Below are 72,089 nucleotides of genomic sequence, written 5' to 3' on the forward strand. Positions count from 1 at the left end.
ATGAAGTTAAATACCCAATATGGGTTTCAAGTATTGTCTCTGTAAGGAAGAAAAATGGCTAGATTCAAGTGTGCATTGACTTCATAGATCTCAACAATGCGTGTCCGAAAGATGAATTCCCACTTCCTATTCTAGAGTTGATGATCGATGCTACCACTGGTTATGGGGCAATGTCTTTCATGGATGATTCGCCGGGCTATAACCAAATTCACATGGCACCAAAAGATGAAGAGCTTACTGCATTCCGTACCCCGAAGGGTATTTATTGCTACAAGGTAATGCCTTTTGGCTTGAAGAACGCTGGAGCTACTTACCAAAGAGCTATGCAGAATATCTTTGGTGACCTTCTCCACAAAAATGTCGAATGCTATGTGGACGACTTGGTGGTAAAATCAAGAAAGAGGGGCGACCATTTGACAGGCTTGAGAATGGTGTTTGAGTTGCTCCGGTGGGACTAACTTAGGATGAATCCATTGAAATGCACCTTTGGAGTTACTTCCGGAAAGTTCCTTGGTTTCATTATCCGACATCGAGGGATTGAAATTAATCAAGCCAAAGTAGATGCAATCTTGAAAATGCATGAGCCTCAGGATATTCACAAATTGAAAAGTCTGCAAGGAATGTTAGTGTACCTTAGGAGATTCATCTCAAACCTAGCTGGGAGGTGCCAACCATTCAGCCGCCTTATGAAGAAAGGTGTCCCTTTCAAATGGGACCAAGCGTGTAGCAATGGCTTTGAGAGCATTAAATCCTGCTTGATGAAGCCTCCAGTTTTAGCAGCCCCTATACTTGGGAAACCGTTGATACTATGTATTTCAGCACTAGAAAGGTCTGTTGGAGCGCTGTTGGCCCAAGAAAATAGTGAGGGAAAAGAAAACTCTCTTTACTACTTGATCAGGATGATGACACCAAACGAGCTGAATTATTCACCAATTAAAAAGTTGTGTTTGGCGCTAGTTTTCTCAATTCAAAAGTTGAAGCACTAATTTCAAGCTCATATTGTTCGTCTTGTTTCTAAAGAAAATCCTATCAAGTTCGTGATGTCAAAACATGTTCTTAGTGATCGACTAGCGAGATGGTATCTCCAATTTCAGCAATTCGAGATTTTGCACATCCCTCAAAAAGGCTATAAAAGGACAAGCATTGGCAGACTTCTTGGCAGATCACCCTGTACCTAATGATTGGGAGCTAACTGACAAACTACCTGATGAGAACACAATGGTCATTGAAATTCAACCTTCATGGAAGATGTACTTTGATGGTGCAGCACATCGCGGAGGAGATGGTGTTGGGGTAGTACTTGTCACTTCTCAAGGTGAAGTTCTGCTCCACTCTTTTACGTTGACACAACTCTGCTTTAACAATGTTGTTGAGTATCAAGCACTAATACTTGGGCTTAAAATGACTGTCGAAATGAAGCGGTTGCAATTGTAAGTCTTTGGTGACTCTCAGTTGGTGATCAACCAACTTTTAGGTAGTTACGAGGGCAAGAAACCTGAACTGCGCCCATATCATGATTATGCTAAAAAAAATAATGGGATGGGTCGGTAACGTGACTATTCAACATGTGCCAAGAAAAGAAAACAAGAAGGTTGATGCTTTAGCTGCCCTAGCTTCATCATTAACCCTGTCTGATCAAGCGCAAGTTACTGTCTACCAAAAATGGGTAGTACTGTCGCCAAATGAGGTTGAAGGTGAAGGAAATGAACTCAAGCATCTTGTCGTTGTTTCTGAAGCTGAGAAAGAAGAATGGCGACAACCCATTATCGACTACTTAAGCTATGGGATACTTCCAGAAAATATGAGGAGAAGGACTGAAATTCGTCGTTGTGCACCTCGCTTTCTTTACTACAAAGATACACTATACAGAAGGTCATTTGAAGGAGTACTCTTGCGATGCTTAGGGGAAAGAGAAGCACTCCAATATTTGTAAGAGGCACATTCTGGGGTATGTGGGTCACACCAGTCTGGACCAAAGCTCCACTTCTATATAAAAAGGATGGGATATTATTGGCCAACGATGGTAAAAGATTGCTTGGACTACGCTCAAAGATGCAAGGCTTGTCAATTCCATGCGAATTATATTCATCAACCTCCTAATTTTTGAAGAAGTATTATCCTTGAAGTTGCAACGCTCCTTGACGCAAAAGCCTAAACTGCATGTTCCTACACTCCTGGCCCGCATGAGTCTAAACTGTGTACGATCCACCACTAAAATAAAAGTCTGCTAGGTTGAAAACCTCGAAAGATACGGCCTAGGAAAAAGTTAGGACATAAAACAAAAGAGTCCGCTAGGTTGAAAATCTCGAAAGAGGTGGCCTAGGAAAAAGTTAGGACATAAAGAAAAAGAAAAAAAAACCCTGCTAGGTTAAAATCCTCGAAAGGGGCGGCCTAGGGAAAAGTTAGGACATAAAAAAATTATATATCCACCCATTCTGAACTATGGTATGACTTGATCCTCTTCACTGAGGTACGTAGGCAGCTTAGAGTTTTATTCTGAGTTCAGTCGCATAAGTTTAAAAGATACATAACCCCCCAATCGTTATTCGAATGAAGTACGATGGAGTGTAATTTATTCAACCAGCACTTAAGAATCGAGCTGATATACCATTCTTCTGTTAAACTTTGGATCCCATTTGATTTAAAGGGGGCAAGCCGCTATGGTAAGTTCCATGGTAAATTAGTATCTTCAATGGGACGATTTTAGGAGGATGCCAAGTATTTACACTGAAATCCGGGGGTTCACTATGTCGTCATGTTCACCAAATCTTTAAGTCTGCCGGTCTTCAAGTCGAAATATTTAAGCCTCCAAGTCTTCAAGTTGAAGTCTTCAAGTTGAGGTCCTCAAACTCGCTGGTATTAAAGTGGAAGTATTTGAGCCCTCAAAGTCTTCAGGTTGAAATGTCAAAGTCTACCGAATCTTCAAGTCCATCAAATATTCAAGTTTGTCGGTCTTCGAGTTGAAGTCTACAAAGTCCGCCAAATCTTCAAAGTTTTCCAAGTGTTCAAATCGATGTCGTCAAGTCCACGAAGTCTTTGAGTTGAGGCTTTATAATTTTCCAATCTAAGGTGGACATATAAGTCCCTTTGCACCTTAAGTTGGCCTCTTCGTGGGTTTGTCCTTAAAAGAAAATTATAACTTTCTAATCTTAAGGTGGACATATAAGTCCATTTACATCTTAAGTTGGCTTCTTCGTGGGTTTGTCCTTAAAAGAAAACTATACTTTCCAAACCTAAGGTGGACATGTAAGTCTCTCGAGAGTAATCTCTCCGATAGTCGGGGCACAGTGAGAGTAATCTCTCCGATAGTCGGGGCACATTGACAGTAATCTCTCCGATAGTTGGGTCATTTTGAGAGTAATCTCTCTGATAGTCGAGCCACATTGAGAGTAATCTCTCCGATAGTCGAGCCACATTGAGAGTAATCTCTCCGATAGTCGAGCCACATTAAGAGTAATTTCTCCGATAGTCGGGTCATTTTGAGAGCAATCTCTCCGATGATCGAGCCACATTGAGAGCAATATCTCTGATAGTCAGGTCGTTTTGAGAGTAGTCTCTCCGATAGTTAGGCCACATTGAGAGTAATCTCTCTGATAGTTGGGTCGTTTTGAGAGAAATCTCTCCGATAGTCGAGCCACATTGAGAGTAATCTCTCTGATAGTCAGGTCGTTTTGAGAGTAATCTCTCCGATAGTTGAACCACATTGAGAGTAATCTCTCCGATAGTCGAGTCACGATGAGAGTAATCTCTCTGATAGTCGGGCCACCTTGAGAATAATCTCTCCGGTATTCGGACAGGGATAGGCCCATCCCTTCACACCCTAAGATCACCTTCTTCATACATGGATCATTCTTGAATAAGAACTTGCCCGTCTCTATTTGATCTACAAAAAAAGGGCTAGAAAAAAAAAACAAAGGGAAAAAAAAAGCACATAAATATAAGTTACCATGGCAGCAGTGCTTCTTAATCGTCAAAGAGGAAAATTCAAAATAACTTCATGATGCCGCAAGTTTATGCTAAATAAACATGAGCACATGACTTTATATAGGTGCTGAAAAGTGGCGTTGAAGATCGTTTTGCCGATATGGGACCAGTGCTAAGGCGGCAGCGACAATTTGTCTCCTAAAGGGATTTAGTCAATGGCTACTTCAAGTTCAAGTGGGATTCAGAGACTATCAAACACTTCTTATATGCTTGGTAATGTGCGGACGACGACATTCCTATATGAATAGGAGTCCTCCGACCATGGTTGGCCACGTAAAGAATTGTTATGTCAGATGAAACTTTTCTTTAATGCAAAGAATGGAAAAAAGTTTACGTTAATGCAAAGAATGCACAGAATGCAAAGAATGGAACTTAAAGTGGAAAAAAGTATCATGAATACTTTGTCTTACGAGATGACTGATGGTTTGGTCATTATGCATATTTATACATGCCATTAGTAACATGGAAATTCTTTTCTTAACTCGAGGAAAGTAAAGATTCAATTCGGGAAAATTTTTAAGAGGATAAATATGTCTATTATGTGTACTTCAAGCCTAATCTTTGAATCTTAATTAATCTACACTCATGAAAAGTCTTGAAGTAGGGGCATTTGTAGGCATGCAAAACTTATTGGATTTAAATTCAATAAAATAATTTGGACTATATTTTAAATATATTAGTCCAAATAAATATTATGGCTAATTTAATTGGATCAATTACTTAAATCCAATAATATTGACTGGGCTAGCCCATTTAATTGGGCTACAAGTAATGAGCCCAAATCGTTAGGTCCAAGATGTCATCTTCCTAGAGGTCCAATTTGATACCACATGTCAAATGACATGGCACGCCAAATCAAACGGAAGAGCAAAGAGGATCATGCTACGTGTCAAAATGACAAGGCATGCCAAGTCACATTAAAAGGCCAATGAAACCGCGTCACGTGTGCAAGTGACATGTTCTGACCAATCAAACACGGCCTTGTCACACCTCAATTTGATTGGTCGGAAAGAGTTTGTTCTTATCATAACTCTTCCCTCCTACAACTATAAATAGAGGTCTTCATAATCCAGAAAAGATACCAGAAGTTATAACAAGAAGCAAGAGAGATCTCGTGGATCAAACGCCGCAAATTTCTCTACAAGTTTCAAGCTTCAAGCAATCAAGTTCAAGTTCAAGAAATCAAGTTCAAGCTCAAGAACGAAGAACAAGTCAAGATTCAAGGAGTACGAGTTCAAATCAAAGTTCGTGCTAGTTGAATTCAAGATCATCGTTCGTGAAAACAAATATAGATTCAAGATCAAGCTCAAAGGCCCTTGAATTTATTTACTATTGGAAAGAAGAATCGGAGGATTCATAGAGATTGTACACTCAAATTATTTTAAATCAAATACTACGATTGTTGCGATATTTTTCGGTCTCAATTATTTTCTTGACGCAAATTTATTGTCTACTCCAACATAACGATTTTCACTACACCCACTGTTTACTCCTTTCTTTTTCCCTAATCAGTGTTTGCGCTCTAACCTATCAAGTTACAAGAATATTGCCTTGATTTTTATTGATAAAGCTTCCTTAATCTTTCATTTAGCTATTTATGCTTTCTAAAGGAATAGGAAAGTCGCCTTTTGCACCAAAGAAAATAGGTTTCTTACTTTTGGAAAACCCTCTTTTAAGAAGACATTAGAATTAATCTTAAATGAGGAGTAACATAGAAAATATTAATAGGGTAAATTGGTCAAAATATAATTACTTTTTATTGATGATAAATAGATTAAATTAATTGTTTGAAGAAAATTAAAAAGAGGGGGAGAATCGTAATAACACAAACCACATTGAAGATTAACTACAATAAAATATTTAAAATATTGGATGTACTTATTCACTTGTTACAGGGATTTCAAGGTTTAAAAACGGCTTGTTAGTAAAGTCATTTTGTTTTGTAATCTGCCTAATATTTTGTAAGGATTTTTGTCGCCGCCCATTTTCTGAACAAGCCGTGATCGGTACCCGATCACTAAACTTGATCGAGCGAACCATCTACGCTTATCAAATATGCTATAACTTCAAACTTTATATGGAACAAGGCAATACTTTAATCAAGTACTTTTAAATAACTAAATTAACCAACCATAAAACTCTATTCGTAGTAACCACTGAAATACTGCTAAGTTATTATCAAAAAAATCAGAATCTTAATCCATCGACTGTGTCTATGAAGCCTCTACCGATAAACTGACGCACTACTCAGGACATGGGATTTCCTGACCAGTTCTCTACGTAAATAAAGAAATAGCTAAACAATGACGACTCAAAGGAGTACTCCACGAACAAAAGCAGAGCTCACCAATAGTATTGGAAGAGAGGGAAGTCCTAACATATAGCCTGCTCCCCTGCAAAACCGGTTCCTATGTTGTATCGCAGACCAACGTAGGTTCCCAAAAGAGAACGTCAGTACCAACCATTGTACTCAGTGAGTCTCAACGACGGGGGACGGAATTTTAATAAAATATACATTACGAACAGAGATTCTAAATGCATGTAAAAAAAACATAAAGCCTTCTAAGAACAATTCTAAAATAATTGCATAATAGCAATTTATGAATATTCTAAAAGAAATTATTTTCATTTTTTATTTCTTATTAAAAAATACTTCACTTTATGCTTCAGGAGTTTCAACTATCCTGACTTATTTCTGTCTTAGTCACCGTGTGATCGGCACGGGTTCGATCCCAACCTGATCGAATAGGCCCAATCCACGAGGTGCCACTCGCTTCATGGTTCTCAGCGCTCATGTATCATACCTTAGTCTGGCTAGGCAAATTCTCAGCAACGAGACCCTCAACTCGTGTACTTCCTACTTTGGCACAAGAAGTTTCAGGAAGTCAACGCCTTGGTCAGGACCCTCGGCCTGGACGATGACCCCTTCTCAGAACAGAGGATACTCCCAAAAATCTTATCTTTCTAAAACTTCTTCTTGTGACTTTTCAAGTCTAAATCTTATTTGAAAGTGATCTATCAGTATTCATAATAATATTCTTGAGTGTATGCATAACATAAGCATGACATAAAATTACTCAAAGTATTTCTAAAAGTTCTATTTAACTCTTAAAACTTTAACATGTAAGATCACGTAATAAAGCATAAAAATATGAAAAATAGATGATTATACTTCTCGAGAAAAATATATAAGCTTTAACTAGAATATACTTAGTCAGCATGTATTTACACGTTCCAATTAAGCATATGTTGACTCTTTAAAATATTTTATCAAACACTTTGTGAGCGTGTTTTTGTGAGTAGAACCACTTTAGTAAAGGGTTATATCCACTCACCTCAATTTCTCCTTTCAAGCAACAATGTAAGTTCCAATTCTTGTAATCAACTCAACGATCAAATACTACAACAATATGTCACAATAAGTATCTAACTTTCCCAAAGTATTAATCTTTTCTCAACTCTAAAAACTTTAGGTTCAACTTCTGAATTTCTAAGTGCTGGGGTGAGGTCTTGTTCTAACAATACTTTACTATCTCTAACAACCTTAACCCGTTATAACAATCCAATAAAAGTGAAGAATTTATCTTGTAACACCAAAAACCTAACTCGTACTTAATGGGTGTTCTTGAGGTTTTGTAAAACTTTCCTATAAATTCACCCCATTAGGGTGTTTAGATTCTAGTGTATAATGATGTTATAGCTTACAATTCCATAAAAAAAAAATTACCTCAGTCGTGGCCTAAAGAAGGTCCTGCGGAAATCTCACAATGACCTACACATTTGCCTTGTTCTTTCTTCGTAAACAATGGAAATGGTGTTGGTGATGGGTACCGTGATTGGGTTTAAAGGGTCTGACTTTTACCCTTTAAAATATTATTTTATATCACCCATTTTTTCTTAACCCAAATAAAATAGGAAAGGCTTAAAGCATAAGAGAAACTTTGTTCCCTGGGTGTTCTTTTTGGAATTTTTTTCTTCCTATACAATATTTGAAACTTATTTACCAAAATTATCCTAATTTTGTATATTACCCACCCTAAATAAAGATTACTTAGAAATTATATACAATCCATTATTAGTGCATTGAATTAGGGGATTTAATTACATTCTTTTCCTTTTTTCTCTCCTCTCCTCTTTCCTCACTGCCGCATCTCTCATCAATTTTTCTTTCTTTCTCTCTCACCGTTTTTCTCTCTCAATAAGGTAAGCCTAAAAATTATCTTCTGCCCATCAACCTATTGAAGTAACCTCCAGTTCGTAGGAATTGAAGATTCGAATACTAATCTATCATAAAGTTTTGAATTCGAATTTGGGTTTTAATCATTATTTGTTTAGATTGGGTGTTGTTGCAAGCAATTGGGAATATTGTTTGGAGTTTATATCTCAATTTTGAGGGTGCTTGGTGAAGATTAGACTTGGTTCTGGCTGATTTTCAGATTGAAACTCGAAGAAGAAGAAGAAGAAGAAGAAGAAGAAGAAGACATGACATACAATATACTTACGAATTTGTAGTAAAATTGTAGGTAAATTGTATTGTGTTGTAGTTATATATTTTATTTTATTTTAATGTTGTATGAAAGTTGAAAAATAGTTGTATAATGATAAAAATCTAGTTGCCTCCCCATGTATAATTTGAGAAACTGGTGATATTTGACATAACATCACCTCTTGGCATTTAACTCTAATATTCACACAATTAAGCATCACGAAATTCTTCTTTAGCAAATGTCTTTCAATGAATAATATTTATCTGATTATGCTATCAGCTTGACACAATTGATTTCCTTAAACATACATTACTTTTCGTAACGCGGAGGAAATCAAAATTATATCATAAGCACTGAAAGCCTGCAAGTCTATCACGTAACCAATTTGAAAATAGGGCTCCTTATTACTTAGACAAATGGCAATACTCACTACAAGTACTGAGAATTTGCACAGAGACATTTTGAACTTATCGACATTTTGACAATTATAGTCACAAGTTATTTGGTCAAATTACATAATCAAATTTTACCCTCAATGAAATTATAGTCAATTGCGACTTGGAATGTAATATTGAATTAGTCACATTACATTTGATTTTGTAATATTGAATTACAACTAACTATACAATATACACTTTTTTACAACCAATCTATAATTTATCTACAACTTTCATACATTATTTTTACCTAGTTAAATACAACTACAATATCATACAACTTAAATACAATTATTATAAAAATTTTATACAATATGTCTTTTGTAAATTTTGCATCTGATTTATATATATTTTGTATGTCTAAAATTCCAATCAAAACTTTCTCTCTTAATACAATTTTGATACATATCAATAACTTTATGTAAAAAGATAGTATTGATAACTTAAATACAAATTTTATACAACGATTCATACATAATACAATTATTTTTTAACTTTCATACAATATTCAAATAAAAAAATATATATAACTACAACAAAATACAATTTACCTACAATTTCGTAAGTATATTGTATGTCACGTCTTCTTCTTCTTCTTCTTTTTCGAGTTTCAATCTGAAATTAAACCAAAATCAAGTCTAATCTTAACCAAAACACCTTCAAAATTGAGATATAAACTCCAAACAATATTCCCAATTGTTTGCAACAACACCCAATCCAAATAAATAATGGTTTTTGAAAATCCAAATTCAATTTCAAAGCTTCAAAGCTTTTTAATGGCTGTCAATGGTGAAAACTCTATACACCAAGAAATCCATTGATGAATTACTACAATATCTTCGTCTTGAATTTAGTAATTCTTTTCAATATTTGTAATCCGCACTTTTGAGTTGCAATCTTTGTTCTGTGAACTCTACATTTCATAATAACCAATTAAGTGTGAAAGTTCCACTGCCAGATATCATATTCTTTTATTAAGATCACACTACTGGAAAGAAAGCTAGACGATGGGTACACTAGAAAAATCAGGGAGAGACACAAAGAGAGAGAGTGGACAAGTATAAAAGAATAAGGAAATAACTGATATTCCTTATTCAATTCCTAATATAAAGGGATACTTATTTAAAACTTATTTGTATATAATTGGTAAATTGTATATGATCATGTAATTAAATTAAAACTTGAGCAGGGGGTAATAAGGTTTCAAATAATGTATAGGAATGTAAAAATCCCTTCTTTTTTTCACGTGAATTAGTTGCCAAGCCACATTGTGGGCTTTAGGCCCATAAATCAATTATTTTTTTGTACCCAGCCACGTAGGAACTTAATATTTCATGGCATAGCCCAAAATATGATATTTGATATTATAATTCATACTAATAGTGTCCCATAAGTTAGAAAATTTTGAGGTATGTTACAATTTTCAACTTTCACCTTAAGTTCTTTCCATTTACATTAGTTAAAGAGAAATTTTTGGAAGTACTTTCATACTACAATTCCAAATGCATTACGAAATGGATGGAAATTGTACTCCATTTTGATGAAGAAACAAAACTAATACTTTAGTTGTAATTTGTAATACCTAATAATAATAAGCATAATTGGAAACAAGGCTTCAATTCAATCAACTTTTGATTGTTGAGTTCTGATTATTAGAGTTTAGAGAGATGACGACATTAGTTGCTCAAATAATTGGAAATGATCAATACGAGGTTCTTCAGTAAATGCTATGTAAACATAATCAGCGTGTTAGAAAATTGTTATACGGCGAATAATAATTATGAATTGATTTTGATAGGTAGGAACTGATTATATTAAATGGTGTTTTATCTTTAATCTATATATGAATATGAATCGCTTACACATATATTTTTATTACATATATAATTCCAGATAAAATAGTACACAAATTCTACATGAGGTATTAGTAAATGAATTGTAATAAAGTCAATTAAATATTATATTATGTTATGCTGTAATTTTTTTCTCGTACAACCAACCAAACATATCAAAGTAACTCATGTGAAATTTTATGTGGGAATTATATTATTAATGTGGTAGACCCAATTACCCCTTAGAGTTTGCAAAAATTAAGGACCCGCTCGTTCATATAATTTTTTTCTCCAAAACTCATCTTCAGAATATTGTTTGGTTATACATTTCGTTGAATTTTTGAAGATGGCTATATTATTTTAGTTGTTTTTGCGAAAGAATCTAGTCAATTTTTTATGAAGATTTTCAAATTTCAGTTTAAAAATCTGTCAAAAAAATCTAGAAATCAGGTTGACAAACCAAGTTTTTACAAACTCTATCATTATGTTTTGACTTACTAAAAAGATTATTTTCTATTTTGTAAGGTTATCAAATATATTAAGTAATTAATTTTGTATAAAGAATTATTTGCGTACATAAAATTCGATGTGGTCCACTCTTTTTTGACCCCACATAGAGCTGAGCATAAATTTTTTACTAACTCAGTGCACAGTTACCCACACTGTAATGGAGGTACACGTCGTCGAAACAGTTAACCACCCTCAGATTTCATCTCAGCCCTCCAATTCAGAATTCAAATTTCAAATTTCAAATCCCTCTACTTTACCGTTAAAGCGCCCGTTCAGTACTATAAACCCTAACCTCCTCTCCCAAAATTCTCCAAATTCCCTCAAAAGACACCATCTCTGTGTCTCTCTCTCCTCTACAACAATGGCTTCCAAAAAACTCCCACTCCAATCAAGCAGCAACGCCAACATTGTAACAAACGGCAAAACCATTGAACAAACCTACCAAAAGAAAACTCAACTCGAACACATCCTTCTTCGACCTGATACCTACATTGGATCCGTTGAGAAACACACCCAAACCCTATGGGTATGGGAAAATGATAAGATGATCCATCGTCCGGTTACATATGTGCCGGGTTTGTACAAGATCTTCGACGAGATCTTAGTGAATGCGGCTGATAACAAGCAACGTGACCCTAAAATGGACGCAGTGGAAGTGGTGATAGATCCCGAACAGAATTTCATTAGTGTTTATAATAACGGTGATGGTATTCCTGTAGAGATCCATCAAGAGGAAGGTGTTTACGTGCCTGAATTGATTTTTGGGCACTTGTTGACTAGTAGCAACTACGATGATGCTGAGAAGAAGACCACTGGTGGACGAAATGGGTACGGTGCTAAGCTTACGAATATTTTTTCGACTGAATTTGTTATTGAAACTGCTGATGGGAAGCGCCAGAAGAAATATAAGCAGGTAATTTCTCCCATTTCTAGGGTTTCTTAATACTATTGCTTAATATTTGGTCAATTTTGATGAGTTGTGCAAAATGTGATGTTAGGGTTAATAACGTTGTAGGTACTGTGTTAAATGTTAATTATTGTGCGAATTTTAATTTATGAGTCCATGAAACACTAAATTAGCAGCAACATACATATTTGTTTGATACTGGGAATGTTGAATAAACAATAAGGATAGGAGTTTTAGAATATCTAATTTATTTGTTACGAAACATACTGGTACCTAATTTTAATCATCACGATGGAGTTTAAGATACTTAGTTTTAGTTGTATAAGAAGGTAAATGAGCTTAGAACTAGGATAGTGGCACTTATTGATCAATTAATTATAATATTAGACTAATGGAGTTTACTGATGTTAAATTGCAATTATTAATGGAAATTGAAGAGCTTATTAATTAGGATAATGGATTTTATCGATATCTAATTGTAATCCTTCAAGCAGGCTGAAGATCTTATTAGTTAGGATAATGGAAATTTCAGATATTTGAATAAGCTTCTATCTTCCATTGACGATTAGCTATTTGTAATAGTTGTCGGTTCATGGCTGTTTGTAATAGTTAGTAGTTGTATTTTTTTTAGTTGCTTGATTGTCAGCTGATTACTGGTTTTTAAACAAGTGAACTTTGTGTCGTGACAATGAAGGTTTTCTCTAGCAACATGGGAAAGAAGGGTGAACCAATCATAACAAAATGCAAAGCGAGCGAGAATTGGACAAAAGTTTCATTTAAGCCAGACCTGGCAAAGTTTAACATGGAACACCTTGAAGAAGATGTAGTTGCGCTAATGAGAAAGAGAGTGATTGACTTGGGTGGATGCCTTGGAAAGACTGTGAAGGTGAAACTCAACGAACAACGCATTCCTGTCAAATCATTTGAAGAGTATTGCAAGCTTTTCTTAGATTCTACTGATGCAAAAAGGTTAAATGTTAAAATCTTCTATTCTTCACTCCTTTATCAGGCCATTTAGTTTGAAATGTATGCTAACATTCAATAATTTTGCAGGGAGTTCCTCAAAGTTACAGATGCAGACGGATTATTAAGGTGGGAGATATGTGTGAGTTTGAGTGAAGGGCAATTTCAACAGGTAATGGTGACAACTGTTGTAATCTATGAAATATTTAGGTCGGAAACTAACATGGTCTAGCATGATAACTTTGGCAGGTCAGTTTTGTAAATAGCATTGCTACAATCAAGGGTGGAACTCATGTTGATTATGTGGCCAACCAGATAGCAAGCCACATAATGGGTGTAGTGAACAAGAAGAATAAAAATGCTAACATCAAAGCCCACGCAGTGAAGAACCATTTATGGATGTTTGTTAATGCTCTCATTGACAATCCTGCTTTTGATTCACAAACTAAAGAAACTTTGACTCTGCGTCAGAGCAGTTTCGGTTCGAAATGTGAACTTCAACAAGATTTTCTAAAGAAAGGTATGTTAGTCGTTCTCTTTTATTCTTGCGAAGACCAATTATGCTATCAATTCTGTTAAGTCTGCGATTTTGGTAATCATTTTGCAGTTGAGAAGAATATTGGCATTGTGGAAACTCTACTCTCCTGGGCAGACTTTAAGAATAGCAAAGACCTTAAGAAGACTGATGGGAAAAAATCTGAGAAGGTCAAAGTGGAAAAGCTAGAAGATGCTAATGATGCAGGAGGGAGGAATTCTGATAAATGCACATTGATTTTGACTGAAGGAGATTCAGCCAAGGCTCTTGCTGTATGCTACTCTTTTTAACTTTATTTAACCTCATTATGATGAATACCACTTTTGATGTGTTTTTAAGGAGAACTGAGCTGTTTTGCAGATGGCTGGAATATCTGTTGTTGGGCGTGATCACTATGGCGTGTTCCCTTTGAGGGGTAAACTGCTAAATGTAAGGGAAGCAAGTCATAAGCAGGTTTCTGAAAATAAAGAAATTGAGGCTATCAAGAAGATTCTCGGACTTCAGACAGGCAAAGAATATGAGAGTGTAAAATCACTCAGATATGGTCATCTAATGATTATGACAGATCAGGTGCCCCTTTCTTTTGCAACAATATCCATTATGTTGAATGGTTTGTGGTTTTACTGTGTTCACTGTAATTGAACTATATCTTATACTTGTGCAGGATCATGATGGTTCACATATCAAGGGTCTCTTAATTAATTTCATCCACACTTTTTGGCCATCCTTGCTGAAAGTTCCATCTTTCTTGATTGAGTTCATCACACCAATTGTGAAGGTGAATTTTGTACCCTTTTTTAAATAGCCAAAGTTACCATAATCAGGTTCAAACGATCTTTTATTAAATACATTAGTCTGTATATTGTTGTTTTGCAGGCTACTCATAAAAGTGGGAAGATACTGTCATTTTATACCATGCCTGAGTATGAGTCGTGGAGAAAGAGTTTGGGTGCTAATTCAAGTGGTTGGTCGATTAAGTACTATAAGGTTTGTCAACCAAATATTTAATGAAACCATCAAACTTGGCCTTCTGCTAATTTTTCTCTTTACTGCTTTGATAGGGGTTGGGAACAAGTACGTCAAAGGAAGGAAAAGAGTACTTCCAAGATCTTCAGAAACACAGGAAAGATTTTATTTGGGCGGATAACCAAGATGGGGAATCAATAGAACTTGCTTTCAGTAAGAAGAAGATAGAAGCAAGGAAGAATTGGCTTAGACAATTTGAGGTTAGGACCAACAATATTTTTATTTTAGTTTTGATTACAATACATCCAAATTTCCTGATTTGACTGATCATTCTCTAACTTCTGTACTCTGCAGCCTGGTACCCATCTAGACCAAAAAGAAAAGTACATCTCATACACTGAGTTTGTTAACAAAGAGCTTATTCTGTTTTCAATGGCTGATCTTCAAAGGTCTATTCCATCAATGCTTGATGGTTTGAAACCGGGTCAAAGGAAGATTCTGTTCTGTGCATTTAAGAGGAACTTTGTTAAGGAAGCAAAAGTTTCCCAATTTTCTGGTTATGTCTCTGAGCACTCAGCTTATCACCATGGTGAGCAGAGTCTTAGCAGCACCATCATTGGCATGGCACAGGACTATGTTGGCAGCAATAATGTAAATCTTTTGCAACCAAATGGTCAATTTGGCACTCGTAATATGGTGAGGAACTAAATCTCATTTGTTGAATCTTACTTTTATATAACATGATTCCTTTCCTTTTCATTTATCCATGCACCGCACCAACCCTTCAATTGCAGGGAGGCAAAGATCATGCAAGCTCTAGGTACATTTACACTCGGCTTTCACCGATTGCAAGATTTCTGTTTCCTAAGGAGGACGATACAATTCTTGATTACTTGAATGAAGATGGTCAATATATTGAACCTACTTGGTAAGTTATGGTGTAACAGACAAATATATACCTTCATTTCTAGTGAAGAAAAAATCAAATGATGCAAATAACTGAACAGTTGATTCTCTTTGCATTTAGGTATGTGCCGATCGTTCCAATGGTACTTATAAATGGCAGCGAAGGTATAGGGACAGGTTGGAGTTCATACGTTCCAAATTATAATCCAAGAGACCTTGTTGCTAATGTAAGGCGTTTGCTGAATGATGAGCCAATGGAGCCAATGGATCCATGGTATAAAGGTTTCAAAGGAACAATAGAGAAAACAGCAACAAAAGAAGCCGGAGCTACCTACACTGTCACTGGTATTATAGAAGAGGTCAATGAAACGACTCTTAGGATTTCTGAGTTGCCAGTCCGGAGGTGGACAGAGGATTATAAGCAGTTTCTGGAGTCCATGACAGTCTCAAATGACAAGGCCAAGGATCCCTTCATAAAGGTACGTCCCTTGCGTTCCTTACTGATTCAATTATTTTTTGTTATAAAAGTACTTCGAATGTTGCTAAGTAATAAGGAGCTTCTTCTTGCAGGAAGTCAGAGCGTATGGTGATGAGAACTCTGTATGTTTTGAAGTGATCATGTCTGAGGAGAATCTGATTTTAGCCCAGCAAGAGGGTTTGCTTAAAAAGTTTAAGCTGGCTACTACAATAAGCACCAGCAATATGCACCTTTTCGACTCTAACGGCAAAATTAAGAAATATGACAACCCGGAAGACAGTACGTAACTCCAACTAAATACATTAGATTAGCAGAAAATATATGTTGCTGTTGACCATTCACATTCTTTTACTGCAGTCCTTGAGGAGTTCTACCATGTAAGACTCGAGTATTATGAGAAACGAAAGGCAAGTTAATGAAATAACTGAACTGAATATGTTTTAGCTATACATTCTTCCTCCTGACTGCTGGCCACTGACTGTAAACTTGTAACTTGTGCAGAAAGCTCTGTTGGAGATTCTTGAACTGGAGTTGCTGCGAATTGAGAACAAGGTGAAATTCATCCTTGGAGTTGTGAAAGGAGAAATCATTGTGAACAACAGGAAGAGAGCTGATCTATTGCTTGAGTTGAAGGAGAAAGGTTTTACTCCTTTCCCCAAGAAAAAGGCTGTTGAAGCTGTTGTTGCAGACACAAGTGATGATGCAGAAGATAGCGAAGAGGAGTTAAACAGAGGAGTTAGGGCAGGTGATTATGACTACTTGCTGTCGATGCCAATAGGAACATTGACTCTTGAGAAGGTTCAAGAACTGTGTGCTGAGAGGGATCAACTGAATGGTGAGGTTGAAGATACGAGAAATGCAACTCCAAAGCTTTTGTGGTTGAAGGATCTTGATGTCCTTGAGAAACAGCTTGATGTATGCCCTTGAAAGTTTGTTCCTTCTTTCCGAATTTTTCGAATGCTTTTCCTTTCTCATCTTAATTTACGCTTGTATTCAGGAACAAGACAAAATTGATATCCAGGCAGAGGAAGCTAGAGAGAAGATAAAGAAGAAGGTAATGAACGCAGCTGGGTTAAAGGCACCGAAGCCTAAACCCCGAAAGAATGTTAAGAAGGCTAGTGTAGTGGAGTCTACTGCTGAACCAATGGACGTGTCAGTTGCTTCAACAGCGGAAACAGGTTAGTATCTAATTGTCATGGCTTTTCCTGTATTTTCATGGATAGTTGATATATGTGCTGAATTGGGTATTCTTTCTTGTTCTTTCCTTTCTTCTCCAGCCAATGTTACTGAAGTTGTGAAACCAAAAGCCAGAGGAGGTTCAAAGAAAGCTCCTGCAAAGGTGTGGAATCTGATTAGATTTTTCATAAATTCTGTTTCTCTTCATTATTAATGTTGTCGAATGAAACATTAACCTTCGATCCCTATGGTTAGCAGGCAAAACCTATTGCAGTTGAAGATGAAGAAGAAGAAGAAGATGATGAGGTGCTAGCATTGAAAGACAGACTTGCAGCTTACAATCTTAACTCTTCCCCAGATCACTCAGCAGAAGGTAAGTCAATTGTGCTATAATATACTAAGGGGTGTATAGATTACCAATAAGTCAAATGTGCTATAATAAACTAAGGGGTGTATAGAAGGTAAGTCAAATGTGCTATAATATACTAAGGGGTGTATAGAAGGTAAGTCAAATGTGCTATAATAAACTATTTTCATGATTACCAGTTTGTCTTCTAGAACTTAAGACCACTTCCCCTGCAGCGATGGAGACTGAAGCCCCAAAAGCTCAAAAGAAAGCACCTACTAGAAAAGCTGCTGCAAAAAAGAAGACTCTGCCATCCATTGCAGATGTTTCTGAAGGTGAGGATGAGATTGAAATTAGTGATGATGATGAGTCTGAGCCAGAAGTAGCTGTGGGAGGGAAAAAGAAAGGAGGAAGGAAACCAGCAACTGCAAAAGCAGCACCAGCAGCAGCTAAACAACCCCCAAAGAAAAGAGGACCAGCTAATAAGCAGGCAGTAGGTATTGGTCAGAAACTCATAACGTCAATTTTGAAGCCTGCAGAGAATACTGATAATAGCTCACCTGAGAAAAAAGTGAGGAAAATGAGGGCATCCCCATTTAACAAGAAAAGTGGTGCTGTTCTGGGAAAGAACAAGGGTAGTACTTCACAGGAAAATGAAGACGCAAGTCCTGTTTCTTCTTTGGGCAGTCTAGAGGATGAAGTCAATGAAGCTGTTGTGGCTCCAAAAGCTAGGGTAACTCGTGGGAAGAAGACAACATATGTTATCAGTGATTCTGATAATGAAGATAATACCAATGAATTTGAACCTACTGATGATTCTGAGTTTGATGGAGATGACTCTGATGAAGATTACGATTAGCCATCAGAATTTTGAAGAGTTTTCTTTAAAGTTTTTTTTATATTTGATGTGTTGAATTTTACGTAGCTGTAAACCAATGAGCTTGTTGGTTTCTTGAAAATTTGACTGCTAACAAATTAAACTGCCGTTACAGACACTTAGTTCTTTCTATGATTCACTTTTATTATATGTTCCTCCTAATATATTTTTGTAGATAATTTCATAGTTTCTGCATACCCATGGCCATGGATTGTTAATTTTACTGCCTGCTAATATGCTTACAGTTAAATACCGGTTAAATGCAATTATATTTTGTAGTTAGTCTTGTTCACGACTTTGAATATGCAGTTAAATACCGGTTAAAAGCAATTATATTTTGTAGTTAGTCTTGTTCACGACTTTGAATATGTAGTTAAACTTCTACATAAACTAGGGAGCTAATAGTCTAAATCCTGCAAAATTAGTGTACGCCACTTTTCCTCTCAAATTTAAGAATTACAAATAAAATTAAGTACGAGAAAGAAAAACCAGAAAAAGAATTGCATTAAAAGGTTACTTCAATCAAAATAGAAGCTCTTTTTCCGTCGCTTGAGAAATAAAAGCCATTTGACAGTTTAGGAGTAGATTTGCCTTGAGTGGTTAAAACCTTCTCCTTATTGATGAACAGTGATGCCTAATCGTGCAGATTGCATTCTTAGTGGGCGTTAGGACATAAGAATTGTAAAATTCAGGAAAAAAGTGAAGAAAAAATTAAGTGAAAATGATATTTGAAAACTAGAATTGTGTTTGGACATAAATATAATTTTGGGTTGTTTTTGAAGTTTTGTGAGTGATCTAACTGAATTTTGAAAAACAGATTTTTGGAATTTTTCAAAATCCATCTTAAAGTAAAAATTTAAAAATTTATAGCCAAACACTAATTTCGGAAAAAAGTAAAAATTTTCTTATGTCCAAACAGGCTCTTAGTTTACTCTGCTTTTGTAGAGAATCAAAGATTTGTGACTAAGGGTTTCTACATTCAAGAACAAATGGGAGATAGAGTTACCCACCGGTAAGAAGTACTAAGTACCCAATAGAACGATCAAGGTACTTAAAAAAAAAGATCTAACGGTAGTAGCAGAAATCCCTAGATACACTATCCAGGAACTAAATGTTTCTTCCTCAGCGATGATATTCTCAATCATTCCCTATTGGGAAAAGAATGCATTTGGATACAAGATAACCAAGTGCTGAATCTCTACTTTCTCTGCTTTCTCATCCTGTCCATGACTGGAGTTCATCTGTAACATAAAGAGATAAGGTGGTCTCTGTACAGATTCTGGTTAGCAGAAGAAAAAGAAAACTAGACTAAAGAACACCTACAAGTTAATATAATTTAGGTGTTTCTACCTTGCAAACACTGATTTTAGAAAACCAAAACAAGATGCTACTGATTAATCACAAATTGAGATTCCTTCTAGTAGCTTCCATTTTCAACAATAGATCTTTGATGTTATTTTCCATTCTCATTTTCATATTGAAGTAGTCCTGATAAGCTCTTTCTAAAGACTGCAGCTCTTCCACCTTTTGTTTCCGCATCTCCTCAGCCTCGGTCAATCGCAGTTTTGTGATTCGAGCTATGTATTCTTCTTCAATTCTTTCACTCTTTGTTACAGCAATGCGCTTCAGGGCATCAGCCTCTCTCCTAGCTTCATCAGCTCGTGCTTGGAACATTTTGGCTTCAGCCTGTTTGATTCTAACAATGCTCTCTAGTTCATCAAATACTGGTACCTTTTTTATACTTGGCTGAAAACTTGAGATCATCGCCTGCTTGTCATTCCGGAGGCTATCAAAACTTGAAGGCAAACCTGCTGTAGGCTTTTCCACTTGAGGAACCTTTTCTGAACCAACAGATTTCAGCCACATCGCTCCCTGGTTAGGCCGAGCAACGCCATTGTTCCCTTCGTGGTTCTTTGTTGACAACTCCTTTCCTTGAATATTTGGAACATTGTCAGATTTGACCGAATCAGGCTCTGCATTCACAGTTAATATGAAACATCCGCATCAAATTGAGCATTAGCATTAGGATTTGGAAGTGACAGAACTAGACAGTCCCAAGGACGTCCACAGTTAGGAGAGGGGAGACAAGTGAAAAAACTATTAAAAGAATATTTCCACATTTTCAACTCGAAAGCAGCACAGTGAAGCTTCCAATTTCTATTCTTTAGTAGAAAAGTAGATATGGGCACCAGCAATCAGTGTCATAGGAATTATGTCACATGAATAGAAAAGCAAATACTAGTCCACTTGTGCGAGACTGGCAAAGCGTAACCAGTCCAAATCTGGATAAAGGGGCAGGGTTTTGGTACGTTTATCATCAGCTAAAAATAGTCTAAATATGATGAATCATCGACCAATTGAGACAGTTGATTGATTGACGCACGAAAAATCATGTAGAAGACAAGGTTATAATTGTAAATGGAGTGAGGAGAAAATAACCTTAGAATACCAATTTAACCAAAATCAGAACACTATAGTTAACAAACAATTGAGGATTCCATTTTTCAATCAGTAATTGCAGTATCTGTTCTAATATTTGAATAGTTAAATAAATTTGAGTTATAGAAATCTATGAAATTGAAAGCTGTATAGAATGACAGTAATTGTAGAAACATGTTATACAGTAAGAAATGTCAGGAAATGTTAACAGTATTGATCAAAAAAGAAATGTCTGGAAATGTTAACTGTCACTTAAAACAGACGGTGATACAATTCTAATATCAAATATTTATACCACTAAATAAAAGTTCACAGATGAAAACCATTCAGATAAGTGCATTATGCACCTGCAGCAAATCCATTCTACTGTTTCTTCTTTTGATAGCTATTTTACTATTTTCTAAAAGTGAAGGAAACCCATTTAACTTCCAGGAAGACAAGACAAAAAGTAAAATATATGGGTACATTTCTTGGCATGGTATTCCTTACTCAGATTCTATTATATTAGGATTAAAGTTCTACATATAACAGAAGTTTCAACTTACACTGAGTACGAGTTTGTAACTAGCAAGGTTTCCACTGCCTAACTTATAACCTCACATTGAATTTTGCTCTCTTACTTATTGTTGAACAGGTTTGCTCTCTCTAACTTTATACCCTCAACCCGACTATGATAAAAGAGCACAAGGCCAGAAGGGGCTGTTCAGGTAGGATAAGACAGAAGATGATTACGGAGGAAGGAGGTGGGAAAGATAGGAAAGAAAAAGAGGGGGCATACATATCATGTTAAGGGCTTCAGGCAAAAACTTGCAAGTTTCTACTATTTATATCTTATCATGGAAAGAGATAATAAGCTTAGAGACTTCAGCAACAAAGTTACCAGCTGACAATCCATCTTGCACTCAGCAGAATATCAAGAAAACCTGATTAACGGTCAAGAGCTCACCAGTCAGCAAGAAATGCATAATTTGACTTTGAACTTCTTGAAGGTCAGCCTTAATTGCCAATTTTGACAGCATATAATTAGCAAGGTCATGCAAGCGTTTCCCTCTGACGTCCTCGCTGGCGCAAAAAATTCTTTTCACATATTCAAGCTCCCTGGAAAGTGCTTCCGAGGTCCATTCCTTAGCAAAGTTTTGGAAAACCTCTTTTACAAAGCCGAACATTTCAGATGGATGATTACATGCAACACAATGAAACTGCATCTCTACACTACCCTTTGCACCAGAAACACTACGTCCATTCCTGATGTAAGATTCACGTAGCCCACAATCAGCGTGACACCAATGCAGACATACATCACATCCAACCCAGCTACACGTATTAGATGCCAAGTCAAACTTGGAACACACAAGACACATGCAAGCACTGCAGAAACCATCCTTCTGCGAGCAAACTTTGCACTCACATTCATCCACAGGCAACGAAGATCGACAAGTCAGATTTCTACATCTTAAATTGAGAAATATCTCTGCCAAATCAGATGATGAAATATCATAACTTTGCCGAAGAAATTCTTGGAGACCAGTTTTCAGAGCCACCAACAGCTCTAGTTGACTCCTGTGGGATTTCAATAGTGTATCCAAAGTCATGTCAGACCTCTTCTGCAGTGTCTTTTGCAGAGCACTAAGCTGCCAGTTTTTACCAGGATTTGTAATGATGTCGCAGACAGCCTCCTTCAGACAAAGCAAATGTTGCCCTGAGATCTCATTAAACCTCCTGGCAGTCACATGTATTGGTTCAGAAACCATGGTGGTGATTACTGATTCAACAAAGTCCGTTCCAACAGCCAATGGGAGCTCTTTGCCATCAGAACCACCGAATCTATAAAAGCTACTATCTTTAGCTCTAGTTAATTGTTTCTTATCTGTATTATATTCTGATCCAGTTTCATGAGACCCAACACTCTGTGTAGGAGATCTAGCTCCATTTGGATGACGAGATGTTTTAACAGTGCTTAGCTGTCTGTCTAGCCCAACAGGCAATCTAGAGCCTCCCTGTGCAGCTCTGAGATGTTCTCCTACAGCTTGACCACTAGAATTTCCTTGAGACTGCTGATACAATCCAGTTCCATTTGATAATATTATGCCTTGACAACCTGGGATGTCATTATTCTTCTGCTCATTCGAAGCAAGGGCTTGCCAATCGACACCTTGAAAGAGGGGGCGACTTTTAACAGATTGCTCATTATCAACTAAATTATGTGTCAGTGAGCAGCTAGGATTATGAGTGAAGTGTTGTGATCCTGAAAAGGACATAGACATGGTAAAGCCATCAGAATTTGTGTGAAATGAGCTGGCAAAGGATTGAAAACTCCTTCCTTGACTAGGAGAACCAGGAGGCTGGACTTCTTTCTGTGCACCAATAGGCAACAGGACATTTGGCAAGCTAAGAGAAAGCTCAAGTGGTTCCAGACCAAACTTTTCATCTTTGGTCATGGAATTACTAAATTTCTCTACTTTCTCAGGTTTTTTGACAGGACCTGACAAGAACAACTCAAGACCCCTGGTACTTGGTCCTTCCATATCAGAGTTTCCACAAGGTACAAAGCCTCTTGACTCGTTTTCCATCCTCAAACCATCTGCAGGAGGGACAGTGTTATTACCAGGCGAAACAGCCACACTTTTGCCCTTGTCCTGGACACTCTGTGATACATCTTCATGTGCAACAGAAGAAACAGAGCCCGGCGGTCCAGCTTCCCCAGCAATTTCCCTATTTAATTCGTGAACATCAATACGATTTACCTTAGATTCAACATCTCTGCTCTTGTCCTCCACTTGTTCCCTTTTCTTAGGTGGTAGCTTCTCGGCATCTATATTCTTTTCTTCTTCCCCACTACTGCTTTTCCTGGTGGACTCATTCTTTTCACCAACATGATCTACCACGGTTTCAGTTCCATTTCCCATGCCACTAGGCCCCATTGAAGTGCCTTGATTATCAGACAAGCCATCACTGTCCTTGAAAATGTCTCGGACATTATCCGACTGTGTCTCTTCCGACTGCTCGGCAGTAACACTTACTTTACTGAGCTCAACCTTCTGTTCGTACAAGGAATTCACCCCATCATCTCGCCTCTCATTCTCCTTCTGTGAGGGATTAATCTCACCGGAAGCTTCATCTTCAGCTGCAGGCTCAGCCGCAGAAGACGGAAGATCAGGCTCCAGTTCCCCTTCTTCCATTTCACTGCTATGTCCACCACTGCCCATTGGCAAGGCGTCACTTCTTTTAACTTCAACACTCCTTGATTGCTCGCTACCAGAGTCCTTTGACCAAGCAGGTGATCTTGCATCTCTCCATCCCGGCGGTGACTTTGCCTTCCCAATATCTTCTGATTCTGTTCTACTTCCTCTTGCTGAATCTCCACCACTCCTTGTGCCTTCATCACCATCTTTCCCGCCACCAAACCTCCGCCATGATGACACACTCCCCTCTCGCCTGGACCTATCCCTCTCTGATCTAAACCCCTTAGGGAATTCCCTCCTTGGGCCAGAAAAACTTTCTGACCTATGAATCCGATCACCACCGTATCCACCCCGTGGAGAAGAGTTCAGAACCCCTCTATCATTACTATGACTGTACCGATCGTAACTCTTCCGCCTATCATAGCTGTCCACATCATAATCTGTCCGCTTCTTTATCGGTCTCAGACTCTCACGGTCATCCTCAAACCGGTCATACCTAGACGACGACGAAGATAGTCCCTTTCTCCCACTCTCAGACTTGTAATAAAAGCTCCTGTGGGAAGATGAGCGATGTAAACTCGGATCCTCCTCCCTTCTTGCCCAATCTTTCAACACACCTTTCTCCCCACATGACTCAAGATCTTCACTAGACCTCAATCTCTTCATTGTGAGCTAACAAAACCAACTTCCTACAAGTCAAAAAGTTTCATTCAACTTTAATCAAAACCATACTCCTGTCTTCTAAATGCATCAGAGGAAACAGAGAAAATCCCTTAAAACCTAATCTTTCAAAGGTACAAAAGCAACACCAACAAAAAGAATAAATCTTTCAGCTTTAGTCAATTCTGAATCTCCAGCAAAAGGAAATAGAAACTCAAGCTTAAACAAGCCAAACCAAAAATCACTCCGCTGAAGGAAATTTCTTCATCAGATCTTAAACAGTACTATTCCAATTCACCAAACAAAGAAGATTACAAAAGCTAAATCACGAGAAACCCATAAACTATAGAAACCCCATCTTTTTTTCAATTAAAATCCCAAGAACTTAAATTGAGGGTTTTCAAGATTACAACTTTTTGCAACAACAGAGCTCAGATTCAAAAACCCATTTGAGAAAATGTTACCATATTACCACGGCAGTCCACCGGAGCAGCTTCTAAATATCGGCCGGCGAAGATTTCCCGGTGAGAAAATGTTCCAAGATTTAGACCATTTTTGAGATTTTGTGTGTATATTCCTCTACACCTAGAGAGAAAAAGATAGTAGTATTTGTATTATTTTAGTCAACGGAGTTTTAACTGCTAGCGTACTTGAGGAGGGTAGGTTTTGTTTGCTTTGTTTTGTGGTGAAAGAGAGAGAAGGAGACTTGAATACGCAAAGTGCGTAGAACGCATCGGTCAAGGGGATATATTAGGAACCCGGAAAGTTTGTTGTTTCTTAGTACAATCCGTCCTTGTATTTTGAGGTTATTGTCACTTTAGTTTTTATACTACTAGTTTGCTTGTCAAGAATTATCCTTTTTTCTTGTTTTAGTAACGAGGTTAGAAATTAATAGCCTATTGGGCCAAACTTCTAAAATCTGATTATTTTAAAAAATATTTTTTCCAAAAGTGCTTTAAAAAGTACTTTTAGTGAGAATCGATTTGTGTTTGCTGTTGAAAACTGTTTCTAAGTGTATTTTTCTCAAAAATATTTTTGAAGAGAAACTATATTTTTCTGCTTTTCAAAATCTACTTCTGCTTCTCCTCAAAAACATTTTTTTTCCTTCTAAAAGCTTTGCCAAATACCTCAATTTTTTGCCAAAACCACTTTTGACCCCAAAAAAGGCTTGGCCAAATAGTCTATAACAAAATTTTCTAAGTTCATTAGGTGTTTCATCCGTACCCAACTTACACGCAATTTGATTATTTTATTTGATAATTCATTAGCGTAAATATTAACTTAGATAGATAAAAATATATTACTTATATTTATTTGTTTTTGCTGAGATATGAACTTAAAATCTCCTAATTCTCCTTCCACCTTATTTATCATTAAGCTATACTCTTGATTGTCTCTAAAATGATACTAGTAATTCTTATGAACAGATGTATTATCTTTAGGGTAACAACATAATTGTATTAGGTACTGATAATAATTTCAATTAAAACCAATTATTTCTTCTACTTTTTTCACCAAATACTATTAATGAATACCCCATCACTAAATAATTTTTCACCTAACAGAAACACTAAGATGATATATTAAGTAATTTAGAACAATTCCTTACAGTAGTCCATGACATAGTTAATTGAAATATTTTTTGGGAAGTCTGTAAGGCCAAAAGCTGGCCAACTTAACAAAACTATAAGAATTCAATTTTATCAATTCTCTAGTGCAAATATCATCATTGAACCTTTTAAATAAATTAAATGGTATATGTGTTAAATGTAATAACATATGGGACCAAACCGGAAATTAATATAAGTTGAATGCTATCAGTAAAATATACATTGTGTGATTTGAAAGAAGAGAGAGAAAGAGACGAAAGAGGTTAAGAGGGAGAGAGTGTGGTGCAATGCGCGTATGGCGCATTTTAATAAGGAAGTTTAGTCAACTATCTTTGAAAGTTAAAGTGCACCACTCTTAACTTTCCACCTCACCCTCTAAACCTAAAACTTTGAATTAGACCTCTGTCTTTTTTTAATTTTCTATTTCATTCCAACTTCTTTTGTTTATGACAGACCCGAATTATTGTCATTGGTGGCATTTAAATTTTTAGAAATCAAGTTTTGATTCAATCTTAGGAGAATTGGTATCTGAGTTTTTTTTTTAAAAGGAAAATTCTTGCCTGTTTGAATTTCATTTACAAGAATTATATTTTTAAATTTAATCATCGAAAAGAACTAGTTTTATTTACCGTTTTCACTTTTTATACCTACTGAGTATGCTTTATTAGACTGATTTTTTGCTTTCTTATAGGACCTTTTTCTTACATTTATGAGTATTCAAACTTTATTTGTATAGTCAAAAGGTAAAATAGTTATACAAAACTAAAGATGATTATGAAGATGATTTAGTAAATAAAGTTGTGAAGGAATAGGCTTTTGGAACATTTTAAGTGAATTTTAGGGAATAAAAGGCATATGGTTTAAAGTTTAAGGAGTACAGTAAAAAATTTGTAAACAAGTAGCTGTAGGTTCCACTCCGTTTAAATATTCAGCCGAGATGAAAAAGATGGTCCAACTTGGTGAATTTGGTGGTGGTCCAATTAGTGAATCACAGGGTACGACTCTTTTTGACTTCTCAGAAATTGCTTCTTTTTTTTTTTTTCCTGCAACTTTTTTCTTATAATTATATCACTGGTCCGATTAACTTAATTCACATTGTTATTGTTAATATCTATTAAAGAGGAACAATTCTTAGAAGGTATTTTCCATTCTCAAGTGCGAACTCGAAATATCCAATTTCGTACGTTGAATGACATAATTGATTGAGCTCAATTAGAAAGAACGTGTTTTGTTTATTTAATGTACAAACAGAAAATTAAGGACCTTTTTGTGACAAACACTTCTAGTAGTATTTCAGTAGCGTCAGTTGAGTATTTTGCAAATTCTTGTCACTTCAACATTTGAACGTCAAATGAAATCTTCAGATGTTAGTTTTCCTATGAATTTCAAGTGAAATTTTAATTTTCACTCACTAGGTCTTAAAATTTCATAAACTAATTTTCCAAGATTACTGTCCATACAAAGCTCTGACTTTCACAAACTTTTATCTTCTAACTTTTAACTTCAAATATACCCTTTAAATCTGAAGATTTCTCAAATCTAAAAACCATTTGCACTAATTCATAGCAGGGAGTACCATATTTCAATTGATTTGCCATTTGTCCGACCATTACTACAAAAAAATAAAAAATAAAAACTAATAGTTGCATGCTGTGGCCTTTTCTTAAAACTAGTATAAGAACACACGCGATGCGCATATAATTTGATAGAATATTAATCTTATAAAATTATGATCTAATATATCATATTAATTTAATAAATATTAGTTATATTTTATTGTTTAATATAATGTGCAGATATATATTTCCGTTATATTTTATTGTTTAATCAAATAAATTGTTGGATCCTTTTTTATTTTTATTATTGAATTAGCAAGTAGTTAGTACTATTGATAATTTTCTTGAGTGTTATTTATTTATCTTTTATTTTTTAACTAATTAAAAATATAAATATCATAAAATTATCTTTATCCCCTCTTTTCATACATTCCTTTCTACTGTAATACTTATATGATTAGTTTTCAAATTTTATAGTTTATTAAAAATTTAAATAATATAATTTTTTTTACTAAATTATAATTTTGAATTCATCAAAAGTATAAAGAGATACATACATATATATATATATATATATATATATATATATATATATATATATATATATATATATGCTTATCTTATGTATAATATCCTAATAGTATCTTTATATTTTTGTATTTTTCATTTGAATTGAAAGTTTCTTTATTTTTTTATTTTGTTTTTTTATTTTAAAATAATTTTAAAACTCCAACTTGAAACTACTCCACAATTTGAATGGATAATTTTTATTATATATTTTCATTTTTTTATTATAGCTAATTATATATATTTTTTTAAATATTTATAAAATTACAACTTGAAACTACTCCCCAATTTGAATGGGTAGTTTTTTTTTCCTTTTTTTATTATAGCTAATTTTACTTTTTGTTTTGTTTTTTATTTTAAAATTCTGTAAAACTCTAACTTGAAACTACTCCCCAATTTGAATGAGTAGTTTTTTTTTTCTTTTTTCTATTATAACTAATTATAAGATATCTTTATTTATTAATTTAAAAAGAGTAACCAATTAATTCAAAATTTAAAATTCAAAGGTTTTTTAGTTTGAAAGGGAGAAACCAAAACTATTCCCCAACTTGAATAGGTTTTTTTTTTTTTTTTTAATATTTTCGTTTTCACCGTAGATAATTTAATTTTTTCTTATTTTTTATTTTTTTAATTTTAAAACTCCAACTTGAAACTACTCCCCAGTTTGAATGCCACTTGAAAAATATTTTGTCTTAACAATGCCACTTGACTTTTTGTATTTTTCATTTGAATTGAAAGTTTTTGTATTTCTTTATTTTCGTTTTTTTATTTTAAAATAATTTTAAAACTCCAAATTGAAACTACTCCCCTTTCTTTTATTTATATATTTCCGTTTTTTATTATAGCTAATTTTATTTTTGCATTTGTTTTTTATTTTAATATATTTTTAAAACTCCAACTTGAAACTACTCTCCAATTTGAATGGGTAATTTTTTTCGATTTTTATTGTAGCTAATTATATGATATCCATATTTATTAATTAAAATAGATTAACCAATTAATTCAAAATTTAAAATTCAAAAGATATTTTATTTTAGTTAGAAAGATAGTTTATTTTGTCTTAAAAATCTAACTTGAAACTACTCACAAATTTGAATTGGCAAATTTTTATTTTTCTTTTAATTTCATTTTTTATTTAAAATAATTTTAAAACACCAAATTTGTTGAAACTTTGTCCTAAAAATCTATACTTAGCGTCTCATGGTTATACCACTTGGCATCATATAATTATTTACTTTTTTTTTTGTGTGTGTGTATATTTACTTCTCATAGATATATATAAAGACTACTATATTAGAAAGAAACTACTCCCCAATTTAAATTGGCAATTTTTTATTTCTTTATTTCCGTTTTTATTTTTAAATAATTTTAAAACTCCAAATTGAAACCACACCCCAATTTGAATTGGCAATTGTTTATTTCTTTATTTTCGTTTTTTATTTTAAAATAATTTTTAAACTCCAACTTGAAACTATTACCCAACTTGAATAGGTAGCTTTTTTACTATTATTAATATTTTCGTTTTTTTATTATAGCTAATTTTATTTTTCGTTTTTTAATTTAAAATAACTTTTAAACTCCAACTTGAAACTAATCCTCAATTTGAATGAGTAGTTATTTGTTTTTTATATTTTCGTTTTTTTTAATATAGCTAATTATAAGACATTTATATTTATTAATTCAAATAGAGTAACCAATTAATTCAAAATTTAAAAAGGTTTTTCTAGTTAAATAGGTAGTTTATTTTGTCTTAATAATGCTACTTGGCTTTTTATGGTTATGTCACTTGTCTTAATAATGTGCCTTTGCGTCTCCTTTTATTATATATAGATGTCCTATGAGTTTCATTAACAGGCATTATTATCTATGCAGAAACCCTTGTCCTCATTGTGTCAGCTGTAGCTTGTAGGGAAAAATAATTACATTTAAGAACAACTGAGAAGTTTACACCTAAGCCAAGGGAAATTGCAATATCCAAATACATCTGCCATTAGCAAACACTTGGAATCAGAATGAGAAAATAATTAGCAAAGTGTTATCTTACTAATAAAATTACAAAATCAGAACTTCAAATTTCTTCCCAATTTCTTTGGTTACAAATTTTCTTCTAACACAAGGTCAAGAGAAAAGCTTCTAGAGTACAAGAGGTGTGTTGTTGGAGTAGAATGGTGGGAAGTAGTTTCACAAATTTGGCATCAACAATAACATCTCTCCAAATTCAGTTAGTCATCCTTGCGCGCCTTACGCCTGAAAAGCAGATAGAAGAGTGACAACAGCCATTGCCAAATGACAATCAGCCAGTTTTTCGACTTTGGTTTAGGCTCTGGTCTTGGTCCAAATAGTCCTTTGTAAAGTTCCTTTTGTTTTTGATAGACAGCCTTCTCATGTTCTGCAATTAAATGCAATTCTCTAGCAATGGCTTTGTCTTGCGGGGCAAACTTGCGTGCTTTCAGAAAGTCTTCACGAGCTGCATCGATCTGACCAAGTATAGCTCTAGCCTTTCCACGTCTAAACAATGCTTTTACATTGTTCTCATCTTCCGCTAGGACCTAATAATTATCAGTATATCAAGATCATTTACTAATTTCAACCTCTCTTGTAAAAAGAAACTTTCAGAATAATGAGTGTATGCTTACAATGCTACATTGAGCAATGGCTTCATCATACCGCTGGAGTTTCAGCAGGCAAGCAGCCGTGTTAAGATGGCATGGGTTCTTTACTGCTAAGGCCATGTCCCGGAACTTACCAAACAGCTGAAACATGAAGTCATCTCCCATATATGCAATGGCCTAAGGAACACAAATAGAAAATCATGTACTATGAGGAGAAGATGACTCTTACATGGCAACAGAAACTATAAATTATACAATTATAAGCAGCGGTGAGACCATTTCATACTGTTGCATAGCCTCCTCAAGTTTCTCCTCCTTGAATAAAGCATTTCCATCCATCTTTCTTCTATCTGCTGCCCCAATCCTCTCCTCTACTGTCATGTCACCCCGTGCTTTACCCTAAACATATTGCACAAAAAATTATGAGTACCGGCACCTTCAGAGTAAAAACCAGAAATTAGTAAAGGAACAAATAACTCACTTCTCCGGTCTCATCGAAGCCAATCAACTCGACTTCGTACAAAACATCAGCTGTAGGTGGGACATTAGGGAAAGAGAAGCTTCCTTCTTTTCCATAGGCGAGTTCCCAGCCAACATGCAATAGAGCACGCTCACCGGATTTCATGCTGTTAACGCCAATAGCGAGGCCAGTCATTTCCTTTTTCTCTGCAAGAAAAGAGCAACACAATACTTCTTATTTCTATTATAAATAAATTAGGAAATCCAAGATAATAAGGTGGTAGTTTCACATTCAGTCTGATTAAAATCCAAGTATCTTATCAGTGTTACGCACTTCCCAAATTTTTATATCCAGAATGGAACTTGATAGCTAACTTTAACTCTACTGTAACTTCTTTAAAGTTTAGACCCTTTCACGGTTCCACCAAGAAAAGCACACAGGTGGAAGCGGGCTATCACGAAATTTAACACTCTATAAGCATCAACTGCTAATTTACTAAGATAAAAAGAAATCAAAAGTAACGACGCCGAATGACCTGCAATCTTGTAAATTGGATATATACCTTTTCCTATAACCAGCTCAAGGGGTTGTTGTTCATGCCATGTATCTTCAAACTTGTGCTGGGTGCTTTCAGTCCATGCCCTGTAATGCACTATAAAGATAATTTTCGTCAGTTTGTGCACTTGAAAGGGCAGAAAGACAGATTCTACCTCAGCAAAATTTGAATGATTATACAAGGAAAACAACAAAGAGACAGCAAAATTAACTAGTGATTGCAGTGATGAATTGCGCTGAATCTGTGTGGCATGCAATGGTCAATGCTGGCTGTCATTAAAACTATGATGTTTGGGTGGGTCCTAAAAAGAGGAAAAAAGATGCAGTGCATGGAATGTAGCAAACTTGGCACTAATGAGGATAGTTTGGAGAGAGAGAACTAAGAGAGCTTTTGGACTATGTTGCTCGGACTCTCCGAAAATATCACTGGGAGCGTGTCGGATCCTCCAAAAGTAGTGCATTTTTGGAGGATCGGACACGGGTGTGGCATTATTTTGGAGAGTCCGAGCAACATAGCTTTTGGATAAATCGAAAAAGCATTGTTGCACAAGCAAGCTCTTGTTTGTTTGTTCTTAATTTTTGGTGCACATATGAGTTATGACATTCCAGTTAATATAGATGATGGGGAACCATTTGTGGAGAACCACTTCTTATTTATTATCTCTAATTTATTTCTGATAGATAGGGTAGAAGAGGAATGCAAGAGTTATTAGTTCATATTTCTCAAATTTTATTGCACCTCATTTTGACTTTCTCTTAAAATTGTTTATTATTTTGAGATAAACAATAATTGATAATTACAAATTCAACTTTAGTCTAATCATGTAGGATAATATAACAAATACTAGAAAAGATAAAGTGAAGTAGGCCAAACAAATTGTTAGGAGAAATTTTTTCTCCAATTTAATCATATACATTTTGCCCAATACAACAACAACAACAACAACAACAACAGCAACAACAATTACGCCTCAGCCCCAAAAAGGTTGATAACAAACAGAAATAATCTATTGATGATTTTCCACTGTATTACAGCTCTTGCCTTATAGTCCGTTTATAAGTTCTCCGCAAACCAAACAATGATGTTACTTATTCAGCTTTTTTGATATCATTGATATTTATGTTATGTTGAGGGATAGTCCCACCACAAGAAGACAAAGGGCCCCTTTTTGTTTGGAAACAATAGATGTGAAATCATGCATGACAATCTTTATCACAGAATAAAGATACTTTGTTGTCATAAATTAAGAACGGAGCATCAAAAGAAGGAATTAGGAGATGGTTCATAAATACTTGACCAAAGAGAAAAAGATAAGCATGAGTTTGATCCACTCAGAGAACCATTTAAAATAAAAAAGCAGGCATATATATTTCCTAAACATGCATAAGAAGAAGAACGCAACAACTTGCACTGGGAGAAAAATTATTTAGGAAAACAAGATAACATGTTTCAGCAGAGGAGAGAACATACTTGGGCCTGAACGATTAAATCAAATAGATTTATCAAAGGAGATACTGCTCACTCTCACCAGTCAAAATATAATAGGATTTTACTGTTTCTGAAACCAGAAGTTAGGACAGGGAAGGAAGGAGAAAAAACAAACAAACAACAAACAATCTTAGCTTTGACTTACAGAAGCATGTTGCGTATTTCGTTGGCTTCTGACCATGACCTTCTTTAATGATCTGCTTGGTTACTTTTTCATGGAGGAATTCCACTTCTGAATCAACTTTTGGTGGCCCAGTATCATCCTGTGGAAGTTCTCCATGAACAACTGAAGCGCCTTCAGTGATGATTTCGTCAGTACCACCCTGATCTGCATTGAATTTAATTTGGTAAACAAACCTTCTTAAGAAACAAGTATGACGAAGTAGTTTAAGACTTTAGGTCTAACTTCTCCCGAAAGAACAGCCTTCAGTTTAACAATTAGTTCAGCATTGATACAAAAAGAAGAGGCATTTCTTCAGTAAGGCAACCAACTTGTGATAAGCAAACATCACTTTCAATCCTAAGTACAAAAGTAATACTGTTCACACACCATGATCCCAATCCTTTACCGCATGATATATGGCTAAAGTCACTAGTTAAGTCAACTTGAATGATTACAAAATAAAGGTGCAGGAGGAACTAAAGATGACAAAAACAAAATTACAGTATTTATGGTGAAATCATTTGATCTTCACAGGACATTGCTTCCATTTGCAATGAAATACTTAGAAGGAAAAAAAAGGTTATCAAGTATGGCAAATTACTAGCAACTTCCAAATGTCCTCCAAATTTCAAGTTTCGAAAATCACCGTCCAAGAAGTAGCTGGAAACTCTTTTCCATCTACCAAAAGAATACTGAAATATTAAAATGCACATAACTCTGCAGCAGAAGTCAACCCACATCATCATTTCAATGCATCAAACTTTGAAATTTACTTCATTTTCACCCCTACATTTACTAAATTAGCTATCAAGAAGCCAACAAAATTATGATATATGTCCACACTCCATAAATGATAATATCTTTAGCTGAGAAGAAGATGAAAGCATAGATTAATGCATTTACCTACTGATAATTTCTGCTGCTGCTGCTCCTCTTCCACTTCAGCCATTATTCGAAATGCCCTTCACTCCAATGTGAAAACAACTAGATTTTCCTCTAAATTAAGAAGCTGCAAAAAAAATTGTATTAGGAACACCGGGGCTTAAAAAGCAAAAGAAAAATCAAATCTTTATAAAACCCCACTAAGAAAAAATCATAATGAAGATAGCTTCTCTCAGAAATCCAACAATTTACAAGTATTAATCATAAGAAACTTTTAAGAAATCAAATCTTTACAAGAACCCATTAAGAAAAAATCACAATTAAAATAACTTCTCCCAGAAATTCAAAACTTTACAAGTATTAATCAACTGGGATTTGACAAGAAGAGATAGTATATAATAAGTAGATGTCTTACCAAGAATTAATCTTCTTCACAGTACATAGTATTTGCGAAAAAAATGAAATGGGGATTCTGCAGTTAAAAATGGCTTTGAAATAATCGAAGAAGATTCGAGATCGAGAGAGAGAGAGAGACAAATGGCTTCTGTGCACTATGCGAGTGAAGATAAAACACTTTTAAGAGTTTGTTGACCAAAGAACAGAAGAAAAGTTTGAGCGTTTCCTTCATATTTTTTATTTTTAATACAAGTTTTATTTCGGTAATAATTTTTGGTAAAAAAAACGAACTTTTTATATGGATACAAAATCATGATCATATTACATGACAAATATTCTTAATTTAATTTAACTTTTTTTTAAGTTAGAGCTCGTACATACAGATTTTAAACCAACTTTATTAAACATATTATCTTTTGATATATTTTTCGTACATAAGATAATATATATATATATATACATACTATATTAAAAGCACGAAGGTCCTTAGCGAAATATCGTTTGCCTTTTTTACCTTTTTAAAATAGAGTTCACTCGAGACAAAATAGTTATTTAATTATTTTCCTAACTAATATTTATGAGTTTTAAATTAAATCAGATTTATTACTTATTAATCTTTCCTTATTTGAATAAGTAAGAAGTCCTTATAATTAGGACTTTAAAATTATTAAAATTTTATCTTATATAAATTTTACTACTAAAGTATGATTAAGTAACACCAAATCTTTATGCGTATGAATTTGTACACTTAAACATTTTTAGTGCAAAAGAGATTGTACAAAAATATTAGGTAAACAATTATGATATAACAAAATAAAATAAAGAAAAGACTAAAGAAAGAGGAAGCATTGTCCTTTATCCCAAATCAGGAAGCAACACATATAAATGTTATGAGTAGACATGTGAGATTGGTCCCCGGACTATAATTATATTCTTTGATCAATAATTTGAGTAGATATAAATATTAATACAGATTTTAAAACATAATTAGAAAAAAAAATGAAAATATTTAATAATAGCAAGAGCAAGAGAGAAAGAAAAGTGATTGACAAAAGTTGTTTATCAATACTGCGGCAAATATAAAAAACAAAAGGTCGATTTTTAATATCATTTGACAAAAGAATTTTTGTGGATAAATATATAGTTATAATTAAATATTTAATATATGATATGAGCTAATATTAATAATCTAAATCCTCAAAAAATAAATTATTTTTTTTAGTTATTAAAAAGATAATTAAGTATTTGAATTAAAAGAGATCGGAATATAAAATAAAATCAGTTATTGTATTAGGAATAAATTGTTAAAATGAAAACTTTAAGAAATAAAAATGAAATAGTAAAAGATAAAATGTATTCATAAAGAGATGCCAGGTGAGACACAATTTAATATATTTGTATATCATATTATAAGATATGGATAATTATAAAATAATGCACAACTAATTTATCTAAATGCATCATTCATGCATATTCAAAATATATTGAATACAATTACTATGTTAATGTGAGAAAAATTATTTTCATCATTGAAATAAATATTACATTTTATTTTAACGCCAAGTAATATATTTTTTAGTTGATAGACACTATACACGCGTGCAACGCACGTATACCAAAACTAATACTATATTAAAAGTACAAAGGCCTTTAGTGAAATGTTGTTCGCTTTTTTTTACCCCTTAAAATCAAATTTCATATTGGACAAAGTTGTAATTTAATTATTTTTCTAATAAGTTAGGACTTTAAATTCAACTAAAATTTTGGTCATATACTAATATTACCTTACATATCTTTCCTTACTGACTAGGTAAAATATACCAATTTTTAGGACTTTAAAATAGATTAAAATATTATTTTACATAAATCAAACAATTAGTTTATGGAAGTGTACCCTACAATTTGCTTTAGGAATTTCTTAACATACCCTACGATACTGGAAGTGTGGAACTTATGGAACAAATGTTTACTAGAAAGTAGAAACTTGTCATATGTATTTCTCTTAAGATTGATATGCTTTCAAGGTGTTTTATCTATATATTATTTTCTTAGAATACTACTTATTTATTCTTTCTATTTGATATAATTGTTTATGTAACGATCCGGTCGGTTGTTTTGAGAGTATTAGCCTCGAACCCCTACCTATTGCTCCCTCTATTTCATTTTGTGGTTACGTGACTCGTCGGGGGTTGCTTTTTGGTTTCGTAGCGAAATGGGACACATAGTACCCAAAAATGGAAGTTTAAGTCATAGGAATTGAACATAGTTTGATTTGTGAGAAGACGACTCCGGAACGGAGTTTCGTCGGTTCCAATAGCTCCGTAGAAAGATTTTGGTCTGAGGAGCGTGTTCGGATGTTGAATTGGAGGTTCGTAGGTCATTTTAGCGTCAATTGGCGAAAGTTAAAAAATTGGATGATTTTTGAGAAGTTTGACCGGGAGTGAACTTTTTGATATCAGAGTCGGATTCCGATTTCGGAGGTTGGAGTAGGTCCGTAATGTCAATCATGACTTGTATGCGAAATTTGAGGTCAATCGGACTTGATTTGATAGGTTTCGGTGTCGGATTGCCAAGGTCCGGGGGCCTTGGCCCACGGCGAAGGCGTGGGCTATAGCACACGAAAATATGAGAATCGGGCGGAATTCTAGTTTTATGGCCGTAAAAATCCAAAAAAGGAGGAACGGTCATGGATGGGTGGTGACTGTGGTTCCTTAGGTTGTATTTGATGTCCCGCAAAAATATTAGGCAATTCGGGTCTGGGGGCCCAGACCCACGGTGGAAGGCGTGCTCTATAGCACATGAAAATAAGGAATCGAGCGGAATTCAAGTTTTATGACCGCAAAACGCCAAAAAATGAGGAACGTTCATGGCGGGGCGGTGACTGTGGTTCCTTAGGTTGTATTCGACGTCCCGAAATTTTTTTAGACGATCCGGGTCCAGGGGCCAGGCCCATGGCGGAAGGCATGGGCTATAGCACAAGAAAATATGGGAATCGGGCGGAATTCTAGTTTTATGGCCGTAAAACGCCAAAAAATGAGGAACGGTCATGGAGGGGCAGTGACTTTGGTTTCTTAGGTTGTATTTGATGTCCCGAAAAAATTATAGGCGATCCGGGTCCAGGGGCCCAGGCCCACGGCGGAGGCGTAGGCTATAGCACACAAAAATATGGGAATCGAAGGGAATTCTAGTTTTATGGCCATAAAACTCCAAAAAATGAGGAACGATCATGGAGGGGCGGTGATATTGGTTCCTTAGGTTTTATTTGATGTCCCGGATAAATTTTAGGTGATCCGGGTTCAGGGCCCCGGGCGTACGGCGGAGACGTGGGCTATAGCACACGAAAATATGGGAATCGGGCGGAATTCTAGTTTTATGGCTGTAAAACGCCAAAAAATGAGGAACGATCATGGCGGGGCGGTGACTTTGGTTCCTTAGGTAGTATTGGATATTTCGGATAAATTTTAGATGATCCGGGTCTAGGGGCCCGGGCCCACGGCGGACGCGTGGGCGATAACATACGAAAATATGGGAATCGGGCGGAATTCTAGTTTTATGGCCGTAAAACGCCAAAAAATGAGGAACGGTCATGTCGGGGCGTTGAATGTGGTTCCTTAGGCAGTATTTGATGACCAAGAAAATTTTTAGGCGATCCGGGTCAAGGGGCCCGGGCCCACGGCGGAGGCATGGGCTATAGCACACGCAAATATTGGAATCGGGCGGAAATCTAATTTTATGGCCGTAAAATGCCAAAAAAATGAAGAATGGTCATGGCGGGGCGGTGACTGTGGTTCCTTAGGTTGTATTTGATGTCTCGAAAAATTTTTAAGCTATCCGGGTCCGGGGGCCCAGGCCCACGGCGGAGGCGCGGGCTATAGCTCACGAAAATATTGGAATCGGGCGAAAATCTAGTTTTATGGACGTAAAATGCCAAAAAATGAAGAATGGTCATGGCGGGGCGATGACTGTGGTTCCTTAGGTTGCATTTGATGTCCCGAAAAATTTTAAGCTATCCGGGTCCGGGGGCCCGGACCCACGGCGGAAGGCATGGGTTATAGAATACAAAAATATGGGAATCGGACGGAATTCTAGTTTTATGGCCGTAAAATGCCAAAATATGATGAACGATCATGTCGGGGTGGTGACTATGGTTCCTCAGGTTGTGTTTGATGTCCCCGAAAATTTTAGGCGATCCGGGTCCGGGGCCTCTGGCCCACGGCGAAAGCGTGGGCTATACCACACGAAAATATGGAAATCAGGCGGAATTCTAGTTTTATGGCCGTAAAATGCCAAAATAAGAGGAACGGTCATGGATGGGTGGTGATTGTGGTTCCTTAGGTTGTATTTGATATCCCGAAAAAATTTTAGGCAATTCGAGTCTGGGGGCCCAGACCCACGGTGGAAGGCGTGGGCTATAACACACGAAAATATGGGAATCGGGCGGAATTCTAGTTTTATCGCCGCAAAACGCCAACAATCGAGGAACGGTCATGTTGGGGCAGTGAATGTGGTTCTTTAGGTTGTATTCGACATCCCGAAAATTTTTTAGGTTATCCTGGTCCGGGGGGGCCCATGACGGTGGTGTGGGCTATAACACATGAAAATATAGAAATCGGTCGGAATTCTAGATTTTTTGCCATAAAACACCAAACAACGAGAAACAGTCATGTCGGGGCAGTGAATGTGGTTCCTTATGTAGTATTTCATGTCTCGAAAATTTTTTAAGCGATCCGAGTCCGGGGAACCGGGCCACGGCGGAGGCGTGAGCTATAGCATATGAAAATATGGGAATGCGACGGAATTCTTGTTTTATTGCCGTAAAACACTAAAAAATGAGGAACGGTCATGGCGGGCTGGTGATTTTGGTTCCTTAGGTTGTATTTGATGTCCCGAAAAATATTTTATTCGATCCGAGTCTGTGGGCCAGGGCCCACGACGGAAGGCCTGGGCTATAGCACACGAAAATATGGGAATCAGGCGAAATTCTAGTTTTATGGCCGTAAAACGCTAAAAAATAAGGAACGGTCGTGGAGGGGCGGTTACTTTGGTTCCTTAGGTTGTATTTGATGTCCCGAAAAAAGTTTAGGCTATCTGGGTCTGGGGGCTCAGGCCCACGGCGGAGGCGTGGGCCATAACACACGAAAATATGTGAATCAGGCGAAAATATAGTTTTATGGCCATAAAACGCCAAAAAATGAAGAATGGTCAAGGCGGGGCGGTGACTGTGGTTTCTTAGGTTGCATTTGATGTCCCGAAAAATTTTAGGTTATCCGGGTCCAGGGGCCCGGGCCCACGGCGGAAGGCATGGGCTATAGAACACAAAAATATGGGAAACGGGCAGAATTCTAGTTTTATGGCCGTAAAACGCCAAATAATGGTGAACGGTCATGGCGAGGTAGTAACTATGGTTCCTCATGTTGTATTTGATGTCCCTGAAAAATTTTAGGCGATCCGGGTCCAGGGGCCCTGGCCAACGGCGAAGGCGTGAGCTATATAGCACACGAAAATATGGGAATTAGGTGGAATTCTAATTTTATGGCCGTAAAACGCCAAACAATAAGGAATAGTCATAGCGGGGCTGTGAATTTTGTTCCTTAGGTTGTATTTCATGTCCCGTAAAAAATTTAGGCGATCCGGGCACGGGCCCACGGCGGAAGGCGTGGGTTATAGCACACGAAAATATAGAAATCGAGCGGAATTAAAGTTTTATAGCCGTAAAATGCCAAAAAATGGGGAACGATCATGGAGGGACGGTTACTGTGGTTCCTTAGGTTGTATTTGATGTACCGAAATTATTTTAGGCTATTCGGGTTTGGGGCCCAGGCCCACGGCAGAGGCGTAGGCAATAGCACACGAAAATATGGGAATCTGGCTGAAATCTAGTTTTATGACCGTAAAACGCCAAAAAACGAAGAATGGTCTTGGCGGGGAGATGAATATGGTTCCTTAGGTTGTATTTGATGTCCCGAAAACTTTTTAGGCAATCCGAGTTCGGGGGCCCGGGCCCACGATGGAAGGCATGTGCTATAGAACACAAAAATATGGGAATCGGGCGGAATTCTAGTTTTATGGCCGTAAAACGCTAAAAAATGAGGAATGCTCATGGAGGGGCTGTGACTATGGTTCCTTAGGTTGTATTAGATGTCCCGGAAAAACTTGATTCGATCCGGGTCCAAGGGCCCGGGCCCACGGCGGAAGGCGTGGGCTATAGCATACGAAAATATAGGAATCGAGCGGAATTCAAGTTTTATGGCCGTAAAATGCCAAAAAATGGGGAACGGTCATGGAGGGGCGGTGAATGTGGTTCCTTAGGTTGTAATTGATATCTAGGAAAACTTTTAAGCGATCCGGGTCTGGGGGCCCAGGCCCACGGCGGAGTCGTGGGCTATAGCTTACGAAAATATTGGAATCAGGCGAAAATCTAGTTTTATGGCCGTAAAGCGCCAAAAAATGAAGAATGGTCATGGCGAGGCCATGAATGAGGTTCCTTAGGTTGAATTTGATGTCCCGAAAAATTTTAGGCTATCCGGGTCCGGGGGCTCGGGCCCATGGCAGAAGGCATGGGCTATAGAACACAAAAATATCGGAATCGGGCGGAAATCTAGTTTTATGGCCGTAAAATGCCAAAAAAAGAAGAATGGTCATGGTGGGGCGGTGACTGTGGTTCCTCAGGTTGTATTTGATGTCCCCGAAAATTTTAGGCGATCCGGGTCCGAGGGCCCTGGCCCACGGCGAAGGTGTGGGCTTTAGCACACGAAAATATGGGAATCGGGCGGAATTCTTTTTTTATGGCCGAAAAATGCTAAAAAATGAGGAACGGTCATGGATGGGTGGTGACTGTGGTTCTTTAGGTTGTATTTGATGTCCTAGAAATTTTTTAGGCGATCCGGGTCTGGGGGCCCTGGCCCAAGGTGGAAGGCGTGCTTTATAGCACATGAAAATAAGGAATCGAGTGGAATTCAAGTTTTATGGCCGCAAAACGCCAAGAAATGAGAAGCGTCATGGCGGGGCGGTAGCTGTGGTTCCTTAGGTTGTATGCGACGTCCCGGAAAATTTTTAGATGATCTGTGTCCGGGGGCCCAGGCCCACAACGGAAGACGTGGGCTATATAGCACACGAAAATATGGGAATCGGGCGAAATTCTAGTTTTATGGCCGTAAAATGCCAAATAATGAGGAATGGTCATGGATGGGCAATGACTTTGGTACCTTAGGTTGTATTTGATGTCCCGGAAAATTTTTAGGCGATCAGGGTCTGGGGGCCCGGGCCCACGACGGAGGCGTGAGCTATAGCACACGAAAATATTGGAATTGAAGGGAATTCAAGTTTTATGGCCGTAAAACTCCAAAAAATGAGGAACGATCAGGGAGGGGCGGTGATATTGGTTCCTTAGGTTGTATTTGATGTCCTAGATAAATTTTAGGTGATCCGGGTCCAGGGGCCCGGGCGCACGGCGAAGGCGTGGGCTATAGCACACGAAAATATGGGAATCGGGCGGAATTCTAGTTTTATGGACGTAAAACGCCAAAAAATGAGGAACGTTCATGGCGGGGTGGTGCCTTTGGTTCCTTAGGTTGTATTGGATGTCCCGAATAAATTTTACGCGATCCGGGTTTGGAGGCCCGGGCCCACGACGGAAGCGTGGGCTATAAAACACGAAAATATGGAAATCGGGCGGAATTCTAGTTTTATGGTCGTAAAACACAAAACAATGAGGAACGGTCATATCGGGGGGGGGGGGGGGGGGTTGAACTATGGTTCCTTAGGTAGTATTTGATGACCCGAAAAAATTTTAGCTATCCGGGTCTCGGGGCCCGGGCCCACGGCGGATAGCATGGGCTATAGAACACAAAAATATGAGAATTTGGCGGAATTCAAGTTTTATGGCCGTAAAATGCCAAAATATAATGAACGGTCATGGCGGGGCGATGAATGTGGTTCCTCAGGTTGTATTGGATGTCCCCAAAAATTTTAGGCGATCCGGGTCCGAGGGCCATGGCCCACGACGAAAACGTGGGCTATAGCACACTAAAATATGGGAATCGGGCGGAATTCTAGTTTTATGGCTGTAAAATGCCAAAAAATGAGGAACGGTCATGGATGGGTGGTGACAATGGTTCCTTAGGTTGTATTTGATAACCCGAAAATTTTTTAGGCGATATGAGTCTAGGGGCCCGGGACCACGGTGGAAGGAGTGCTCTATAGCACATGAAAATAAGGAATCAAGCAGAATTCAAGTTTTATGGCTGCAAAACGCCAAAAAATGAGGAATGGTCATGGTAGGGAGGTGACTGTGGTTCCTTAGGTTGTATACGACATTTTGAAAATTTTTTAGACGATCCGGGTCCGTGGGCCCAGGCCCACGGCGGAAAGGCTTGGGCTATAGCACATGAAAATATGGGAATCGGGCGGAATTCTAGTTTTATGGCCGTAAAACGCCAACAAATGAGGAACGATCATGAAGGGGCAATGACTTTGGTTCCTTAGGTTGTATTTGATGTCCCGGAAAAATTTTAGGCGATCCGGATCCGGGGGCCCGGGCCCACGGCGGAGGCGTAGGCTATAGCACACGAAAATATGAGAATCGAAGGGAATTCATGTTTTATGACCGTAAAGCTCCAAAATGTGAAGAACGATCATGGAGGGGCAGTGATATTGGTTCCTTAGGTTGTATTTGATGTCCCGGAAAAGTGTTAGGTGATCCGGATCCGGGGGCCAAGGCCCATGGCCCATGGCGGAGGCGTGGGCTATAGCTCACGAAAATATGGGAATCAGGCGAAATTCTAGTTTTATGGCCGTAAAACGCCAAAACATGAGGAACAGTCATTACGGGGAGGTGACTGTGGTTCCTTAGGTTGTCTTTGATGTCCCGGAACAATTTTAGGCAATCCGAGTCCGGGGGCCCGGGCCCACGGCGGAAGGCATGTGCTAAAGCACACAAAAATATGGGAATCGGGCGGAATTCTACTTTTATGGCCGTAAAATGCCAAAAAATGAGGAAAGGTCTTGTCGGGGTGGTGAATGTTGTTCCTTAGGTAGTATTTGATGACCCACAAAATTTTTAGGCGATCCGGGTCGGGGGTCCCGTGCCCACGACAGAGGCTTGGGCTGCACACGAAAATATGAGAATCGGGCGGAATTCTAGTTTTATGGCCGTAAAATACCAAAAAATGAGGAACGGTCATGGATGGTTGGTGACTGTGGTTCCTTAGGTGGTATTTGATGTCCCAAAAATTTTTTAGGCGATTCGGGTCCGGGGGCTCGGGCCCACGGCTTCGCACACGAAAATATAGGTATCAAGCGAAATTCTAGTTTTATGGCCATAAAACGCCAAAAAATGAGGAATGTTCATGGCAGGGCGGTGATTTTGCTTCTCTTAGGTTGTATTCGACGACCCAGAATTTTTTTAGGCGATCCGGGTCTGGTGGCCCGGTCCCACGGCGGAGGCATATCACACGAAAATATGAGAATCGGGCAGAATTCTAGTTTTATGGCCGTAAAACGCCAACAAATGAGGAACGGTCATGGTGGGGCGGTGACTGTGGTTCCTTAGGTTGTATTTGATGTCCCGAAAAAATTTAAGGCGATTTGGGTTCTGGGGGCCCGCGCCCACGGCGGAAGGCGTGGGCTATTGCACACGAAAATATGGGAATCGGGCAGAATTCTAGTATTATGGCCGCAAAACACCAAAAAACGAGTAATGTCAAGGCGGGGCGGTGACTGTGGATCCTTAGGTTGTATTCAATGTCCTGGAAAATTTTTAGCGATCTAGGTTCGGGGGCCCGGGCCCACGGCGGAAGGTGTATAGCACAAAAGAAAATGAGAATCGGGCAGAATTCTAGTATTATGGCCGTAAAATGCAAAAAAATGAGGAATGTCAAGGCGGGGTGGTAACTGTGGATCCTTAGGTTGTATTCAACATCCCGGAAAATATTTAGGCGATCCGGGGGCCCGGGCCCACGGTGGAGGCGTGGGCTATAACACCTGACAATATGGGAATTGGGCAAAATTCTAGTTTTATGGCCGGAAAACGCCAAAGAATGAGGTTCGGTCATGTCGGGGCCGTGAATGTGGTTCCATAGGTAGTATTCAACGTCCCGGAAAATTTTTAGGCGATCCGGGTTCGGGGGCCCGGGCCTACGACGGATAGCACACGAAAATATGAGAATCAGGCGGAATTCTAGTTTTATGGTCGTAAAACGCCAACAAATAAGGAACGGTCATGGTGGGGTGGTGACTTTGGGTACTTAGGTTGTATTTGATGTCCCGGATAAATTTTAGGCGATCCGCATCTGGGGGCCCGGGCCCACGACGGAGGCGTGGGCTATAGCACACGAAAATATGGGAATCAGGCGGAATTCTTGTTTTATGGCCGTAAAATGCAAAACAATGAGGAACGGTCATGGATGGTCAGTGACTATGGTTCCTTAGGTGGTATTTGATGTCCAGAAAATTTTTTAGGCGATCCGGGTCCGGGGGACCCGACCCCACGGCGGAAGCCGTGGGCTATAGCACATGAAAATATGGGTATCACGCGAAATTCTAGTTTTATGGCCGTAAAACGCCAAAAAATAAGGAATGTTCATGGTGGGATGGTGATTTTGGTTCCTTAGGTTGTATTCGACGTCCCGAAAATTTTTTAGTCGATCCGGGTGCGGGGTCCCGAGCCCACGGCAGAAGGCATGGGCTATGGCACACGAAAATATGGTAATCGGGCGGAATCCTAGTTTTATGGCCGTAAAATGCCAAAAAACAATTAATAGTCATAGCGGAGCAGTTAATGTGATTCCTTAGGTTGTATTTGATGTCCTGGAAAAATTTAAGGCGATCCGGGTCCAGGGGACCGCGCCCACGGCGAAAGGCATGGGCTATAGCACACGAAAATATGAGAATCGGGCGGAATTCTAGTATTATAGCCGTAAAATGCCAAAAAATGAGGAATGGTCAAGGTGGGTCTGTGGATGTGGATCCTTAGGTTGTATTCAACGTCCCGAAAATTTTTTAGGCGATCCGGGTTTGGGGGCCCGGGCCCACGGCGGAAGGCGTGGGCTATAACACCCGACAATATGGGAATCGGGTGGAATTCTAGTTTTATGGCCGCAAAACGCCAAAGAATGAGGAACGGTCATGTCGGGGCATCGTATGTGGTTTCTTAGGTTGTATTTGATGTCCCGAAAAAGTTTTAGGCAATCCGGGTCTGGGGGCCCGGGCCCACGGCGAAGGCATAACACACGAAAATATGAGAATCGGGCGGAATTCTAGTTTTATAGCCGTAAAACGCCAAAACATGAGGAACGGTCATGATGGGGAGGTGACTGTGGTTCCTTAGGTTGTCTTTGATGTCCCGGAACAATTTTAGACAATCCGGGTCCGGGGGCCCGGGCCCATGGCGGAAGGCATGTGCTAAAGCATACAAAAATATGAGAATCGGGCGGAATTCTAGTTTTATGGCCGTAAAATGCCAAAAAATGAGGAACGATCATGGATGGGTGGTGAATGTGGTTCCTTAGGTTGTATATGATGTCCCAAAATTTTTTAGGCGATCCGGGTCCGGGGCCCCGGGCCCACGGCGGAAGGCGTGGGCTATAGCACATGAAAATATGGTTATCGGGCGGAATTCTAGTTTTATGGCCGTAAAACGCCAAAAAATGAGGAACGGTCATGGAGGGGCAGTGACTTTGGTTGCTTAGGTTTATTTTATGTCCCAAAAAAATTATAGGCGATCCGGGTCCAGGGGCCCGGGCCCACTGCGGAGGCGTGGGCTACAGCACACAAAAATATGGGAATCGAAGGGAATTCTAGTTTTATGGCCATAAAACTCCAAAAAATGAGGAACGATCATGGAGGGGCAGTGACATTGGTTTCTTAGGTTGTATTTGATGTCCCGGATAAATTGTAGGTGATCCGGGTTCAGGGCCCCGGGCGTACGGCGGAGACGTGGGCTATGGCATACGAAAATATGGGAATCGGGCGGAATCCTAGTTTTATGGCCGTAAAATGCCAAAAAAAAGAATAACAGTCATGGCTGGGCAGTTTATGTGGTTCCTTAGGTTGTGTTTGATATCCCAGAAAAATTTAAGGCGATCTGGGTCCGGGGGCGCCCACGGCGGAAGGCGTGGGCTATAACATACGAAAATATGGGAATCGGACGAAATTCTAGTATTATGGCCGCAAAATGCCAAAAAATGAGGAATTTCAAGGCGGGGAGGTGACTGTGGATCCTTAGGTTGTATTCAACATCCCAAATTTTTTTTAGGCGATCCGGGTTTGGGGGCCCGGGCCCACGGCGGAAGGCGTGGGCTATAACACCCGACAATATGGTAATTGTTCGGAATTCTAGTTTTATGGCCGTAAAAGGCCAAAGAATGAGGAACGGTCATGTCAGGGCGGTGAATGTGGTTCCTTAGGTAGTATTTGATGTCCCGTAAAAGTTTTAGGCAATCCGGGTCCGGGGGCCGGGCCCACGGCAGAGGCGTGGTATAACACACAAAAATACGGGAATCGAGCGTAATTCTAGTTTTATGGTCGTAAAACGCCAAACAATAAGAAACATGCCATGGCGGGGCAGTGACTTTGGTTCCTTTGGTTGTATTTGATGTACCGGAAAATTTTTAGGCGATCCGGGTCCAGGGGCCTAGGCCCACGGCGGAGGCGTGGGCTATAACACCCGACAATATGATAATCGGGCGAAATTCTAGTTTTACGGCCGTGAAACGCCAAAGAATGAGGAACAGTCATGTTGGAGCGGTGAATGTGGTTCCTTAGGTAGTATTTGATGTCCCGTAAAAATTTTAGGCGATCCGGGTCTGTGGGCCCGGACCCATGGCGGAAGGCGTGGGCTATAGCACACGAAAATATCATAATCGGGGGAAATTCTTGTTTTATGGCCGCAAAATGCCAAAAAATGAAGAACGGTCAAGGAGGGGCGGTGACTGTGGTTCCTCAGGTTGTATTCGACGTCCCGAAATTTTTTTAGGCGATCCCGGTCCGGGGGCCCCGGCCCAAGGCGGAAGGCGTGGGCTATAGCACACGAAAATTTTGAAATCTGATGGAATTCTAGTTTTATGGCCGTTAAACGCCACAAAATGAGGAACGGTAATGGAGGGGCGGTGACTTTGGTTCCTTAGGTTGTATTTTATGTCCCGAAAAAATTTTAGGCGATCCGGGTCCGGGGGCCCGGGCCCACGGCGGAGGCGTGGTATAACACATGAAAATAGGGGAATCGGGCGGAATTCAAGTTTTATGGCCGTAAAATGCCAAAAAATAAGAAACGTTCATGGCGGGGCAGTGACTTTGGTTCCTTAGGTTGTATTTGATGTCACGGAAATTTTTTAGGCGATCTGTGTCCGGGAGCCCGGGCGCACGGCGGAGGCGTGGGCTAACATCCGACAATATCGGAATCAGGTGGAATTCTAGTTTTATAGCCATAAAACGCCAAAGAATGAGGAACGGTCATGTCAGGTCAGTGAATGTGGTTCCTTAGGTAGTATTTGATGTCCCGAAATTTTTTTAGGCGATCCGGGTCTGGGGGCCCAGGCTTACGGCGGAAGACGTGGGCTATAGCACACGAAAATATTGGAATTGGGCGAAATTCTAGTTTTATGGCCGAAAACTGTCAAAAATGAGGAACGGTCATGGTGGGGCGGTGACTGTGGTTCCTTAGGTTGTATTCAATGTCCCTAAAATTTTTTAGGCGATCCGCGTCTGGGGGCGCGGGCCCACGGCGGAAAGCTTGGGCTATAGCACACGAAAATATAAGAATCGGGTGGAATTCTAGTTTTTTGGCCGTAAAACGCCACAAAATGAGGAACGGTCATGGAGGGGCGGTGACTTTGGTTCCTTAGGTTGTATTTGATGTCCCGGAAATTTTTTAGACGAGGGGCCCGGGCCCACGGCGGAGGCATGGTATAACACACGAAAATATGGGAATCGGGCGGAATTCTAGTTTTATGGCTGTAAAATGCGAAAAAATGAGGAACGGTCATGTTGGGCGGTGAATGTGGTTCCTTAGGTAGTGTTTGATGTCCCGAAATTTTTTAGGCGATCCGGGTCTGGGGGCCCAGGCCCATGGCGGAAGGCGTGGGCTATAACACACGAAAATATTGGAATCGGGCGAAATTCTAGTTTTATGGCCGAAAAATGCCAAAACACGAGGAACGGTCAAGGTGGGCCGGGGACTGTGTTTCCTTAGGTTGTATTCGACGTCTGGGAAAATTTTTAGGCGATCCGGGTCCAGGGGTCCAGGCCCACAACCGAAGGCGTGGGCTATATCACACGAAAATTTGGAAATCGGTGGAATTCTAGTTTTATAGCGGTAAAATGCCACAAAATGTGGAACGGACAAGGAGGGGCGGTGACTTTGGTTCCTTAGGTTGTATTTGATGTCTTGGAAAAATTTTAGGCGATACGGGTCCGGGGCCCGGGCCCATGGCGGAGGCGTGGTATAACACACGAAAATATGGGAATGGGCGGAATTATAGTTTTATGGTTGTAAAATACGAAAAAATGAGCAACGGTCATGTCGGGGCGGTAAATATGGTTCCTTAGGTAGTATTTGATGTCCCGAAAATGTTTTAGGCGATCCGGATCTGGGGGCCCGGGCCCACGGCGGAAGGCGTGGGCTATAGCACACGAAAATATCGGAATCGGGCGAAATTCTAGTTTTATGGCCGAAAAATTCCAAAAAATGAGGAACAGTCATGGTGGAGCGGTGACTGTGGTTCCTTAGGTTGTATTCGACGTCCTGGAAAATTTTTAGGCGATCCGGGTCAGGGGGCCCGGGCCCATGGCGGAAGGCGTGGGCTATAGCACATGAAAATTTGGGAATCTGGGGAAATTCTAGTTTTATGGCCGTAGAACGCCACAAAATGATGAACGGTCATAGTGGGGCGGTGACTTTGGTTCCTTAGATTGTATTTGATGTCCCGAAAAATTTTTAGGCGATCCGGGTCCGGGGGCCTAGGCCCCCGTAGGAGGAGTGGTATAACATACGAAAATATGGGAATCGGGCGGAATTCTAGTTTTATGGCCGTAAAACGCCAAAAATAAGAAACGGTCATGGCGGGGCAGTGACTTTGGTTCCTTAGGTTGTATTTGATGTCACGAAAATTTTTTAGGTGATCCGTGTCCGGGGGCCCTGGCCTACGGCGGAGGAGTGGGCTATAGCACCAGACAATATCGGAATCTGGCGAAATTCTAGTTTTATGGCCGAAAAATGCCAAAAAATGAGGAAAGGTCAAGATGGGGCGGTGACTGTGATTCCTTAGGTTGTATTCAATGTCCCGAAATATTTTTAGGCGATCCGGGTCCGAGGGCTCAAGGCGGAAGGCTTGGGCTATAGCACACGAAAATATAAGAATCGGGTGGAATTCTAGTTTTATGGCTGTAAAACGCCACAAAATGAGGAACGGTCATGGAGGGGCGGTGACTTTGATTCCTTAGGTTGTATTTGATGTTCCGAAAAAATTTTAGACGATCCGGGTTCAGAGGCCCACGGCGTCGGGGTGGTGAATGTGGTTCCTTAGGTAGCATTTGATGACCCAGCAATTTTTAGGCGATCCGGGTCCAGGGGACTCGGGCCCACGACGGAGGCGTGAGCTATAGCACACGAAAATATGGGAATCGGGCGAAATTCTAGTTTTATGACCGTAAAATGCCAAAAAATGAGGAACGGTCATGGATGGTCGGTGACTGTGGTTCCTTAGGTGGTATTAGATGTCCCGAAATTTTTTTAGGCGATCGAAAATATAGGTATCGGGCGGAATTCTAGTTTTATGGCCATAAAAAGCCAAAAAATGTGGAATGTTCATGGAAGGGCGGTGATTTTGCATTCCTTAGGTTGTATTCGACGACCCGAATTTTTTTTTTGGCGATCCGGGTCTTGGGGCCCGGGCCCACGGCGGAGGCATAGCACACGAAAATATGAGAATCGGGCAGAATTCTAGTTTTATAGCCGTAAAACGCCAATAAATGACGAACGGTCATGGTGGGGCGGTGACTGTGGTTCCTTAGGTTGTATTTGAAGTCCCAAAAAAATTTAAGGCGATCCGGGTTGTGGGGGTCCACGCCCACGGCGGAAGGCGTGGGCTTTGCACACGAAAATATGGGAATCAGGCGAAATTCTAGTATTATGGCCGCAAAACACCAAAAAACCAGGAATGTCAAGGCGGGGCAGTGACTGGGGATCCTTAGGTTGTATTCAACGTCCCGGAAAAGTTTTAGGCGATCCGGGTTCGGGGGCCCGGGCCCACGGCGGAAGGCGTATAGCACAAAAAAATATAGAAATCGGGCTGAATTCTAGTATTATGGCCGCAAAATGCCAAAAAATGAGGAATGTGAGGCGGGGCGGTAAATGTGGATCCTTAGGTTGTATTCAACGTCCCAAAAAATATTTAGGTGATCCGGGGGCCCGGGCCCACGGTGGAGGCGTGGGCTATAACACCCGACAATATGGGAATCGGGCGGAATTCTAGTTTTATGGCCGAAAAATGCCAAAGAATGAGGAACGGTCATGTCGGGGTAGTGAATGTGGTTCCTTAGGTAGTATTCAATGTCCCGGAAAATTTTTAGGCGATCTGGATTCGGGGGCCTGGGCCAACGGCGGAGGCTTGGGCTATAGCACACGAAAATATGAGAATCGGGCGAAATTCTAATTTTATGGCCGTAAAACACCAACAAATAAAGAACGGTCATAGTGGGGCATTGAATTTGGTTACTTAGGTTGTATTTGAGGTCTCGGATAAATTTTAGGCGATCCGGATCTGGGGGCCCGGGCCCACGACGGAGGCGTGGGCTATAGCACACGAAAATATGGGAATCAGGCGGAATTCTAGTTTTATGGCCGTAAAATGCAAAACAATGAGGAACAGTCATGGATGGTCGGTGACTGTGGTTCCTTAGGTGGTATTTGATGTCCAAAAAACTTTTTAGGCAACCCAGGTTCGGGGGCCTGGGCCCACGGCGGAAGCAGTGGGCTATAGCACACGAAAATATGGGTATCACGCGGAATTCTAGTTTTATGGCCGTAAAATGCCAAAAAATGAGGAATGTTCATGGTGGGGCGGTGATTTTGGTTCTGTAGGTTGTATTCGATGTCCCGGAAAAATTTTAAGCAATACGGCTGCGGGGGCCCGGGCCCACGGCAGAATGCGTGGGCTATGGCACACGAAAATATAGTAATCGGGCGGAATCCTAGTTTTATGGCCGTAAAACGCCAAAAAACAAGTAACAGTCATGGCTGAGCAGTTAATGTGGTTCCTTAGGTGGTATTTTATGTCTCTAAAAAATTTAAGGCGATCGGGGTCCGGGGGTACGCGCCCACGGCGGAAGGTGTGGGCTAAAGCACACGAAAATATAGGAATCGGGCGGAATTCTAGTATTATAGCCGTAAAATGCCAAAACATGAGAAATGGTCAAGGTGGGGAGGTGACTGTGGATCATTAGGTTGTATTCAACATCCCAAAAATTTTTTAGGCGATCCAGGTTCGGGGGTCCGGGCCCACGGCGGAAGGCGTGGGCTATAATACCCGACAATATGGGAAGCAGGTGGAATTCTAGTTTTATGGCCGCAAAACACCAAAGAATGAGGAGCGGTCATGTCGGGGTGTCAAATGTGGCTTCTTAGGTTGTATTTGATGTCCCGAAAAAGTTTTAGGCAATCCGGGTCTGGGGACCCGGGCCCACTGCGAAGGCATAACACACGAAAATATGGGAATCGGGCGAAATTCTAGTTTTATGGCCGTAAAATGCCAACAAATGAGGAACGGTCATGGTGGGGCGGTGTCTTTGGTTCCTTAGGTTGTATTTGATGTCCCGGATAAATTTTAGGTGTTCCGAGTCTGGGGCTCCGGGCCCACGACGGAGGCGTGGGCTATAGCACACGAAAATATGGGAATCATGCGGAATTCTAGTTATATGGCCGTAAAATGCCAAAAAATGAGGAACGATCATATATGGGCAGTGACTGTGGTTCCTTAGGTTGTATTTGATGTCCCGAAATATTTTTAGGCGATTTGGGTCCGGGGCCCTGGGCCCACGGCGGAACGCATGGCTATAGCACATGAAAATATGGTTATCGGGCGGAATTCAAGTTTTATGGCCGAAAAATGCCAAAAACGAGTAATGTTCATGGCAGGGCGGTGATTTTGGATCCTTAGGTTTTATTCGACATCCCGGAAAATTTTTAGGCGATCCTGGTCTAGGGGCCCGGGCCCACGGCAGAAGGCGTGGGCTATAGCACACGAAAATATGGGAATCAGGCGGAATCCTAGTTTTATGGCCGTAAAATGCCAAAAAAACAAATAACATTGATGGCTGGGTAGTTAATGTGGTTCCTTAGGTTGTATTTGATATCTCGAAAAAATTTAAGGCGATCTGGGTCTGGGGGCCAGCGCCCACGGCGGAAGGCGTGGGCTATAGCACACGAAAATATGGGAATCAGACGGAATTCTAGTATTATGGCCCCAAAATGCCAAAAAAGAGGAATGTCAAGGTGGGGAGGTGACTGTGGATCCTTATGTTGTATTCAACGTCCCGAATGTTTTTTAGGCGATCCGAGTTTAGGAGCCCGGGCCCACGGCGGAGGCGTGGGCTATAACACCCGACAATATGATAATCGGGCGGAATTCTAGTTTTATGGCCGTGAAACGCCTAAGAATGAGGAACGGTCATGTCAGGGGGGTGAATGTGGTTCCTTAGGTAGTATTTGATGTCCCGTAAAATTTTTAGGCGATCCGGGTCTGGGGGCCCGGGCCCACGGCAGAAGGCGTGGGCTATAGCAAACGAAAATATCGGAATCGGGCAAAATTCTTGTTTTATGGCCGCAAAATGCCAAAAAATGAGGAACGGTCAAGGAGGGGTGGTGACTGTGGTTCCTCAGGTTGTAGTCGACGTCCCGAATTTTTTTTAGGCAATTCCGGTCCGAGGGCCCGGGCCCACGGTGGAAGGCGTGGGATATAATACACGAAAATTTGGGAATCTGGTGGAATTCTAGTTTTATAGCCGTAAAATGCCACAAAATGAGGAACGGTCATGGAGGGGCAGTGACTTTGGTTCCTTAGGTTGTATTTGATGTCCCGAAAATTTTTTAGGCGATCCGGGTCCGGGGGCCCGGGCCCACGGCGGAGGCGTGGTATAACACACGAAAATTTGGGAATCGGGCGGATTTCAAGTTTATGGCCGTAAAATGCCAAAAAATCAGAAACGGTCATGGCGGGGCAGTGACTTTGGTTCCTTAGGTTGTATTTGATGTCACGGAAAATTTTTAGGCGATCTGTGTCGGGGGGCCCGGGCCCACGGCGGAGGCATGGGCTATAACACCCGACAATATGGGAATTAGGTGGAATTCTAGTTTTATGGCCGTAAAATGCAAAAAAATAAGGAACGGTCATGTCGAGGCGGTGAATGTGGTTCCTTAGGTAGTATTTGATGTCCCAAAATTTTTTTAGGCGATCCGGGTCTGGGGGCCCGGACCCACGGCAGAAGGCGTGGGCTATAACATACGAAAATATCGGAATCGGGCGAAATTCTAGTTTTATGGCCGAAAAATGTCAAAATATGAGGAGCGGTCAAGGTGGGGCGGTGAATGTAGTTCCTTAGGTTGTATTCAACGTCCCAAAATTTTTTTAGGCAATCCGGGTCCGCGAGCTCGGGCCCACGGCGGAAGGCATGGGCTATAGCACACGAAAATATAAGAATCGGGTGGAATTCTAGTTTTATGGCCATAAAAAGCCACAAAATGAGGAACGGTCAAGGAGGGGTGGTGACTTTGGTTCCTTAGGTTGTATTTGATGTCCCGAAAAAATTTTAGACGATCCGGGTCCAGAGGCCCGGGCCCACAGTGGAGGCGTGGTATAACACACGAAAATATGGGAATCGGGCAGAATTCTAGTTTTATGGCTGTTAAATGTGAAACAATGAGGAACAGTCATGTCGGGCGGTGAATGTGGTTCCTTAAGTAGTATTTGATGTCCCGAAAGTTTTTTAGGCAATCCGGGACTGGGGGCCCAGGCCAACGGCAGAAGGCGTAGGCTATAGCACACGAAAATATCGGAATAGAGCGAAATTCTAGTTTTATGGCAAACAAATGCCAAAACACGAGGAACGATCAAGGTGGGGCGGTGACTGTGTTTCCTTAGGTTGTATTCGACATCCCAGAAAATTTTTAGGCGATCCGGGTCCGGGGATCCAGGCCCACGGCGGAAGGCGTGGGCTATATCACACGAAAATTTGGGAATCGGTGAAATTCTAGTTTTATACCCGTAAAATGCCACAAAAGTAGGAACGGTCAAGGAGGGGCGGTGACTTTGGTTCCTTAGGTTGTATTTGGTGTCCCAGATTTTTTTTACGCGGTCCAGGTACGGGTGCCCGGGCCCACGACGGAGGCGTGGTATAACACACGAAAATATGGGAATCGGGCAGAATTCTAGTTTTATGACTGTAAAATGCGAACAAATGAGGAAGGGTCATGTCGGGGCAGTAAATGTGGTTCCTTAGGTAGTATTTGATGTCCCGAAATTTTTTTAGGCGATCCGGGTCTGGGGGCCTTGGCCCACGACAGAAGGCGTGGGCTATAGCACATGAAAATTTGGGAATCTGGTGGAATTCTAGTTTTATGGCCGTAAAACGCCACAAAATGATGAACGGTCATGGTGGGGCGGTGACTTTGGTTCCTTAGGTTGTATTTGATGTCCCGAAAAAATATTAGGCGATCCGGGTCCGGGAGCTCGGGCCCCCGGCGGAGGCGTGGTATAACACACGAAAATATGGGAATCAGGCGGAATTCTAGTTTTATGACCGTAAAACGCCAAAAAATAAGAAACGGTCATGGTCGGGCAGTGAATTTGGTTCCTTAGGTTGTATTTGATGTCACGGAAAATTTTTAGGCGCTCTGTGTTCGGGGGCTCGGGCCCACGGCGGAGGCATGGGCTATAACACCCGACAATATGGGAATCAGGTGGAATTCTAGTTTTAAGGCCGTAAAACGCCAAAGAATGAGGAATGGTCATGTCGGGGTGGTGAATGTGGTTCCTTAGGTAGTATTTGATGTCCCGAAATTTTTTTAGGAGATCCGGGTCTGGGGGCCCGGGCCCACGGCGGAAGGGGTGGGCTATAGGACACGAAAAAATCGTAATCGGGCGAAATTCTAGTTTTATTGCCGAACAATGCCAAAACATGAGGAACGGTCCAGGTGGGGCGGTGACTATGGTTCCTTAGGTTGTATTAAATGTCCCAAAATTTTTTTAGGCGATCCGGGTCTGGGGGCCCGGGCTCACGGCGTAAGGCTTGGGCTATAGCACACGAAAATATAAGAATCGGGTGGAATTCTAGTTTTATGGCCGTAAAACGCCACAAAATGAGGAACGATCATGGAGGGGCAGTGACTTTAGTTCCTTAGGTTATATTTGATGTCCCGGAAAACTTTTAGACGATCCGGGTCCAGGGGCCTGGGCCCACGGCGGAGGCGTGGTATAACACACAAAAATATGGAAATCGGGCGGAATTCTAGTTTTATGGCTGTAAAATGCGAAAAAATGAGGAACGGTCATGTCGAGGCGGTGAATGTGGTTCCTTAGGTAGTATTTGATGTCCCAAAATTTTTTGGGTGATCCGGGTCTGGGGGCCCGGTCCACGGCGGAAGACGTGGGCTATAGCACACGAAAATATCGGAATCGAGCGAAGTTCAAGTTTTATGGCCGAAAAATGCCAAAACATGAGGAACGGTCAAGGTGGGGCGGTGAATGTGTTTCCTTAGGCTGTATTCAACATCCCGGAAAATTTTTAGGCGATCCGGGTTCGGGGGTCCGGGCCCACGGCGGAAGGCGTGGGCTATGCACACGAAAATTTGAAAATCAGTGGAATTCTAGTTTTATAGCCGTAAAATCCCAGAAAATTAGGAACGGTCATGGAGGGGCGATGAATTTGGTTCCTTTGGTTGTATTTGATGCCCCGAAAAATTTTTAGGCGATCCGGGTCCGGGGGCCCGTGCCCACGACGGAGGCGTGGTATAACACACGAAAATATGGGAATCGGGCGGAATTCTAGTTTTATGGCTGTAAAATGCGAAAAAATAAGGAACGGTCATGTAGGGGCAGTAAATGTGGTTCCTTAGGTAGTATTGGATGTCCCAAAATATTTTTAGGCGATCCGGGTTTGGGAGCCCGGGCCCACGGAGGAAAGCATGGGCTATAGCACACGAAAATATCGGAATCGGGCGAAATTCTAGTTTTATGGCCGAAAAATGCCAAAATATGAGGAACGGTCAAGGTGGGGTGGTGAATGTGGTTCCTTAGGTTGTATTTGACGTCCCAAAATTTTTTTATGCAATCCGGGTCCTGGGGACCGGGCCCACGGCGGAAGGCATGGTATAACACACGAAAATATGGGAATTGGGCGGAATTCTACTTTTTTGGCTGTAAAATGCCAAAAGATGAGGAACGGTCATGGCGGGGCTATGAATTTGGTTCCTTAGGTTGTATTTGATGTCCTGGAAAATTTTTAGGCAATCCGGGTCCTGGGGCTCGGGCCCACGGCGGAGGCGTGGGCTATAACACACGACAATATGGGAATTGGGCGAAATTCTAGTTTTATGGTCGTAAAATGCAAAAAAATGAGAAACGGTTATATCAGGGCGGTGAATGTGGTTCCTTAGGTAGTATTCGATATCCCAGAAATTTTTTAGGTGATCCGTCTCTGGGGGCCCGAGCCCATGGCGGACGCGTGTGATAATATAAGAATCAGGCAGAATTCTAGTTTTATGGCCGTAAAACGCCAACAAATGAAGAACGGTCATGGTGGGGGGGAGGTGACTTTGGTTCCTTAGGTTGTATTTGATGTCCCAAAAAATTTTAGGCCATCTGGGCCCGGGGGCCCGGGCCCACGACGGAAGACGTGGGCTATAGGACATGAAAATATGGGAATCGGGTGAAATTCAAGTTTTATGGCCGCAAAATGCCAAAAAACAAAGAACGGTCAAGGCAGGGCGGTGACTATGGATCCTTAGGTTGTATTCGACATCCCGGAAAATTTTTAGGCAATCCGGGTCCGGGGGCCCGGGCCCACGGCGGAAGGCGTGGGCTATAACACACAAAAATATGGGAATCGGGTGGAAATCTAGTTTTATAGCCGTAAAATGCCACAAAATGAGGAACGGTCATGGAGGGTGTTCACTTTAGTTCCTTAGGTTGTATTTGATGTCTCGAAAAAATTTTAGGCGATCCGGGTCTGGGGGCCCGGGCCCACGGCGGAGGCGTGTGCTATAGCACAAGAAAATATGGGAATCGGGAGGAATTCTGGTTTTATGGCCGTAAAATGCCAAAATATAAGGAACGGTCATGGTGGGGCGGTGACTTTGGTTCCTTAGGTTGTATTTTATGTCCCGGATAAATTTTAGGCGGTCCAAGTTTGGGGGCCCGGGCCCACGGCGGAGGCGTGGGATATAACACACGACAATATGGGAATTAGGAGGAATTCTAGTTTAAAGGCCGTAAAATGCCAAAATACGAGGAACGGTCATGTCGGGGCGGTGAATGTGGTTACTTAGGTAGTATTTGATATTCCAGAAAATTTTTAGGCGATCCGAGTCTGGGGGCCCGAGCCCACGGCGGAGGCGTATGCTATAGCACACGAAAATATGGGAATCAGGCGGAATTCTAGTTTTATGGCCGTAAAATGCCAGAAAATAATTAACTGCCATAGCGGGGCAGTGACTGTGGTTCCTTAGGTTGTATTGGATGTCTCAGAAAAAATTTAGGCGATCCGGTCTGGGGGCCCGAGCCCACTGCGGAGGCGTGGGCTAAGGCACACGAAAATATGGGAATCTGGCAGAATTCTAGTTTTATGGTCGTGATTCGCCAAACAACAAGGAACGATTATGGGTGTGTGGTGACTGTGGTTCCTTAGGCTGTATTTGATGTCCCAAAATGTTTTTAGGCGATCCGGGTCCAGGGGCCCGGGCCCACGGCGGAAGGTGTGGGCTATAGCACTCGAAAATATGGGAATCAGGAGGAATCCTTGTTTTATGGTCGCAAAACGCCAAAAAATGAGGAACAGTCATGGATGGGCGATGACTTTGGTTCCTTAGGTTGTATATGATGTCCCGAATATTTTTTAGGCGATACGGGTCCAAGGGCCTGGGTCCACGGCGGAAGGCGTGAGCTATAACACACGAAAATATGGGAATCAGCCGGAATTCTAGTTTTATGGCCATAAAACGCCAAAAAACGAGGAACGTTCATGGTGGGGTGGTCACCCTAGTTCTTTAGGTTGAATTCGATGTACTGGAAAATTTTAGGCGATCTGGGTTTGGGGGACCCGGGCCCACGGCGGAAGACGTGGGCTATAGCATACGAAAATATGGGAATCGGCTGAAATTCTTGCTTTATGGCCTTAAAACGCCAAAAAACAAGGAACAATCATGGATGGGAAGTTAATGTAGTTCCTTAGGTTGTATTTGACGTCCCGAAAAATTTTTAGGCGATCCGGGTCCGGGGGCCCGCGCCCACGGCTGTGGCGTGTGCTATAGCTTACGAAAATATCGGAATCGAGCGGAATTCAAGTTTTATGGCCGCAAAATGCAAAAATTAAGGAATGGTCATCGCGGGGTGGTGACTGTGGTTCCTTAGGTTGTATTAGATGTCCTAGAAGAATTTTAGGCGATCCGGGTCCGAGGCCAGGGCCCACGACGGAAGGCGTGGGTTATATTGCACACGAAAATATGGGAATCGTGTGGAATTATAGTTTTATGGCCGTAAAACGCCAGAAAATGAGGAATAATCAAGGAGGGGCGGTGTATTTGGTTCCTTAGGTTGTATTTGATGTCTCAGAAATATTTTAGGCAATCCGGGTCCGGGGGCTCGGGCCCACGGCGGAGGCGTGGTATAACATACGAAAATATGGGAATCGAGCGGAATTCTAGTTTTATGGCCGTAAAACACCAAATAATGAGGAACGGTTATGGCGGTGTAGTGACTTTGGTTCCTTAGGTTGTATTTGATGTCCCGGAAAAATTTTAGGCAATCCGGGTCTGGGGGCCCGGTCCCACGACGGAAGGCGTGGGCTATAGGATACGAAAATATGGGAATCGGGTGATATTCAAGTTTTATGGCCGCCAAATGCCAAAAAATGAAGAACGGTCAAGGCGAGGCAGTGACTGTGGATCCTTAGGTTGTATTCGACGTACCAGAAAATTTTTAGGCGATCCGGGTCCGGGGGCTCGGCCCCACATCGGAAGGCGTGGGTTATTGCACACGAAAATATGAGAATCGGGTGGAAATCTAGTTTTATGGCCGTAAAATGCCACATAAGGAGGAACGGTCAGGCGGGGTGGTGACTTTGGTCCCTTAGGTTCTATTGGATGTCCCGGGAAAAATTTAGGCAATCCGGGTCTGGGGGCCCAGGCCCACGGCGGAGGCGTGTGCTATAACACACGAAAATATGGGAATCGGGAGGAATTCTGGTTTTATTGCCGTAAAATGCCAAAAAATGAGGAACGGTCATGGTGGGGCGGTGACTTTGGTTCCTTAGGTTGTATTTGATGTCCCGGATAAATTTAGGCAGTCCAGGTCCGGAGGCCCGGGTCCACAACGGAGGCGTGAGCTATAACACACGACAATATGGGAATTAGGAGAAATTCTTGTTTTATGGCCGTAAAACGCCAAAATACGAGGAACAGTCATGTCGGGGTGGTGGATGTGGTTCCTTAGGTAGTATTTGATATCCTAGAAATTTTTTAGGTGATCCGGGTCTGGGGGACTGGGCCCACGGCGGAGGCGTGTGCTATAGCTCACGAAAATATGGGAATCAGGCGGAATTCTAGTTTTATGGCCGTAAAACACCAACAAATGAGGAAGGGTCATGGTGGGGTGGTGACTTTGGTTCCTTAGGTTGTTTTTGATGTCTCGGAAAAATTTTAGGTGATCCGGGTCCGGGGGCCCGGGCCCACGGCGGAGGCGTGTTATAAAACACAAAAATATGGGAATCGGGCGGAATTCTAGTTTTATGGCCGCAAAACGCCAACAAATGAGGAACGGTCATGGTGTGGCAGTGACTTTGGTTCCTTAAGTTGTATTTGATGTCCCGGAAAATTTTTAGGCGATCCGGGTCTGGGGGTCCGGGCCCACGGCGGAGGCGTGGTATAAAACACGAAATTATGGAAATCGGGCAGAATTCTAATTTTATGACCGTAAAATGCCAAAAACTAAGGAACGGTCATGGCGGGGCAGTGACTTTGGTTCCTTAGGTTGTATTTGATGTCCCAAAAAAAATTTAAGCTATTCGGGTCCGGGCCCACGGTGGAAGGCATGGGCTATAGCACACAAAAATATTGGAATCGAGCGGAATTCTAGTTTTATGGCCGTAAAACGCCACAAAATAATGAACAGTAATGGCAGGGTGGTGACTATGGTTCTTTAGGTTTTATTTGATCTCCTGGAAAATTTTTAGGCGATCCGGGTCTGGGGGTCCGGTCCCACGGCTGAAGGCGTGGGCTATAGCTTACGAAAATATAGGAATCGGGAGGGATTCTTGTTTTATGGCCGCAAAACGCCAAAAAACAAGGAACAATCATGACTGGGCGATGACTGTGGTTCCTTAGGTTGTATCTGATGTCCCAGAAAAATTTTAGGCGATCCGGGTCTGGGGGCTCGGGCCCACGGCGGAAGGCGTGGGCTATAGCACACGAAAATATGGGAATCAGGCGAAATTCTTGTTTTATGGCCTTAAAACACGAAAAAACAAGTAACAGTCATAGCTGGGAAGTTAATGTAGTTCCTTAGGTTGTATTTGAAGTCCTAGAAAAATTTTAGGCGATCCGGGTGCGGGGGTCCGCGCCCACGGCGGAGCCGTGTGCTATAACACCCGAAAATATCGGAATCGAGCAGAATTCAAGTTTTATGGCCACAAAATGCCATAAAATGAGGAATGGTCATCGCGGGGCGGTGACTGTGGTTCCTTAGGTTGTATGAGATGTCCCAGAAAAATTTTAAGCGATCCGGGTTCGGGGGCCCGGGCCTACGACGGAAGGCGTGGGCTATATAGCGCACGAATATATGGGAATCGGGTGGAATTCTAGTTTTATGGCCGTAAAACACTACAAAATGAGGAACGGTCATGGATGGGCAATGACTTTGGTTCCTTTGGTTGTATTTGATTTCTCGAAAATATTTTAGGGGATCCGGGTCCAGGGACCCGGGCCCACGGCGGAGGCATGGTATAACACACGAAAATATGGGAATCATGCGGAATTCTAGTTTTATTACTGTAAAATGCCAAAATATGAGGAACGGTTATGGCGGAGCAGTGACTTTCGTTCATTAGGTTGTTTTTGATGTCCCGGAAAATTTTTAGGCAATCCGGGTCCGGGGGCGTGGACTCACGACGGAAGGCGTGGGCTATAGGACACAAAAATATGGGAATTAGGTGAAATTCAAGTTTTATGGCTGCAAAATGCCAAAAAATGAAGAACGGTCAAGGCGGGGCGGTGACTATGATCCTTAGGTTGTATTCGACGTCCCGGAAAATTTTTAGGCGATCCGGGTCTGGGGGCCCGGGCCCACGGCGGAGGCGTGTGCTATAGCACAAGAAAATTTGGGAATCGGGAGGAATTCTGGTTTTATGGCCGTAAAACGCCAAAAAATGAGGAACGGTCATGGTGGGGCAGTGACTTTGAATCCTTAGGTTGTATTTGATGTCCCGGAAAATTTTTAGGCAATCTGGGTCCGGGGGCCCGGGCCCACGGCGGAGGTGTGAGCTATAACACACGACAATATGGGAATCTAGAGGAATTCTAGTTTTATAGCCGTAAAATGCCAAAAAATGAGGAACGGCCATGGTGGGGCAGTGACTTTGGTTTCTTAAGTTGTATTTGATGTCCCGGATAAATTTTAGGAGGTCCAGGTCCGGGGGCCCGGGCCCACGGCAGAGGCGTGGGATATAACACATGATAATATGGGAATCAGGAGAAATTCTTGTTTTATGGCCATAAAATGCCAAAATACGAGGAACGGTCATGTCGGGGCAGTGAATGTGATTACTTAGGTAGTATTTGATGTCCCGGAAAATTTGTAGGTGATCTGGGTCTGGGGTCCCGGGCCCATGGTGGAGCCGTGTGCTATAACACCTGAAAATATCGGAATCGAGCGGAATTCAAGTTTTATGGCCACAAAATGCCAAAAGATGAGGAATGGTCATCGTGGGGCAGTAACTGTGGTTCCTTAGGTTGTATTAGATGTCCCAGAAAAATTTTAGGCGATCCGGGTCCGGGGGCCCGTGCCCACGACGGAAGGCATGGTCTATATAGCACACGAAAATATGGGAATCAGGTGGAATTCTAGTTTTATGGCCGTAAAACCCCACAAAATGAGGAACGGTCATGGAGGAGCGGTGACTTTGGTTCCTTAGGTTGTATTTGATGTCCCGAAAAAATTTTAGGCGATCCGGGTCCGGGGGACCGAGCCCACGGCGGAGGCGTGGTATAAAACATGAAAATATGGGAATCGTACGAAATTCTAGTTTTATGGCTGTAAAACGCCAAAATATGAGGAACGGTTATGGAGGAGCAGTGACTTTGGTTCCTTAGGTTGTATTTGATGTCCCGGAAAATTTTTAGGCAATCCGGGTCTGGGGGCCCGAGCCCACGACGGAAGGCGTGGGCTATAGGACACGAAAATATGGGAATCGGGTGAAATTCAAGTTTTATGGCCGCAAAATGCCAAAAAATGAAGAACGGTTAAGGCGGGGCGGTGACTATGGATCCTTAGGTTGTATTCAACGTCCCAAAATTTTTTTAGGCGATCCGGGTCTGGGGGTTTGGGCCCACGACGGAGGAGTGTGCTATAGCACAAGAAAATTTGGGAATCGGGAGAAATTCTGGTTTTATGGCCGTAAAACGCCAAAAAATGAGGAACGGTAATTGTGGGGCAGTGACTTTGGTTCCTTAGGTGCCCAGGCCCACGGCGGAGGCGTGGTATAACATACGAAAATATGGGAATCGTGCGGGATTCTAGTTTTATGGCTGTAAAATGCCAAAATATGAGGAACAGTTATGGCAGAGCAGTGACTTTGGTTCCTTAGGTTGTATTTGATGTCCCGGAAATTTTTTAGGCAATCCGGGACCGGGGGCCCTGCACCACAACGGAAGGCGTGGGCTATAGGACACGAAAATATGGGAATAAGGTGAAATTCAAGTTTTATGGCCGCAAAATGCCAAAAAATGAAGAACGGTCAAGGCGGGGCGGTGACTATGGATCCTTAGGTTGTATTCGACGTCCCGGAAAATTTTTAGGCAATCCGGGTCTGGGGGCCCGGGCCCACGGCGGAGGCGTGTGCTATAGCACAAAAACATTTGGGAATTGGGAGGAATTCTGGTTTTATGGCCGTAAAATGCCAAAAAATGAGGAACGGCCATTGTGGGGCGGTGAATTTGGTTTTTTAGGTTATATTTGATGTCCCGGATAAATTTTAGGCAGTTTAGGTACGGGGGACCGGGCCCACGGCGGAGGCGTGGGATATAACACACGACAATATGGGAATCAGGAGGAATTCTAGTTTTATGGCCGTAAAATGCCAAAATATGAGGAACGGTAATGTCGGGGCGGTGAATGTGGTTACTTAGGTAGTATTTGATGTCCTGGAAAATTTTAGGCGATCCTGGTGCGGGGGCCAGCGCCCACGGCGGAGCCGTGTCTATAACACCCGATGACTTTGGTTTCTTTGGTTGTATTTGATGTCCAGAAAATTCTTTAGGTGATCCGGGTCCGGGGACCCGGTCCCACGGCGGAGGGATAGTATAACACACGAAAATATGGGAATCGTGCGGAATTCTAGTTTTATTACTGTAAAATGCCAAAATATGAGGAATGGTTATGGCAGAGCAGTGACTTTCGTTCCTTAGGTTGTTTTTGATGTCCCGGAAAATTTTTAGGCAATCCGGGTCCGGGGGCGTGGACTCACGACGGAAGGCGTGGGCTATAGGACACAAAAATATGGGAATCAGGTGAAATTCAAGTTTTATGGCCGCAAAATGCCAAAAAATGAAAAACAGTCAAGGCGGGGCGGTGACTATGGATCCTTAGGTGTTATTCAACATCCCGGAAAAAATTTAAGTGATCCGGGTCTGGGGGCCTGGCCCATGGCGGAGGCGTGTGCTATAACACAAGAAAATTTGGGAATCGGGAGGAATTCTGGTTTTATAGCCGTAAAATGCCAAAAAATGAGGAACGGTCATGGTGGGGTAGTGACTTTGAATCCTTAGGTTGTATTTGATGTCCCGGAAAATTTTTAGGCAATCTGGGTCCGGGGGCCCGGGCCCACGGCGGAGGTGTGAGCTATAACACACGACAATATGGGAATCTGGAGGAATTCTAGTTTTATGGCTATAAAACGCCAAAATACGAGGAACAGTCATGTTGGGGAAGTGAATGTGGTTCCTTAGATAGTATTTGATGTCCCGGATAAATTTTAGGCGATTCGTATGGGGGCCCGGGCCCACGGCGGAGGCGTGTGCTCACACAAAAATATGAGAATCGGGAGGAATTCTGGTTTTATGGACGTAAAATGCCAAAAAATAAGGAACGGTTATGGTGGGGCAGTGAATTTGATTGCTTAGGTTGTATGTGATGTCCCGGATAAATTATAGGCGGTCCAGGTCAGGGGGCTCGGGCCTACTCGGAAGGCGTGGGCTATAAGACACAAAAATATGAAAATCGGGTGAAATTCAAATTTTATGGCCGCAAAACACCAAAAAATGAAGAACGGTCAAGGCGGGGTGGTGACTATGGATCCTTAGGTTGTATTCGATATCTCGGAAATTTTTTAGGCGATATGGGTCAGGGGGCTCGGGCCCACGGCGGAAGGCGTGGGTTATAGCACACGAAAATATGGGAATCGGGTGGAAATCTAGTTTTATGGAAGTAAAACGCCAAAAATGAGTAACGGTCATGGCGGGGAGGTGAATTTGGTTCCTTAGGTTGTATTTGATGTCCCGGAAAAATTTTAGGCTATCCGGGTCTGGGGGCCCGGGCCCACGGCGGAGGCGTGTGCTATAGCACACGAAAATATGGGAATCGGGAGGAATTCTGGTTTTATGGCTGTAAAACGCCAAACAATGAGGAACGTTCATGGTGGGGCAGTGACTTTGGTTCCTTAAGTTGTATTGGATGTCCCGGATAAATTTTAGGCGGTCCAGGTCCGGGGGCCCGGGCCCACGGCGGAGGCGTGGGATATAACACATGACAATAAGTGGGAATCAGGAGGAATTCTAGTTTTATGGCCGTAAAATGCCACAATACGAGGAACGGTCATGTCGGGGCTGTGACTATGGTTCCTTAGGTAGTATTTGATGTCCCGGAAAATTTTTAGGCGATCCGGGTCTGGGGTCCGGGCCCACGGCGGAGCCGTGTGCTATAACACCCGAAAATATCGGAATCGAGCGGAATTCAAGTTTTATGGCTACAAAACGCCAATAAATGAGGAATGGTCATTGCGGGACGGTGACTATTGTTCCTTAGGTTTAATTTGATGCCCCGGAAAAGTTTTAGGCGATCCGGGTCTGGGGGCCAGGGACCACGGCGGAGGCGTGTGCTATAGCACAAGAAAATTTGGGAATCGGGAGGAATTCTGGTTTTATGGCCATAAAACGCCAAAAAATGAGGAACGGTCATGGTGGGGTAGTGACTTTGGTTCCTTAGGTTGTATTTGATGTCCCAAAAAAATTTTAGGTGATCAGGGTCTGGGGGCCCGGGCCCACGGCGGAGGCGTGTACTATAGCACACGAAAATATGTGAATCAGGAGGAATTCTAGTTTTATGGCTGTAAAACGCCAAAAAAAATGAGGAACGGCCATGGTGGGGCGGTGAATTTGGTTCCTTAAGTTGTATTTGATGTCCCAGATAAATTTTAGGAGGTCCAGGTCCGGGGGCCCGGGCCCACGGCAGAGGCGTGGGATATAACACATGACAATATGGGAATCAGGAGGAATTCTTGTTTTATGGCCGTAAAATGCCAAAATACGAGGAACGGTCATGTCGGGGTAGTGAATGTGATTAGTTAGGTAGTATTTGATGTCCCGGAAAATTTTTAGGCGATCCGGGTCTGGGGGCCAGGGCCCATGGCGGAGCTGTGTGCTATAACACCTGAAAATATCGGAATCGAGCGGAATTCAAGTTTTATGGCCACAAAACGCCAAAAGATGAGGAATGGTCATCGCGAGGCGTGACTGTGGTTCCTTAGGTTGTATTAGATGTCCCAGAAAAATTTTAGGCGATCCGGGTCCGGGGGCCCGTGCCCACGACGGAAGGCATGGGCTATATAGCACACGAAAATATGGGAATCAGGTGGAATTCTAGTTTTATGGCCGTAAAACACCACAAAATGAGGAACGGTCATGGAGGGGTGGTGACTTTAGTTCCTTAGGTTGTATTTGATGTCCCGAAAAAATATTAGGGGATCCGGGTTCGGGGGCCCGGGCCCACGGCGGAGGCGTGGTATAACACATGAAAATATGGGAATCGTGCGGAATTCTAGTTTTATGGCTGTAAAACGCCAAAATATGAGGAACGGTTATGGCGGAGCAGTGACTTTGGTTCCTTAGGTTATATTTAATGTCCCGAAATTTTTTTAGGCAATCCGGGTCTGGGGGCTCGAGCCCACGACGGAAGGCGTGGGCTATAGGACACGAAAATATGGGAATCGGGTGAAATTCAAATTTTATGGCCACAAAACGCCAAAAAATGAAGAACGCTCAAGGCGGGGTGGTGACTATGGATCCTTAAGTTGTAATCGATGTCCTGAAAATTTTTTAGGCGATCCAGGTCCTGGGGCTCGGGCCCAAGGCGGAAGGCGTGGGTTGTAGCACATGAAAATATAGGAATCGGGTTGAAATCTAGTTTTATGGCCGTAAAATGCCACAAAATGAGGAACGGTCATGGCGGGGCAGTGGCCAGGATTCCCAGATTTTTGTGTGCTATAGCCCATGCCTTCGCCGTGGGCCCGGGCCCCCAGACCCGGATCACCTAAAAAATTTTCGGGACATAAAATACAACCTCAGGAACCAAAGTCACCGCCCCTCCATGCCCATTACTCATGTTTTGGCGTTTTATGGCCATAAAACTACAATTCCGCCCGATTCCCATATTTTCGTGTGCTATAGCCCACGCCTTCCACCCTGGGCCCGGGCCCCCGGACCCGGATAGCCTAAATTTTATCCGGGACATCTAATATAACCTACGGAACCAAAGACACCACCCCTCCATGACCGTTCTTCGTTTTTTTGCGTTTTGTGGCCAAAAAACTAGAATTATGCCCGATTCCCATATTTTCATGTGTTATAGCCCACGCCTCTGCCGTGGGCCCGGGCCCCGGAGACGGATCGCCTAAAATTTATCCGGGACATCAAATACAACCTGAGGAACCACATTTACCGCCCTGCCATGACCGTTCATCATGTTTTGGCATTTTACGCCCATAAAACTAGAATTTCGCCCGATTCCCATATTTTTTTGTGCTATATCCCACGCCATCCGCCGTGTGCCCCGGATCGCCTAAAATTTATTTGGGACATAAAATACAACCTGAGGAACCACATTAACCGCCCCTCCATGACCGTTCATCATGTTTTGGCTATTTACCCCCATAAAACTAGAATTCCGCCCGATTCCTATATTTTTGTGTGCTATCCCACACCTTCCGCCGTGGACCCGGGCCCCCGGACCCGGATCACCTAAAATTTATCTGGGACATCAAATACAACCTAAGGAACCACAAACACTACCCCGCCATGACCATTCTTCATTTTTTGACATTTTACGACCATAAAACTAGAATTCCGCCACATTCCCATATTTTCGAGTGCTATATCCCACGCCTCCGCCTTGGGCCTAAGACCCTGAACCCGGATCGCCTAAAATTTTTCTGAGACATCAAATGCTATGTAAGGAACCACATTCACCGCCCCTCCATGACCGTTCCTCGTTTGATGGCGTTTTGTGGTCATAAAACTAGAATTATGTGCGATTCCCATATTTTCGTGTGCTATAGCCCATGCCTTCGCCGTGGGCCCAGGCCCCCAGACCCGGATCGCCTAAATATTTTCTAGGACATCAAATACAACCTCAAGAACCAAAGTCACTTCCCCGCCATGCCCGTTCCTCATGTTTTGGCGTATACGACCATAAAACTAGAATTCCGCCCGATTCCCATATTTTCGTGTGCTATTCCACCCTGGGCCCGGGCCCCCGGACCCGGATCGCCTAAAATTTATCCGGGACATGTAATACAACCAAAGGAACCAAAGTCACCACCCCTCCATGACCGTTCTTCGTTTTTTTGCATTTTCTTGCCATAAAATTAGAATTTTGCCCGATTCCCATATTTTCGTGTGCAATAGCCCACGCCTCTGCTGTGGGCTCGGGTCCCCAGACTCGAATCACCTAAAATTTATCCGAGACATGGAATACAACCTGAGGAACCATGGTCACCGCCCCGTCATGACTGTTTCTAGTTATTTTGCATTTTATATCCAAAAAACTAGAATTCTGCCCGATTCTCATATTTTCGTGTGCTATAGCCCACGCCTTCCGAGTGGGCACCGGGCCCCCGGAACCGGATCGCCTATAATTTTTTCGGGCCGTCAAATATGACCTAAAGAACCATAGTCACCGCCTCGCCATCACCATTCCTCATTTTTTGCATTTTACAACCAAAAACATAGAATTTTGCCCGATTCCCATATTTTCGTGTGCTATAGCCCACGCCTCTGCCGTGGGCCCGAGCCCCGGACCCGGATCGCCTAAAATTTATCCGGGACATCAAATACAACCTGAGGAACCACATTTACCGCCCTGCCATGACCGTTCATCATGTTTTGGCATTTTACGCCCATAAAACTAGAATTTCGCCCGATTCCCATATTTTTTTGTGCTATATCCCACGCCATCCGCCGTGTGCCTGGACCCCCGGGCCCGGATCGCCTAAAATTTATACGGGACATAAAATACAACCTAAGGAACCACATTCACCGCCCCACCATGACCGTTCCTCATTTTTTGGCATTTTGCGGCCATAAAACTAGAATTCCGCTCGATTCCCATATTTTCGTGTGCTAAAGCCCACGCCTTCCACCGTGGGCCCGGGTCCCAGACCCGGATCACGTAAAATTTATCCAGGACATTTAATACAACCTAAGGAACCAAAGTCACCACCCCTCCATGACCGTTCTTCATTCTTTTGCATTTCGTGGCCATAAAACTAGAATTCCGCCCGATTCCCATATTTTTGTGTGTTATAGCCCACGTCGTGGGACCGGGCCCCCGGAACCGGATCATTTAAAATTTATCCGGGACATCAAATACAACCCGAGGAACCAGATTCACTGCCCCTCCATGACCGTTCATCATATTTTTGCATTTTCCGGCCATAAAACTAGAAATCCGCACGATTCCCATATTGTTTTGTGCTATAGACCATAAAACTAGAATTTCGCTCGATTCCCATATATTTGTGGCTATAGCCCACTCCTTCTGCCGTGGGCACGGGCCCCCGGACCCCGGATCGCATAAAATTTATCCGAGAAATCAAATACAACCTAAGGAACCAAAGTCACCACCCTTCATTGACCATTCTTCATTTTTTGGTATTTTGTGGCCATAAAACTAGAATTCTGACCAATTCCCATATTTTCGTGTGCTATAGCCCACGCCTCCGCCGTGGGCCCGGGCCCAAGACCCGGGCCCCAGACCTGGATCGCTAAGATTTATCTGGGACATCAAATACAATCTGAGGAACCATAATCACCGCCCCACCATGACCGTTCATCACTTTTTGGCGTTTTACGGCCATAAAACTAGAATTCCGCCCGATTCCCATATTTTCGTGTGCTATAGCCCACGCCTTCGCCGTGGGCCCCGGCCCCCAGACCCGGATCACCTAAAAATTTTCCGAGAAATAAAATACAACCTCAGGAACCAAAGTCACCGCCCCTCCATGCCCGTTACTCATGTTTTACGGCCATAAAACTAGAATTCCGTCCGATTCCCATATTTTCGTGTGCTATAGCCCACGCCTTCCACCCTGGGCCCGGGCCCCCGGACTCGGATCGCCTAAATTTTATCCGGGACATCTAATACAACCTAAGGAACCAAAGATACCACCCCTCCATGACCGTTCTTCATTTTTTTCGTTTTGTGGCCAAAAAACTAGAATTCTGCCCGATTCTCATATTTTCGTGTGTTATAGCCCACGCCTCTGCCGTGGGCCCGGGCCCCAGACCCGGATCGCCTAAAATTTATCCGGGACATCAAATACAACCTGAGGAACCACATTCACCGCCCCGCCATGACCGTTCATCATGTTTTGGCGTTTTACGCCCATAAAACTTGAATTCCGCCCGATTCCTATATTTTTGTGTGCTATATCCCACACCTTCCGCCGTGGACCCGGGCCCCCGGACCCGGATCACCTAAAATTTATCTGGGACATCAAATACAACCTAAGGAACCACAGACACTGCCCCGCCATGACCATTCTTTTCGAGTGCTATATCCCACGCCTCCGCCTTGGGCCTAAGACCCTGAACCCGGATCGCCTAAAATTTTTCCGAGACATCAAATGCTACGTAAGGAACCACATTCACCGCCCCTCCATGACCGTTCCTCGTTTGATGGCGTTTTGTGGTCATAAAACTAGAATTATGTACGATTCCCATATTTTCGTATGCTATAGCCCACGCCTTCGCCGTGGGCCCAGGCCCCCAGACCCGGATCACCTAAATATTTTCTGGGACATAAAATACAACCTCAAGAACCAAAGTCACTTCCCCGCCATGCCCGTTCCTCATGTTTTGGCGTATACGACCATAAAACTAGAATTTCGCCCGATTCCCATATTTTCGTGTGCTATTCCACCCTGGGCCCGGACCCCCGGACCCGGATCGCCTAAAATTTATCCGGGACATGTAATACAACCTAAGGAACCAAAGTCACCACCCCACCATGACCGTTCTTCGTTTTTTTGCGTTTTCTTTCCATAAAATTAGAATTCCGCCCGATTCCCATATTTTCGTGTGCTTGCCCACGCCTCCGCCGTGGGCTCGGGCCCCCGGACTCAGATCGCCTAAAATTTATTCGGG

At 41.3% G+C, this 72,089-nt stretch overlaps 3 protein-coding genes across 4 annotated transcripts; 1 reads left to right on the plus strand and 2 right to left on the minus strand.

Moving 5' to 3' along the window:
• Positions 1–11,612: 11,612 nt before the first annotated feature.
• On the plus strand, positions 11,613–18,590 carry LOC107825899 (DNA topoisomerase 2-like; the record flags this gene model as incomplete). Its single annotated transcript, NM_001326159.1, is given in 20 exon segments — positions 11,613–12,163; positions 12,852–13,126; positions 13,211–13,292; positions 13,370–13,640; positions 13,728–13,927; positions 14,016–14,225; positions 14,320–14,433; positions 14,532–14,642; positions 14,717–14,881; positions 14,976–15,317; positions 15,416–15,549; positions 15,649–16,006; positions 16,098–16,284; positions 16,363–16,412; positions 16,507–16,920; positions 17,003–17,153; positions 17,156–17,185; positions 17,283–17,344; positions 17,440–17,554; positions 17,764–18,590. Coding segments are annotated over 20 exon segments (4,445 nt in total), but the record flags the coding sequence as incomplete, so codon positions are not given.
• A 918-nt stretch (positions 18,591–19,508) lies between these two features.
• On the minus strand, positions 19,509–25,401 carry LOC107825898 (protein OBERON 4). 2 transcript variants are annotated; one of them, XM_016652814.2, is made up of 3 exons: positions 25,158–25,401; positions 21,790–24,714; positions 19,509–20,377 (listed from the first exon to the last, which is right to left on the minus strand). In XM_016652814.2, the coding sequence occupies exons 2-3, from the start codon at positions 24,689–24,691 to the stop codon at positions 19,803–19,805; spliced, it is 3,477 nt and encodes a 1,158-aa protein (XP_016508300.1). In that variant the 5' UTR covers positions 24,692–24,714; positions 25,158–25,401; the 3' UTR covers positions 19,509–19,802. The 2 variants fall into 2 exon arrangements, with proteins under 2 accessions (XP_016508300.1, XP_016508299.1); XM_016652813.2 differs by having other exon boundaries at positions 25,150–25,337.
• A 4,982-nt stretch (positions 25,402–30,383) lies between these two features.
• LOC107804758 (peptidyl-prolyl cis-trans isomerase FKBP42-like) lies at positions 30,384–35,188 on the minus strand. The gene is made up of 8 exons (XM_016628684.2): positions 34,995–35,188; positions 34,601–34,706; positions 33,680–33,862; positions 32,053–32,142; positions 31,512–31,696; positions 31,307–31,429; positions 31,055–31,207; positions 30,384–30,967 (listed from the first exon to the last, which is right to left on the minus strand). Exons 2-8 carry the CDS (start codon positions 34,644–34,646, stop codon positions 30,641–30,643), a joined length of 1,107 nt encoding a protein of 368 aa, XP_016484170.2. The 5' UTR covers positions 34,647–34,706; positions 34,995–35,188; the 3' UTR covers positions 30,384–30,640.
• Positions 35,189–72,089: the final 36,901 nt, after the last annotated feature.

This window comes from Nicotiana tabacum, chromosome 19 (assembly GCF_000715075.1).
Source record: "Nicotiana tabacum cultivar K326 chromosome 19, ASM71507v2, whole genome shotgun sequence".
Lineage (NCBI taxonomy): Eukaryota > Viridiplantae > Streptophyta > Magnoliopsida > Solanales > Solanaceae > Nicotiana > Nicotiana tabacum.

Excerpts from the sequence above, each read along its gene's own strand:
- LOC107825898 (XM_016652814.2), bottom strand. The coding sequence starts at position 24,691 with ATGAAGAGATTGAGGTCTAGTGAAGATCTTGAGTCATGTGGGGAGAAA. Across the intron at positions 20,378-21,789 it reads TATGCATTTCTTGCTGACTG|AGCCTGATTCGGTCAAATCT; the intron begins GTGAGCTCTTGA and ends CTGTGAATGCAG.
- LOC107804758 (XM_016628684.2), bottom strand. The coding sequence starts at position 34,646 with ATGGCTGAAGTGGAAGAGGAGCAGCAGCAGCAGAAATTATCAGTAG. Across the intron at positions 33,863-34,600 it reads GCAGCAGAAATTATCAGTAG|ATCAGGGTGGTACTGACGAA; the intron begins GTAAATGCATTA and ends AATTCAATGCAG. Across the intron at positions 31,208-31,306 it reads CTATGCAACAGTATGAAATG|GCCATTGCATATATGGGAGA; the intron begins GTCTCACCGCTG and ends TGTGTTCCTTAG.